A 72,089-nucleotide genomic window follows, 5' to 3' on the forward strand; every position below is an offset into this window, starting at 1 on the left:
AAATTAAAAACATTCTAGAAAGGATTTACCATTCTAGGTACCATTAAGACAATATACCAGAATCTCTGGGACACATTTAAAGCAGTGTGTAGAGGGAAATTTCTGCCCACAAGAGAAAGCAAGAAAGATCTAAAATTGACACCCTAACATCACAATTAAAAGAACTAGAGAAGCAAGAGCAAACACATTCAAAAGCTAGCAGAAGGCAAGAAATAACTAAGATCAGAGCAGAACTGAAGGAGACAGAGACACAAAAAACCCTCCAAAAAATCAGTGAATCCAGGACCTGGTTTTTTGAAAAAGATCAACAAAATTGATAGACCGCTAGCAAGACTAATAAAGAAGAAAAGAGAGAAGAATCAAATAGATGCAATAAAAAATGATAAAGGGGATATCACCACCAACCCCACAGAAATACAAACTACCATCAGAGAATACTATAAACACCTCTATGCAAATAAACTAGAAAACCTAGAAGAAATGGATAATTTCCTGGACACTTACACTCTCCCAAGACTAAACCAGGAAGAACTTGAATCCCTGAATAGACCAATAGCAGGCTCTGAAATTGAGGTAATAATTAATAGCCTACCAACCAAAGAAAGTCCAGGACCACATGGATTCACAGCCGAATTCTACCAGAGGTACAAGGAGGGGTTGGTAACAAGAAATGGGGAAAGGATTCCCCATTTAATAAATGATGTTGGGAAAATTGGCTAGCCATAAGTAGAAAGCTGAAACTGGATCCTTTCCTTACTCCTTATACGAAAATCAATTCATGATGGATTACAGACTTAAATGTTAGACCTGAAACCATAAAAAACCCTAGAAGAAAACCTAGGTAATACCATTCAGGACATAGGCATGGGCAAGGACTTCATGTCTAAAACACCAAAAGCAACGGCAACAAAAGCCAAAATTGACAAATGGGATCTGATTAAACTAAAGAGCTTCTGCACAGCAAAAGAAACGACCAGCAGAGTGAACAGGCAACCTACACAATGGGAGAAAATTGTTGCAATCTACTCATCTGACAAAGGGCTAATATCCAGAACCTATAAAGAACTCAATCAAATTTACAAGAAAAAAACAACCCCCTCAAAAATTGGGCAAAGGATATAACAGACACTTCTCAAAAGCAGACATTCATACAGCCAACAGACACATGAAAAAATGCTCATCATCACTCGCCATCAGAGAAATGAAAATCAAAACCACAATGCGATACCATCTCTCACCAGTTAGAATGGCAATCATTAAATAATCAGAAAACAACAGGTGCTGGAGACGATGTGGAGAAATAGGAACACTTTTACACTGTTGGTGGGACTATAAACTAGTCCAACCATTGTGGAAAACAGTGTGGCGATTCCTCAAGGATCTAGAACTCGAAATACCATTTGACCCAGCCATCCCATTACTGGGGATATACCCAAAGGATTATAAGTCATACTGCTATAAAGACACATGCACACGTATGTTTATTGCGGCACTATTCACAATAGCAAAGACTTGGAAACAACCTAAATGTCCGTCAGTGACACACTGGATTAAGAAAATATGGCACATATACACCATGGAGTACTAAGCAGCCATAAAAAAGGATGAGTTCGTGTCCTTTGTAGGGACATGGATGCAGCTGGAAACCATCATTCTCAGCAAACTATCGGAAGAACAGAAAACCAAACACCGCATGTTCTCACTCATAGGTGGGAATTGAACAATGAGATCACTTGGACACAGGAAGAGGAACATCACACACCGGGTCCTATTGTGGGGAGGGGGTAGGGGGAAGGGATAGCATTAGGAGATATACCTAATGTAAATGATGAGTTATTCGGTGCAGCCCACCAACATGGCACATGTATACATATGTAACAAATCTGTACGTTGTGCACATGCACCCTAGAACTTAAAGTATAATAAATAAATATATATATATATATATATATAACCAAAAAAAAGAATATTCATGATTAATGGGAGGAGGCAAAAATATCAACATTAATAGGAATTTGGAAGAAGTTGATTCCAGCCCTCATGGATAACTTGAGGAGTTCAAGACTTCAGTAGAGGAAATCAATGCAGATGTGGTAGAAATAGCTAAAATAACAAGAATTAGAAATAAATCTCGAAGATGTGACTTATTTGCTGCAATCTCATGATAAAACTTGAATGGAAATTAAGGAAAATGGTTTCTTGAGGTGAAATCCCTGGTGAAGATGCTGTGGACACTGTTGAAATGACAACGAAGGATTTAGAATATTACATAAACTTAGTTGATAAAGCAGCAGCAGGATTTGAGAGTATTGACTCCAATTTTGAAGTTCTAGTGTGGGTCAAATGCTATCAAACAGCATTGCATACTATAAAAAAAAGTTTCGTGAAAAGAGTTAATCAATGCAGCAAAATTTATTGTTCTCTTATTTTAAGTAATTACCTTAGACTCCCATCATTCAGCAACCCTGATTGGGAAGAAGCCATCAACATCAAGGCAAGATTCTCTGCCAGCAAAAGGTTTACAACTCACTGAAGGCTCAGATATCATTAGCATTTTTTTTAGTAACAGAATATTTTAAAATTAAGAAATGTACATTACTTTTTTAGACATAATGCTATAGCACAGTTAAAGAGTACAAGATAGTGTAAATGTAACTTTTAAATGCATTGGGAAACAAAAATTTGTGTGACTTGCTTTATTGCGATATTTGCTTTATTATGGTGATCTGGAACCACTCATTCCCAGTATCTGTCAGGTGTGCTTGTATTTTCAGGATTTTATCTTTGTAGAAGTCAAACAACTAGCTATGGTACATATTTAGTGACAAGTTCTTAACTAGCTAAATATTTGTAGTTCAGCCTTGGAAAATGAGTGCTGACATGTAGTCAGAAGCTTTTCATTAAGTGCCTTTAAATTTGGCTAACAAGGGACTTGTATCTCCACTGAATAGCTTAGAGACCTGAACTATACCTCAACTTGGGCTTTTGGTAGAGGGAGAAGATACAGATATTAGGTCATCAATGATGTCTAAGAATTACAGTGGGCGCAGGAAATACAGACTTCTCAAATCTTTTTAAATTGAGGCTTTTATTTGTGTATGTGCCTATGTGATGTGCTTACATATACAGAATTTCATTAAAGAAATAGTTACAGAAATTTTAACCAGGGTGGCCAACTAGAAGCATTTTACATGTCCTTCAAAATTGTTCTCTTCCACCACTCTCCGTTTTGCCCCCCAAGTGACATCTTTTTGCAAAATGGTTTAGAAAGCCCTGATCTAAGAGGGAGAGGTTGGCACCGTCAGTGAAGTGACTCACTTTAAAACAAATACCTGTTTCTACATGTATTTAAGATGATTGGGTATGTGAGTCATCTATTTTTAATCAATTACATTGATGGCATTTCTCATTCCCAATAGTATTGTCTTGAACTTGAATAGGTTTTTTAACTATGCAAAAAATACCCATGTGGTATGTTCCACATTTTCTAAGAACACTAACTAGTGTCATATATTCTCTTCCAGACTGGAAGACAATTTAAACTTCAAGCAGTATTGACTTACCTATCAATCACTAAGTATATATGACATTCTCAGAGAAGAAATCATAAACATTGAGAGTTGCCATACATAATGATGACCTTCAACACATATGAAGTAAGATACAGCATTCCTTTTCCCCTTAAGTGACTACCTTTTCCTAACTTAAATATTTAACTTTATTTCAATTATTTTGTATCAATGTAGAAGGGAAACATTTGGGTTGAAACAGCACAGCATACATTGAAGTGACCCACCACCTTTCACTTAGTCCATATATAGTCCAAAATGCTGCGCATGAGGACCTAGCTTCTCACTGGCTCACGACCTGCTTTCATAATCGGAAGTTTTACGTAGTAGCTGTATTTGAAGAAAATGGCATATTTCTTTATATTTGAATTTGCAAATGTTACATGTGTATAAGCAAGGGTTCTCCAATCTTGTCATGTGATATCTACAATGTACTTGATTTTCATATCGTCTTTTGTTTTAGATATTACACGTAATAAAAGAAAAATCTAAATTAGGAGATTAAATAGTACCATTTTATAACAAACAATATACTTGGATATCTGGAAAAAGTGTCATTGTTTTACTAGCAGCTTTTTTAAAAGTCTCACTACATGCATATACATCAATTATAAAAAGTACATCCAAATTTTAGAAATATAAAAATGTGGAAATTTTAGAAATATAAAAAATTTTTTTTTGCTTTTTCTTTATATACCAAATGTTTTGCTATACATGTCATAATACTGTTTCATAAATCTATCTTGCCCATTTATGCTATAACACTATTATTCTTGGTGGTCAGTCATAGAGAAAGTTAGACAATAGAGTTTTAAGATGAAAATCATTGTGCTCTCCCACTGTCCAAATTTCTTGGAACAGTCCTGCTTTGAGTACTATAATAATGCTAAGGTTCACGAACCTTCTCTCTGTCTCCTCAGGAAATTACCCAGATCAGCATTTCCCCGTCTTTCATGGAATAAAAGGTGGGGATGTGGTCAGTCTTCCTGAGACTTGTTGCCAAAATATTAAGGTTATATCAATAACAGAATGAATATAAGAATGAGCCATCCTTCTATTAAAATAGAAGGAAAAAAGACCCAACTTAATTTAGAGGTTTGTTTTGAACATTTTCTCTGTGTTCTGTAGTGACCTGGAGTTGCTTCTAACACCACACCCAATCCCACAAGGGTTTTAATTGACATGCTGATAATATTGTTTTAAATTTAGTAAGGAAGGCCTCCCACCACTAACTGTTTCTATAGAGCATTATTGAACTCTTGGGGAATTTTTCTTCCAAAGAAAGCATGGAATTCCTCTCTGAAATATTTATTTCTCTGGGACTCTAAATGAAAGTGTCTGGAATAAAAAAAGAGAGTGAGAGCAAAAAAAAAAGTAAAAAGGAAGAGAGATAGAGATGGGGAAGGAAGGAGAGAGAAAGATTTTTGACAAATGATCAATTTTTATTATTATAGTTCATTTAAATGTTACATTTGCCTTGTAATCCAATCAGCAGTATCCATGCCCATGAAAAAATCCTTTTGCCTATTTGCATTTCCCTGAGAATATATTTGACTCTTACCAAGTGAGATTGGAAGATACTAACAGAAAAATCCAGTAGTGTGAATGAAAAGTTTACTGATGAAAAGTTTAATGATTCCTCATTTCTTCAGAAATTCTTCTTTTCAAATTACCCAATAGTAAGTCAATAAATGACTGTTAATTCATTGTTTGTTCTCTAATAAGCAGATATTATTGAACTTAAAACTATCTTTTCTTCTTGAACTTTTAGATTGCATCTAAACTTCAGGCTACAACAGACAACTTATAATTTGGTGTCATGCTAATATTTTTTTTTTTCTGATAGTAATTTTCCTTTAGCCTCTGTACTGAATCTGAAGATGTCCAGAATATTTGGGCCATGTCAGGATAAGATGTCTTCTTCTGTTTTGCCGTTTAGATGGGTGACATATTATCTCCAAGTCTGCTCTTACTGGAAGAGTCTAATAATCTGCATTTCTTTTAATTAGCTCATTTTACTGTAAAATATTACTGTTGGATACTTTTAGGAAATGTATACTCATGTTTGGTTTCCTTCCTATCATATCCTTCAAATGATCTCAGATGATGCACATCCTTTCTTGTGCATCACATAGAGAAATCACCAAGGATTGGAAGTTGGCTGATAAAACTGACATCAGAAAGACCATTCAAAGCAAAGAGCCAGTGTCAAGATCCTGGATACCCTTCTTGCCATTACTCCCAAAGTAGCCTTTACATGGATCCAGGTAACACTTGAGCCCTCAATCCAAGATTTAAAACATCTGCTAGAGAAATTGTCAAACAGTCTTGGAACACTTAGTCGAATTCACAGGGACTCCATCTGGGACTGGTGATACTTGCTGCTTTCATATCTTTAATTATTTCTAGCACCTCCGTAGATCAAAGTTCTCTCTGTAATATGTTCTTTCCATCATGCCATATTTACCCATTTTATATCAAAATATATAATCTTTACCATCTGGTTTCATAGGGGAATATAAATCTTTATCAAACTAGATTAACATTAAGTAACATTTTTCAGCTACGTGTGACTGTAGTTTGTTCTTATGTGCAAATTTCAGAAAATAATCCCCTCTTTCATGTCATACTTTAAATTTAGAAACAGGCTTCCTGGGTTTTTCTAACTATAGAGTATTTTTACATGTTTCTTTGTTCCTGAATTTCAGTGTTCAAAGAAAGTAATTTTTTAAATCTTCTGTACTATAATAATATATATTGCTCTTACAACACATATCATATAATCTTGGTCATAATTTTGTATTTATTTGCAAATCTATGTCATGTCATGAAACTATAAACAGCTACAAGACATTACTGAGTTTTAAAAATGTTTAGTACTTGGTCTAGTGTCTGATTCATAGTAGATAATAAGTTATATTGATAACATAATAAATTGTTATTTTATGCTTAATAAGGATTATGTTAAAGTAAAAGTTGTGTTAAGATGAAAAATAGTAAATCAGCTAAATGTGACAGAACACTAAATAATAGAAGGCTAAAATTATTACACATATACAGAAATATTATGTAATAACCTGATTTATACAAATTAATGTATCACTGTTATTCTTCATAAAAAAGCTCCTATAAAACATTATTTATATTTGTATTTTCATACTCTGTTTTTATGACACTGTTTACACTTTCCTACTATTGTATATCCAATATACTCTGTTCTCTTGCATACCATGTAGTAGCTTATTGCTTCTATCCTTCCATTCCTTTTATCATGCAAACAGTGAGGTCCTTTAAATTAGATAATATATTATTTATGAAAGGTATATGATAGAAATCTAAATCTCAAAATATGTGTGCCATTAATTATATATAATCTCAAGTTTCTAATGAGCTATGATGAGTTATTTTTGAAAGCAAAAATGAAGTTATTAATCACCATTGTATTACTCAGGATTCTCCAGAGAAACAGACGCAATAAGATACATAGATAGATAGATAGATAGATAGATAGATAGATAGATAGATAGCCAGCCAGCCAGCCAGCCAGATAGATAGACAGACTAGATAAAAAGAGTAAGCTACAGTATGAGGGACTGGCTTGTCTGATTATGGAGCCTGAGGAGACTATCTATTGTCTGCAAACTGGAGGTCCATGTAAGCCAGTGCTATCGTTTCAGTCCGAACCCAAAATCCTGAGATTCAGGGCAGCCAATGGCATAAGTCCAGGTCCATGTCCAAAGGCCCAAGAACCAGGGATGCCTATTCTCAAGAACAGAGGAAAATGGATATCTCAGCTCAAATAGAGAGCAGATTTTTCCTTCTTACACTTTTTGTTCTATTCAGACCTCAATGGGTTGGATGATGCCCACCCATGTCAGGGAGGGTGACCTTCTTGACTCCATCTACAGATTCACATGCTAGTGCCTTCCAGAAACACCCTCACAAATACCCCAGAAACAATATTTGGCAGCTATCTGGGGTTCCCTTATGTGTCAACCTGACTGCTTACCCAGTCAAGCTGTGACTAAGATAATTTTATATTTTCTCTAATCTCCAACACTGGAAAGTAAACATGGACCTGAGAAACACTTTTAAATAAGGAAATCCTCCTATAAAAATTGTTTTGGTTTTAGTAGATTTAACCTTTTCCTTCGTTTTGGATAGCTACCAATTCTCTAATCCTAGTGTTAAAAGTAACACCTCAAACTGGTTCTCTCATCCAAGACTAAATAAATGTGTCTGTCTAGGGCAAAGACCTCTTCCAAGGAGCACACCATAAAGTCTAAATATGCCCCATCTTCTATGATGACCACTTTTATATGCCACTATGAAGAATGAACTAATTTTAAGGTCAACTTTGAAAAAAAAATAGCATTTCTTGTGATGGCATCTTTTCTAATGAACTTCAAACAGTGAAGTATTCTAAGAACAAATTCCAAGGCAATGTTATGGGACTCTGTAGAAAGAAATGGGAAGAAATATTTTACTGTAGGATCATGATATTACATCAATTTTTGTTAAAACTATAGTTCCAGAGGCTTTGGGATTTTGCTATAATATTTACATTGATATAATGAAGGAAAGCATTTATGTTTGGATCATTAAATTTACAAATACATAGTTGTCTAAAAGAGCAAAGTAATTTTTAAATATCTAGAATGGTACTCTTCCATCCCTTGAATTAATTGAGGTTGAACAAAGTGCCTGACAAAAGAAAAATAATATTGAAGTGGGAATCCAAACATTTTTGTTCTAATACAATATCTGATACTAAATAGAAATATTTATCTTAAGCAATACATTTAATTTTTCTGGTCCTCATAAGTAAAATTAAAGCATTAAATGACATCATTTCTTAAGTTCCTTTAAACATTAACATTCTATGAGCCGTGACAAAAAAAACATTTAGATAATAAGTACTCTAGCCAAAAACCATATAAAACAGTAGGGCATCACCCCAAACCTCACTAGTAAAAGTTAAGTGGGTTGCCTAGAATTCACCTTCCTGAGGTTGCAACGAAGCACCACAACTCCCCACTGTGTGATGTCAAGGAAAGTCACAGAGGGAGCTGGGACTTTCATCTTTATTGGCCATTAGTGAGCCATCACTCCAAGCCTCAGTATCAGCAGAGGCCAGGAGTGGAGGCTGTTCATCCACACTCACCCAGCAGTAACAAGGCACTCCTTCACCCTCCCATTGGAGTGGAGTCAGTGGAGACCTAGTAGAGAGTTAAGACTTACACAATAGCTGCCCCATGCAGCATAATTAGAAGCTACCTCCCCTCTTGTGTCAATTGAAGATGAGTGGAGAATGTTGCTTTTACCACCAACTATCATTAATGATGCAGAGGTCCCACTTCCCCTGCCAGAGAAGTGCTCGTGAAGGTTTGCTAAAATAGAAGGTTTAAATAAGATCCAGAATCTTAGAACATATCACAAAAATACCCAAGTTTCAATAGAAAATTATTTGTCACACCAAGAATGAGGTCAATCTCATACTGAATGAAACAAAATATCAGAAGATATTAACAGAAAAATTACATAGATGTTAGAATTATCTAATAAATATCTTAAAGGAGCTGTCATAAAAATGCTTCAGTGGGCAATTAAAATCACACTTGAAACCAATGAAAAGTTCAAGTCTCAACAAGGAAATAGAAGATATAAAGAATAACTACATGGTAATTTTACAACTGAAAAATGTAACTGAGATTACAAAGCCAGTGAATAAATGGCGTTAATAGTAGACTGGAGGGACAGGGACAGAAGAAAGCACTGTAACTGAAATTGTCCAATCTGAGTGAAAAAGAGCAACTAGGCTGACCATAAATGAACAGAGCCTCAAGGACCTTGGTGATCATAACAAAATATCTAATATCCTTTGGAGTCTTAGAAGAGAAGAGAAAGGGCAGGGCTGAAAAAAATACCCAAAGAAATAATGTCCAAAAACCTTCAAAATTTGGCAAGAGACATAAACTTACAAATTCAAGGTACTATATATAAGACCCAAATATGATAAACACAAAGTAATCAATGCCAAAGCACATCAAAATTAAACTACTGAAAATTAAAGACAAATTTAGGAAGCAATCAGACAAATACAATGCCTTACATATCGGATTAACTAGATTGAAAGATTTTTTTTGTCAGAAATCATGGAGATGAGAAGAAAATGACAACCATATATTTCAGGTGCTACAGGAAAGGAACTGTCAGCTCAGAATTCTGTAGACAGTGACTATACCATTCAGGAATGAAAGGGAAATCAAGAGGATGAAAAACTAAAATAATTCGTCCCATAGTTTTAACTTAAAATAATGGCTAAGGGAAATTCCCTAAACAGAAAGGTACCAATAAAAGAAACTTAGAATTCCAGGAAGAATGACGAACATAATAAGCAAAAATATGAGTACATACAATAGGCTTTTATTCTTCTCTTGGGTTTTCAAAATGCTGTTTGATGAATGAAGAAAGAAATAATAAATTTGCCAAATATATATATAGAGAGAGAGAGAGACAGAAAATATTTAAGATAATTATGTTATAAATGGGTGAGACATAAAATGAGGAGATAAGTTTCTATACTTGAACTGGTAAAATAAGGACATCAATAAACTGTGGTAAGTTATACGCATATATTGCAATACCTAGAGCAACCACTGAAAAATCTTTAAAAAGAGATATACTCCAAACACTATATAGATAAATTTAAAATAAGATTCTAAAAAAGTGTTTACTTAACTCAGAGATCGTGAAAAAGACAAAGAAGTGAAAAACAGAACAAACAAAAACAAAATGGCAAACTCGAGCCCTAACATATCAATAATTACACTAAACATGAATAGTCTAAATTCAACTAAAATGAAAATTGAAACATTGAATTAAACATTGACACATCGAATTATGCTGTTGACAATAAAGTCACTTCAAATATAGTGATATAGTCAGGTTGAGAGTAAAAAGGATGGAAAAGTATTTCATAGAAATATTAATCAAAGGAAAGCAGGGGAAGCTATGTTAATATCAGATAGACTTCAGAGCAAAAAATAAAAAATTACCAGAGACAGTTATGGAGTTTATACAATTATAAAAGGCTTAAGTTACAAAAAAGATGTAGCAATCCTAAATATGGATGCACTGAGCAACAGAGTTATTAAATATGTTGGGAAAAAACCCAGAATTGAAATAAAAATTATTAATAGAGAAATCCACAAGGGTATCAGAGCTAGGTCTAGACAATAAGTTCTCAAACTTAACAGAACAAATGCAATTCATAAAAGGAAAAACTGGTAAATTAGACTTCATCAAAACTAAAAAATGTATCTTTCTACAAAATACCCTGTTCAGAATATTAAAAAATAAGGTACAGACTGGGAAAAAATATTTGCTAACCACATACCTGACAAGAGAACAGCATCTAGAATATAGAACTCTCATAGTTAAACCTAAACAGCAGTGGGGAGGTAGGGATGGTTAATGGGTCCAAAAATTAGAAGGAATGAATAAGACCTACTGTTCAATAGCACAATAGGGTGACTATAGTCAATACTAACTTAATTGTACATTTTGAAATAACTTAAAGGATGTAACTGGATTATTTGTAACTCAAAGGATAAATGCTTGAGGGGATGGATACCCCATTCTCCATGATGTGGTTATTTCACATTGCATGCCTGTATCAAAACATCTCATGTACCCCATAAACATATATACCTACTGTGTACCCACAAAATTTAAAAATTAATTAATTAAAAGAAGAACATGGTTCAAACCATGAAAAGATATTTTACTGAAGAGGATATATATTTGGGAAGTAAGCACATAAAATCTTCAACGTCACAAGTCATTCAGGAAATGTAAATTAAACCAAATTGATGTATTATTGTATACCTATTAAGATGGCTAAAATAGAAACAGTGGCAGTACCACATTCTAGAGAGAATAAGAGAAACTGGATCACTAGATATACTGCTGGTGAGAATGAAAGTGGTACAACCACTGTGGAAAATTTGGTACATTCATAAAGAACTAAGCATGCAGCTAACATACAACCAGAAATTGCAATCCTAGACATTTATCTCAGAGAAATGAAGACTTCGGTTCACACAAAGTCTGTATATGTTTATACTAGTCTTATCCATAATATACAAAAACTGGACACAACCCAGATGTCTGTTAATGAGTGAACAGTTAAATAAATTGTGATACATCTATACCGTGAAATATCAGTCAGCAAAAAAATGAACAAGATATTGATAAATGCAACAAACCAAATAATGACCCACAGAATTAGGCTATAAGGGTTATATAGCATATGAGTCCATTTATATTACATTGAAATGAAAAAAATGATAGAAATAGGGAACAGGTTAGTGGTTGCCAGAGTTTAAGTTGGGAAAGGCCTGTGGCTATGAAAGTGCAACATAAGGGACCCGTGATATTGCAAATGCTGTGCATTTTGACTGTATCAATATCAATATTCAGGTTGCAATATTGGATTACAGTTTTCAAGATGTTACCATTGGGAATAATTGGTTAAAAGATACATGAAATCTCTTAATATTTTTGTAATAGCATGTGGATGTACAATTATATTTTAAATTAAATGAAAATTTAAAGAGAAAGTTTTGTGTTATTAAAGGCTGGTGATATTTTTCATAAGATTTTTAGTACAAATTAGTAGCTGCTGAAAAAAATCTATGAGTGTATGATCTTGTGGACAGAGCACAGTTGCTATATAATCAAAAGCAAAAACACTCAATGCTGATGTAGAGACTTGTGGCCCCAAATATTCATTATTGGGGCCATCAGTGATCTATTTCATTTGCTACTTTTTGAATTCCTTATTCAATCTGTGTACCAATGCTATTGGTAAATTAAATGGCTTTTCAAAAAGTTAAATTCTATCGTAATTACTTAGAATTCTAATGTGTCCTAAGATTTTAAAGTATATGTTGTCATTTTAAGGTTATCTTATTGTAATTAGCAAATTTTCCTGCTAAGTATAGTTAAGAGCTAAGTATACTAAACAAGAGAAGACATTCTTGGTTTTATAAATCTCTGCTGCTGCTGCTGTAATTATATTTTGTGGTCTATAGTTGGTTCATTAAACTCACTCTATTTATTTGTTTTATGGCCTTTATATGTAATCCCAATTGGCCTAAGCTTTTCTAATTATCTGTTCAATATCCAATAGTCTAAAAAATCAATTTATGGAAGACAGGACAGGACACACTGGATTATGAAGTGGTCCTGAGAGGTCAATATTCATTCTCACAATGAAGTTCATGGACTCCTAATGGTTTAAGGAGACAATCAAGTTAAGATGAGTGAACTACAGAAATGTCTGGGAGATAGTCATAGGCAACACTAGATAAAAGGAAGAGGAAAATGACAGACGGGAGGCAGGATTGAGGACTGTTAAGTTCATTTTGTTGCTAAAGTAAATTTCAGTTTCATTTGACTACACACAGTTAAAGTAACACAGAACACCATTTAAAAGATTTGGGGGTTGGAGAGGCAAAAGGAAGGGATATTCCTAAAGTTATATTTCATATAGTCATATCTTGTTCTTGATCTGTTTGTTCTTTTTGCATCCAAATATTTACTCCTCTCTATCCACTCTCTAATAACTGATGTCTCTGGTGGTTGTGCAGTAACACAAGGAATGGATAATGCAAAAGGAGGTAGCTGATAGACCTGATAAATGCAGCTATCCTATAGCTATCTGGTCTCATGACTCTAAGGGGGCTCCCTTTCCAAACAGAGTTAGCTGAAGGAAATAGTCAACTTCTTTCCTCCTTCATCAAATACCTTGTATAAAGAAACCTATCTTTATAGATCAAAAGTTTAAGAATTACTAATTTTTTTACAACCCACTACTCTGTCTTTTAGCTGCACTACACTATACCATCTCTATCAAATGGCACTAACTCCTGTTTTAAAGCATTGCTTATCCTGCTAAAGTTACTCCTTCCAATAATAACAACAGGTATTACAGGAAGTTTTTCCTTCTACAAATATTTTCTATTATGCCTGTTATGGGATGCTAACCATTCATTGTTATTCAATAAATACCCAATGGTTACCAAGAATATCATTTGAGAATTTCAGATAGTGGTTTGTGTGGTTCTTGAAAAAGTCAGTTTAAATCCAGACTTTTACTTACTATGTTTCTTTTTCTATAATTTATAAAGGGGTACTGCAGAAATTCTAACCACTTTGACGAGATATTTTTGTGTTTTGTTATTTGTATCATGACACATTGGGAAGAGTTTTACTGATTTTAGCATAATTTGGTTCATTAATAAAGTTATTCAAATTTTATTTATAATGGTACACATAAACATATTTTAATATACTGTAGGTGATTTCATTGAAATGTACTAAACAGTAGAAATGACACTGAGTTTTGATGATAAAAGTCCACCAGTACAAAATGATATTGTAAGAACTTTCTATACCTTTCTTTTCTTAACTATAAGATGTACAAAAGGTTTTTTAATGAAACCCCTGAAGTTATAATAACCAAGGAGATGGAAGTAATAACATTATACAAGCACAATGGATGAGGCAAGTCCCAGGAGAAGGTTTATGGTGTATCTTAAGTTCAAAATAAGTGAACTGAAATATGTGGGCATGTATATTGGTAAAAATGTTAAATATTATGAATAAAAAATGAAATTTAGAAAGCTATCTCTTAGCAGGAAGATAGAATGTGGAGGTACATTTTGGTAAACATTAATAATTATTATTATGCTATACTTCTTGAGTTGAACAAGAGGTTTGTACCTATTCATTATAGTATTAAATAAATGTAAAAGTAAATTAATTAAAGTAGTCATACATGGGACAATAATGGTGATGAGTTTTGAGTTAAGCATATGATTGTGGAAGGCAGAATTCTAAGATGGCCCCAATATCCCCACCCCTCTGTTATACACATTTTCTTTCATTTATTGACTTAAATACTAATCTAGGTGAGTCTGTAAAGGGATTTTACAGATATCATGAAAGACTCATATAAATTGAGTTTATATGAGAAAGATTATCCTGGATGGGCTCTATCTAATCGGGTGAACCCTTAAAATAAGTCAGAAGGATTAAAAGAGACAGAGATACTCCCTTGTTGGCTTTGAAAGAGCAACCACCATGTCATTAATAGACTGAGGCTGAGGGATGTGGCAAGGAGCTTAGGGTGACCCCTAGGAGCTGAGTGTGGTCCCATGCCAATAGCCACCAAGAAGAAGGGAACCTCAGTTCTACAGCTGCAGAAAATTTCTTCTAACCTGATTGAATCTGAAAGAGTACCCCAAATTCCAGGTGAGACTTCAGCCATATGGATGCCTTGTTTTTAGGTTTGTAAGATGCTAGGAAAGGACCCATGTACACTGTGCCTAGCCTTTTGACTATAGATGTTGTGAAATAGTAAATGGGATGAGACCAGAACTATAAAGACTCATTAGAGGACAAATTTCAGACCAAATGCAATTTGATGTAATAATAATGATAAACAACATTTTATTTTGCCTTATTATTATGTTTAGATTCTTTACTTTCTTTCTATTTTTAGAGTGTCTCTCTAAATGAAATGATTTGCCCACTTTTTTCAGGAGTCAGATATGTTTTTCTTTGCAACAAAACAATGTCATCGTGAGTACACCTGGACAAAAGTACGTTTCTGAGAAAGGCGTTTAAGGGAACTGCGTATCTAGATTTGTCGTAACTCAGCACTAGCATCTTGACTCTCATAATCAGGGAGGTTCTATGCAGTCTGGGAAGCTATATGCAGCAATTCATAGCAGTTTTTAAATTTAGGACTTGATGAAATTGACAAGTGGGTATGTTGAAAATGATTCCCCATATTCAGTTTACTTTGTATTTAAATCACAATAAATTATTTTTTAAAAAAGGATAGTGTATCAGTTCTAATTTCTCCAGCATGGAACTGGTAGGAAGCCTTAACCAAATTGGGCAGAGAAATAGTTCCTTTCTGTGCCTCCCTTGGTTCTTATCTAATCCTACCTACTGATAGATATTAGCCTTCCTGCTTCAGGGCCCCAAGTGTTAGTTTTTCTTTATGTAATTAATCAGTCTCAAAGAACTGACATTTTATAAACTGATTTCTATTGAAGGCTTCAAATATATGCTTTGAAAACTGCTAGCTGTTAATGTGTGATTATGCATCTATTCTTTTTGTGGAATCAGTGTTTTTCTATACCCTGTGGTTATGAGAGGAGCATGTTAGACATATTGGGAGGAAGAATTGCTTTCTCCTCGCCACCCAGGTTAGAAAGAGATTGCTACTGTGGAGAGGTAGGAGGCACAGATCCCCTGAAGTTCCTGTAGAAAACTTTACAATTCGTTCCATCGTTAGTAACTGACAAGAACACTGTGGCTATCATATTTGCTGGATTTTTTCTTAAAAGACAATCTCACAAATGTCTCCTTTGTTTCCTTCTTATGCCATTTGAAGTAACAAGCAATTATATGTAATACTGGAATTTTAAATAATGATTCTGACTACTGAACAACAGGGCTGACAGAGTAGATATAAGCTTTAACTTTGTATCACAAACTTTCGATTATATAAAGTACTCCTTAGGTGACTTGGTCTTTCTTTTTTAGTTCGTTTAACATTTCCAGGGTCTGAGTATAAAACCACCAATAATTTTTAAGAGGAATACTAAAAATCCTAAAATTAGAAAATACATAGTTGAATACTTACTTGCTTATCTAATTTCCTATCAGCTTTCGGGATCTGTAAAGAGACACAACTGTTTTACAGTTCGATTGGAACTGGGGAGGAATTTAAAAGAATCACAGTAAGCCCTCTGGTCTTTTCCAGGAGGATAATCAACAACATTGACTGATTATGTTTGTATGGGTAAGTATGTCTGTTTATAGATAATGTTAGTTCTCCTCCAATGAATGTCTTCTATGTAAATAGACATGAAATTCATACTGTTCAAAGCTGTCTGTTGGTTTAGACTATTCTAAATTACACTGTATATATGATACTGAAACATGCTGATCCCTTTGCAGACCTGTCACATATTAGATGGGTTTCCAAAGAAGCTGTCCAGGGAGCTGGGCTCCAGAAAAATAAATATTAAGAAAAAATACTAGCTAAGACATTGAGGAAGATTGCACTAACATTAATGTTTATAGAAATATGATTGCTATTTTTAGTATGGTTTTTCTTCCACTTTATTTTCTTTTAAGAAAGAAACTTAAGAAAATAAGTGTAGCATGATGCCAACTGCACATTGGATACAGATGGGAATTTCCAAGTACCTCATGCTGTAATTAGAGAAACTTCATAAACAGATAATTCATGTCTAAAAATGTAAAGGGAATCTATTTAAAGAAATTGCAGTTTGAAATGACTTTGTAGTGAATAAAGGTTACAATGAGCAGCCAGAAATAGCCCTGGTGAATGAAGCTGTCGGCATTCAGAAAAGGGGGGTAAGGGAAGGCAGAAATAATGCTAAAACAAAAAATATATATGGTAAATGAATATAAAGAAGTTGTAGTAAACATTTCAGAATTACAAAGGGTATGCTAAAATATCAATATATGTATTTGCAAAAAGTTTTAGGTTCAGGGTATATGTGCAGTTTTATTATATAGGCAAACGTGGGTAATGGGAGTTTGTTGTACAGATTATTTTATCCTCAGATACTAAGCCTAGTACCCATTAGTGGATTTTTTTTTTTCCTAACTCTCTCCCTCCTCTCAACCCCACCCTCCAATAGGCCCCAGCGTGTGGTGCTCCCCTGTATAAGCCCATGTGTTCTCATCATTATCTCCCACTTACAAGTGAGAACATGTGGTATTTTGTTTTCTCTTCCTGCATTAGTTTGCTAAGGATAATGGTCTCCAGCTCCATCCCTGTTCCTGCAGAGAGCATAATCTTGTTCTTATTTTATATAGCTGCATAGTACTCCATGGTGTATATGTACCATATTTTCTTTATACAGTCTATCACTGATGGGCATTTACGTTGATCCCATGTCTTCACTATTGTGAATAGTGCTGCAATGAACTTACATGTGCATGTGTCTTTATAAAAGAATGATTTATATTTCTTTGGGTATATACCCAGTACTGAGATTGCTGGGTTGAATTGTATTTCTGCCTCTAGGTCTTTGAAGAATCACCAAACTGCCTTCCACAAGATCTGAACTAATTTACACTCCCACCAACAGTGTATAAGCATTCCTTTCTTTCTGCAATCTCACTATTGTCTTTTATTTTTTGGCTTTTTAATAATAGTCATTCTGACTGGTGTTAGATGGTATCTCACTGTGTTTTTGATTTGCATTCCTCTAATGATGAGTGATATTGAGCTATTTTTCAGATACTTGTTGGCTGCATGTATGTCTTCTTTTGAAAAGTGTTCATTTGCATACTTTTTAAAAGGGTTGCTCGTTTTTGTTTTTTTTTTTCTTGTAAATTATTTTAAGAATCTTATAGATGCTGGTTATTACACCTTTATCGGATACCTAGTTTGCAAATATGTTTTCCCATTCTATAGGTTGTCTGTTCATTCTATTGATAATTTGCTCTTTTATTTAATTAGATCCCATTTGTCATTTTGTGGTTTTGTTGCAATTGCTTTTGGCATCTTCATCATGAAATCTTTGCTCATTCCTATGTCCTGAATAGTATTGCCTAGGTTGTCTTTTAGGGTTTTTATAGTTTTGGGCTTTACATTTAAGTCTTTGATCCATCTTGAGTTAGTTTTTGTATATGGTATAAGGAAGGGGTCCAGTTTCAATATTCTGCACATGGCTAGTTATTCCAGCATCATTTTTTGAATACGAAGTCCTTTCCCCATTGCTTGTTTTTATCAGGTTTGTCGAAGATCAGCTAGTTGCAGCCTTATTGCTGCATTCTTTATTCTGTTCCACTGGTCTATGTGTCTGTTTTTGTATCAGTACTGTGCTATTTTGTTTACCATAGCCCTGTGATACAGTTTGAAGTCTAGTAGCACAATGACTCTAGCTTTGTTCTTTTTGCTTATTATTGACTCAGCTATTAGGATTGCCTTGGCTATTAGGGCTCTTTTTTGATTCCATGTTAATTGTAAAATTGTGTTTTTCTAGTTCTGTGAAGAATTTGAATGGTAGTGTAATAGGAATGGCATTGAATCTATAAATCATTTCGGGCAGTATGACCATTTTTACAATATTGATTCTTCCTATCCATGAGCAAGGAATGTTTTTCCATTTGTTTGTGTCATATCTGGTTTCTTTGAGTCATGTTTTGTAGTTCTCTTTGTAGAGATCTTTTACCTTCCTGGTTAGCTCTATTCTTACGTATTTTATTATTTTTTGTGGCAGTTTTAAATGAGATTGCATTCCGGATTTTGATTTTGGCTTGACTGTTGTTGGTGTATAAGAATACTACTGACTTTTGGCCGGGCGCGGTGGCTCAAGCCTGTAATCCCAGCACTTTGGGAGGCCGAGACGGGCGGATCACGAGGTCAGGAGATCGAGACCATCCTGGCTAACACGGTGAAACCCCGTCTCTACTAAAAAATGCAAAAAACTAGCCGGGCGAGGTGGCGGACGCCTGTAGTCCCAGCTACTCCGGAGGCTGAGGCAGGAGAATGGCGTAAACCCGGGAGGCGGAGCTTGCAGTGAGCCAAGATCCGGTCACTGCACTCCAGCCTGGGCGACAGAGCAAGACTCTGCCTCAAAAAAAAAAAAAAAAAAAAGAATATTACTGACTTTTGCACATTGATTTTGTATGCTGAGGCTTTGCTGAAGTTGTTTATCAGCTTAAAAAGCTTTTGGGCTGAGACTATGGGGTTTTCTAGCTATAGGATCATTTTGTCTGCAAACAGGGATAGTTTGACTTCCTTTCTTCCTATTGGGATGCCTTTATTTCCCTCTCTTGCCTGCTTGTCCTGGCCAGGACTTCCAATATTATGTTGAGTAGGAGTGGTAAGAAAGGGTATTCTTGTCTTCCTCCAGTTTTCAAGAGGATTGCTTCTAACTTTTGCCCATTCAATGTGATGTTGGCTGTGGGTTTGTTATAGGTGGTTCTTATTACTTTGAGGTATGTTCCTTCAATACCTAGTTTATTGAGAGTTTTTAACATGAAGGGGTATTGGATTTTATCAAAAGCCTTTTCTGCATCTATTGAGATAATCATGTGGTTTTTGTCTTTAGTGGTATTTATGTGATGAATCACATTTATTGATTTGTAGATGTTGAACCAACCTTGCATCCCAGAGATAAAGCCTACTTGATCATGGTGGATAAGCTTTTTGATGTGCTGCTGAATTTGGTTTGCAAGTATTTTGTTGACTACTTTGCATCAATGTTCATCAAGAATATATGTCTGAAATTTTTGTTGTTATGACTCTGTCAGGTTTTGGTAGCAGTGTGATGCTAGCTTTGTAGAATAAGCTAGGGAGGAATTCCTTCTCCTCAACTTTTTGGAGTAGTTTCAGCATGAATGGTACAAGCTCTTCTTTGTATATGTGGTGGAATTCATCTGTGAATCCATGTGGTCTTGGGCTTTTTTTGTTGATAGGCTATTTATTACTGACTCAATTTCAAAGCACATTAAAGGTCAGGGATTCACTTTCTTCCTGGTTCAGTCTTAGGAGGGTATACATGTCCAGGAATTTATTCATTTCTTCTAGACTTTCTGGTTTGTGTAAATAGAGGTACTCGTAATAGTCTCAAATGGTTATTTGTATTTCTTTGGGATCAGTGGTAATCTCCCCTTTGTTGTTTCTGATTGTATTTATTTGAATCTCTCTTTTCCTTTTTATTAATCTAGCTAGAAGTCTAACTATTTTATTCATTTAAAAAAACAGCTCCTGGATTCATTAATCTTTTGAATGGTTTTTAATGTCTCTGTCTCTTTCAGTTCACCTTTGATTTTGTTTTTTTCTAGTCTGCTGTTAGCTTTAGAATTTGTTTGTTCTTGGTTCTCTAGTTCTTTAATTGTGATTTTAAGTCGTTAACTTGAGAAATTCTAAATTTTTGATGTGAGTGTTTAGTGCTATAAATTTCCTTCTTAACACTGCCTGAGCTGTGTCCCAGAGATTCTGGTATGTTGTAACTTTCTTTTTATTAGTTTCAAATAACTTGTTTATCTCTGTCTTAAATTCAGTATTTACACAAAAGTCATTTAGAAGCAGGTTATTCAATATTCCATGAAATTGCATGGTTCTGAGTGAATTTCCTAGTCTTGACTTCTAATTTGATTGTTCTGGGGTCTGAGAGATTGTTTGTTATAATTTCAGTTCTTTTGCATTTGCTGAGGAGTGTTTTATTTCAGAATATGTGATCAGTTTTAGAATAAGTACCATGTAACTATGAGAAGAATGTATAATTGTTGTTTTGGGGTAGAGAGTTGTATATATATCTATCAGTTCTGTTTGATCCAGTGCTGAGTTCAGGTCCGGAATATCTGTTAATTGTCTCTCTCAACAATCTGCCTAATATTGTCAGTAGTGTGTTACATTTTCCCACTGTTATTGTGTGAGAATCTAAGTCTCTTTGAAGGTCTTTAAGAACTTGCTTTATGGCCGGGCACGGTGTCTCAAGCCTGTAATCCCAGCACTTTGGGAGGCCGAGACGGGCGGATCACGAGGTCAGGAGATCGAGACCATCCTGGCTAATACGGTGAAACCCTGTCTCTACTTAAAAAATACAAAAAACTAGCCGGGCGACGAGGCAGGCGCCTGTAGTCCCAGCTACTCGGGAGGCTGAGGCAGGAGAATGGCGTAAACTCGGGAGGCGGAGCTTGCAGTGAGCTGAGATCCGGCCACTGCACTCCAGCCTGGGTGGCAGAGCAAGACGCCGTCTCAAAAAAAAAAAAAAAGAACTTGCTTTATTAATATGGGTGCTCCTGTAGTGGGTGCATATATATTTTGGATAGTTAGATTTTCTTGTTGAATTTAACCCTTTACCATTATGTAATGCCCTTCTTTACTTTTTAATCTTTTTTGGTATGAAGTCTGTTTTGTCGGAAACTGGAATTGCAACCCCTGCTTTTTTCTGATTTCCATTTGCTTGGTAGATTTTCTTCCATCTCTTTATTTTAAACCTGTGTGTCATTGCATGTGAGATGGGTCTCCTGTAGACAGCATACCAGTGGGTCTGGGTTATTTATTCACCTTGCCATTCTGTGTCTTTTAATTAAGGCATTTAGCCCATTTACATTTAAGGTTAGTATAGATATGTGTGGATTTAATCTTGTCATCAGGATGTTAGCTGGTTATTTTGCAGACTTGTTTATGTGGTTGCTTTATAGTTTTCTGGTCTGTGTATTTTAGTGTGTGTTTGTAGCATCTGGTAACATTCTCCTTTTCATATGTAGTGCTTCCTTCAGGGGCTCTTGTAAGGCAGGTCTGGTGGTAATGATTTTCCTCAGCATTTGTTTGTCTGAAAAGCGTCTTATTTCTCCTTGAATTATGAAGCTTAGTTTGGGTGGATATGAAATTCTGCATTGTAATTTCTTTTCTTTAAGAATGTTGAATGTTGGTCCTCAATCTCTTCTGGTTTGTTGGGTTTCTGCTGAGAGGTCTGCTGTTAGTCTGATGGGCTTCACTTTGTAAGTGACCTTTCTAGATGCCTTCAACATTTTTTTCTTTCATTTTAAACTTGAAGAATCAGATGATTATGTGTCTTGAGGATGATATTCTGTGAAGTATCTTACTGGGGTTTTCTGCATTTCCTGAATTTGAATGTTGGCCTCTCGAGCTAGATTGGGGAACTTCTCATGGATGTTGTCTTGAAATATGTTTTCCACATTGGCTGTATTCTCCCCATCTCTTACAGGGACACCAATGAGTCATAGATTCAGCCTCTTTACATAATCCCATATTTCATGGAGGTTTTGTTCATTCCTTTACAATTCTTTTTTGTCTATTCTTGTGGAACTGCCTTATTTCAGAAAGCCAGTCTGCAAGCTCTGCGATCTTTCCTCCACTTGGTCTATTCTGCTATTAATACTTGTAATTGCCTTATGAAACTTTTATAGCGTGTTTTTCAGCTCTATTAGGTCAGTCACATTCTTTTCTATACTGGCTATTTTGTCTGTCAGCTCCTACATTGTTTTATCATGATTTTCAGCTTCCTTGCATTGGATTTCAACGTACTCCTGAGGCTCAGTGATATTCATTGCTATCCATATTCTGAATTATATTTCTGTCATTTCAGTGCCCTCAGTCTGTTTCAGAGCCCTTGCTGGAGAGGAGGTATGGTCATTTGGAGAAAGGAAGACACTCTGGTTTTTTGAGTTTACAGGGATCTTATGCTGATTCTTCCTCAAGTTTTTAGGGTTATTTACCTTCAGTCTTTGAAATTGCTGAGCTTTACATTTTTTTTATTTATTTTTTCATTATTATACTTTAAGTTCTAGGGTACATGTGCACAATGTGCAGGTTTGTTACATATGTATACATGTGCCATGTTGGTGTGCTGCACCCATTAACTCGTCATTTACATTAGGTATATCTCCTAAAGCTGTTCCTCCCCACAATAGGCCCCAGTGTGTGATGTTCCCCTTCCTGTGTCCAAGTGATCTCATTGTTCAGTTCCCACCGTTGAGTGAGAACATGCGGTATTTGGTTTTCTGTTCTTGCGATAGTTGGCTGAGAATGATGGTTTCCAGCTGCATCCATGTCCCTACAAAGGACATGCACTCATCCTTTTTTATGGCTGCATAGTATTCCACGGTGTATACGTGCCACATTTTCTTAATCCAGTGTGTCAGTGATGGACATTTGGGTTGATTCCAAGTCTTTGCTATTGTGAATAGTGCTGCAATAAACATACATGTGCATGTGTCTTTATAGCAGCATGATTTATAATCCTTTGGGTATATACCCAGAAATGGGATGGCTGAGTCAAATGGTGTTTCTAGTTCTAGATCCTTGAGGAATTGCCAAACTGTTTTCCACAATGGTTGAACTAGTTTAGAGTCCACCAACAGTGTAAAAGTGTTCCTATTTCTCCACATCCTCTCCAGCACCTGTTGTTTTCTGACTTTTTAATGATTGCCATTCTAACTGGTGAGAGATGGTATCTCATTGTGGTTTTAATTTTCATTTCTCTTATGGCGAGTGATGATGAGCATTTTTTCATGTGTCTGTTGGCTGTATGAATGTCTTCTTTTGAGAAGTGTCTGTTCATATCCTTTACCCACTTTTTGATGGGGTTGTTTGTTTTTTTCTTGTAAATTTTTTGAATTCTTTGTAGATTCTGGATATTAGCCCTTTGTCAGATAAGTAGATTGCAACAATTTTCTCCCATTCTGTAGGTTGCCTGTTCACTCTGCTGGTAGTTTCTTTTGCTGTGCAGAAGCCCTTTAGTTTAATTAGATTCCGTTTGTCAATTTTGGCTTTTGTTGCTGTTGCTTTTGGTGTTTTAGACATGAAGTCTTTGCCTATGCCTATGTCCTGAATGGTATTACCTAGGTTTTCTTCTAGGGTTTTTATGGTTTTAGGTCTAACATTTAAGACTCTAATCCTTCTTGAATTAATTTTTGTATAAGGAGTAAGGAAAGGATCCAGTTTCAGCTTTCTGCTTATGGCTAGCCAGTTTTCCTAGCACCATTTATTAAACAGGGAATCCTTTCCCCATTTCCTGTCTTTGTCAGCTTTGTCAAAGATCAGATGGCTGTAGATTTGTGGTATTATATCTGAGGGCTCTGTTCTGTTCCATTCGTCTGTATCTCTGTTTTGGTACCAGTACCATGATGTTTTGGTTACTGTAGCCTTGTAGTATAGTTTGAAGTCAGGTAGCGTGATGCCTCCAGCTTTGTTCTTTTGGCTTAGGATTGTCTTGGCAATGGGGGGTCTTTTTTGGTTCCATATGAACTTTAAAGCAGTTTTTTCCAATTCTGTGAAGAAAGACATTGGTAGCTTAATGGGGATGGCATTGAATCTATGAATTACCTAGGGCAGTATGGCCATTTTCATGATATTGATTCTTCCTATCCATGAGCATGGTATGTTCTTCCATTTATTTGTGTCCTCTTGTTTCACTGAGCAGTAGTTTGTAGTTCTTCTTGAAGAGGTCCTTTACATCCCTTGTTAGTTGGATTCCTAGGTATTTTATTCTCTTGGAAGCCATTGTGAATGGGAGTTCATTCATGATTTGGCTCTCTATCTGTCACTGGTGTATAAGAATGCTTGTGATTTTTGCACATTGATTTTGTATCCTGAGACTTTGCTGAAGTTGCTTATCAGCTTAAGGAGATTTTGGGCTGAGATGATGGGGTTTTCTAAATATACAATCATGTCATCTGCAAACAGGGACAATTTGACGTCTTCTTTTCCTAACTGAATACCCTTGATTTCTTTCTCTTGCCTGATTGCCCTAGCCAGAACTTCCACCACTATGTTGAATAGGAGTGGTGAGAGAGGGCATCCCTGTCTTGTGTCAGTTTTCAAAGGGAATGCTTCCAGCTTTTGCCCATTGAGTATGATATTGGCTGTGGGTTTGTCATAAATAGCTGTTATTATTTTGAGATACTTTCCATCAATGCCTAGTTTATTGAGAGTTTTTAGCATGAAGGGCTGTTGAATTTTGTCAAAGGCCTTTTCTGCATCTATTGAAATAATCATGTGGTTTTTGTCTTTGATTCTGTTTATATGCTGGATTACATTTATTGGTTTGTGAATGTTGAACCAGTCTTGCATCCCAGGGATGAAGCCCACGTGATCATGGTGGATAAGCTTTTTGATGTGCTACTGGATTCGGTTTGCCAGTATTTTATTGAGGATATTTGCATCGATGTTCATCAGGGATATTGGTCTAAAATTATCTTTTTTTGTTGTGTCTGTGCCAGGCTTTGGTATCAGGATGATCTTGGCCTCATAAAATGAGTTAGGGAGGATTCCCTCTTTTTCTATTGATTGGAATAGTTTCAGAAGGAATGGTACCAGCTCCTCCTTGTACCTCTGATAGAATTCATCTGTAAACCTGTCTGGTCCTGGACTTTTTTTGGTTGTTAGGCTATTAATTATTGCCTCAATTTCAGAGCCTGCTATTGGTCTATTCAGGGATTCAAGTTCTTCCTGGTTTAGTCTTGGGAGAGTGTACGTGTCCAGGAATTTATCCATTTCTTCTAGGTTTTCTAGTTTATTTGCGTAGAGGTATTTATAGTATTCTCTGATGGTAGTTTGTATTTCTGTGGGGTCGGTGGTGATATCCACTTTATCATTTTTTGTTGCATCTGTTTGATTCTTCTCTTTTCTTCTTTATTAATCTTGCTAGTGGTCTATCAATTTTGTTGATCTTTTCAAAAAAGCAGCTCCTGGATTTATTGATTTTTTTGTAGGGCTTTTTGTTTTTCTGTCTCCTTCAGTTCTGCTCTGAATTTAGTTACTTTTTTTTCTTTTTTTTTTTTTTGAGACGGAGTCTCGCTCTTCCGCCCAGGCTGGAGTGCTGTGGCCAGATCTCAGCTCACGGCAAGCTCCGCCTCCCGGGTTCAGGCCATTCGCCTGCCTCAGCCTCCCGAGTAGCTGGGACTACAGGCGCCCGCCACCTCGCCCGGCTAGTTTTTTGTATTTTTAGTAGAGATGGGGTTTCACCATGTTAGCCAGGATGGTCTCGATCTCCTGACCTCGTGATTCGCCCGTCTCGGCCTCCCAACTTTTTTTTCTTTTATCCTGTCTGATGACCTTGAGGGTTCGATTGTGGTATAAGGTGAATTCATCCAGCTTCATTTCTGGAAGATTTTAGGGGGCCAACACTCAGCTCCCAACTCCTGTACTGCATGCGCTAAGTCTGGGGGACTTGTACTGGACCACATCTTTGTTTCTATGTCTTCTCAAGGTCTGAAATCCACTGAGCTGTGGGTGGGAGGAGTGGAGGTGCAGTAGCTGTGGCAGATTGCTAGTGGGTGCAAGGGTGCCTGCCTTCCTGAGGGCATTCACCACAGTGGCAGAAACAATGCCGCTGGTGGTGGCGTTGGATACTGTGTGTGTGGTCATGCTGGAGGTGGCGTTGACTTGGAAGTAGGGTGCTCATGAATACAGACCTGGATGCCTTCTCTGTGCCCTGCAAGCAGAATTGATTGCTCAGGGTGAGGGAGATCCACTGTTCTCTGAGCAGTGTTAGTGCAAGGGTGGGGTGCTGGTGGGGTTGGGGCTTTCTGGCTCTGTGTTGCCGAAGCTCTGTCTGCAGTGACAGTCAGCAGGGGGTAGACTGCTGGACTGCTGGCAGGGCAAGGAAAGTAAAACCTGCCTGTGCAGACATACACATGCAAAGTTATGTGGATAGTTGCTGTGGGCCTGGAGGAAGCTGCATTATAGGGAGGGAGTGAACGGACTGGTGTGTGTCCATAGGGCTGCCTCACTGGAGTTCTTTACTGCTCAGGCACAGTCTGCCAGTGTAGAAGCTATGGTGTGGGTCCCGAGGGCACCCAAGGCTTCCCTGCAAACAGGGGTGGCCAGGCTAGGGCCCCAGGAGTGGCCAGGCTAGGGCTCCAGGAGTAGGTAGTAGACCAAGGGGTGCTCAGGTTGGAGCAGCCCCATCTGATGTGCAAGACTACCCTGCAGAGATCAGGCCCAGCCGTTTCCTTAGGGCTAAAGACTCCTACGGGAGCAAGTTGAGCCTAGAGGGATGGCTGTCCCTGACTGTGCTCCACTACTGACACTACTGTATCAAACCCTCTGGGCTCCACATCAGCTGTCTTGCTGGCCCTACCACTTCTCAGAGATATGAAGACAGTGGATTTATTTTACTAGTAGAAATGTCACATGAAATATATAGAAAAGCTTGTATTTACTGAGACATAGTTTCAGACATTGTGGCAGTCTCCAGCTACTTTTCTACATATCTCACAAGAACAACGATATTCTACTTAAATAGAATAGAATGATCAAACTCAGGAAATCTGACATTGAATATGGATGATATATTTAATATATGATATGTATTCATATATTCCCAATAATAACAATAGTTTCCTTTATAGCTTGTATTTTAAAATAATTTTATCTTTTATTTTAGATTCAGGGAGTATATGTGCAGGTTCATTACATGAGTATATTGTGTGATGCCGATAGTTGGGATATGAATGATCCTCTAACCCAAATAGTATGTATAGTACTCACACTTAGTTTATCATTTCTTGCCTCCCTTCTCCCTCCCCGCTCTGTAAGTCCCCAATGTCTACTGTTGCCATCTTTATGTTTATGAGTACCCAATGTTTAGCTCCTACTTATAAATGAGAACATGTGATATTTGGTATTCTGTTAATGCATTTATTTTCTTAGTATAATGGCTTCCATCTGCATCCATGTTGCTGCAAATGTCATGATCTCATTCTTTTTATGGCTCTGTAGTATTTCATGGTATATACATACCACATTTCCTTTATCTAATCCACCATTGATGGGCACCTAAGTGAAGTCTTTATCTTTGCTATTGTGAATTACACTAAAGTGAATGTACATGCCATATATCTTTTTGGTAGAACAATTTACTCTCCTTTGTATACATACCCAGTAGGGGGATGGCTGGGTCAGATGGTAGCCCTGCTAATTGTTCCTTAAGAAATCTCCAAACTTCTTTTCGCAGTAGCCAAACTAATATATACCGACCTCTGTTATCTTTTGACTTTTTAATAGTAACCACTCTGACTTCTGTGAGATGATATCTTATTGTGGTTTTCATTTACATTTCTCTGATGATTAGTGTTTATGAGCATTTTTTTCATATCTTTGTTGGCCACCTGTATGTCTACTTTTGAGAAGTGTCTGCCCATGTGTTGTCAATTTTTTAATGAGTTTATTTGTTTTTTGCTTGTTGAATTGTTAAAATTCTTTATAGATTCTGGATTTTAGACCTTTGTTGAATGCATAGTTTGTCAATATTTCCTGCCATTAAGGAGATTGTCACTTTAACCATATTGATAGTATCTTTTGCTGTGCAGAAGCTCTTTAGTTTAATTAGATCTAACTTCTCATTTGTTTTTGTTCTTGTTGCAATGACTTTTGAGGACTTAGTCATAAATTGAGTACCAAGGCCCATGTCCAGAATGGTGTTTCCTAGGTTTTCTTCTGGAATTCTAGATGATTTAGACTTACATCTAAATCTTTGATCCATCTTGAGTTAATATTGTATATGGTGAAAGGTAGAGGTCTAGTTTCATTCTTCTGCATGTAGTTAGCCAGCTATCCCAGTATCATTTATCGAATGGAGAATCCTTTCTCTATTGCTTATTGTTGTCAACTTTATCAAAGATCAGATGGCTATAGGTGTGTGGCTTTACTTCCGGGTTCTCTATTCTGTTCCATTTGGTCTAGGTGTCTGTTTATATAACAGTAACATTTGGTCTGGGTTACTGTAGCTTTATAACACAGTTTGAAGTTGGGTAACGTGATGCCTGTGGAGTTACTCTTTTTGCTTGGGATACTTTGGCTACTGAGGCTCTTTTTTGATTCCATATGAATTTTAAAATAGTTTTTTCTAATTCTGCAAAAAATGACATTGGTAGTTTGATAGGAATCGCAATTAATCTGCAAAATTGCTTTGGGTAGTATTGCCATTTTAATAATATTGCTTTTTTCCAATCCATAAGAGTGGAATGTTTTTCCATTTGTTTATGTCATCTATTATTAGTTTCAGCAGTATTTTGTAGTTCTCCTTGTAGAGATGTGTTATTCCATCTCCTTGATTAGATGAATTCCTAGGTATTTTATTTATTTTGTTGCTATTGTAAATGTAATTGCATTCTTGATTTGGCTCTCATTTGAAGATTATTGGTATATAGAAATGTTACTATTTTTTGTACACTGATTTTTTGTATCCTGAAACTTTACTGAAGTATTTTTTCTGTTCCAGGAGCCTTTTGGTGGAGTCTTTAAGATTTTATAGGTATACTATCATATCATTTATGAAGAGAGATAATTTGACTTCTCTTCTCCTATTTTGATGCCCTGTATTTCATTATCTTGTCTGATTGCACTGGCAAGGAATTCCAGTACTATGTTAAATAGGAATGAAGACAATGGGCATTCTTATCTTGCTCCAGTTCTCAAGGAAAATGCCTCTAGCTTTTGTTCATCCAGTGTGATATTGGCTGTGGGTCTGTTGTAGATGGTCCTTATTTTTAGTTATGATCCTTCAATGCCTAGTTTATTGAAGGTTTTTGTTATGAAGTGCTATTGGATTTTATCAAAGGCTTTTTCCACATCTGTTGAGATAATTATATGATTTTTGTTTTTAATTCTGTTTATGTGATTAATCACATTTATTGACTTGCATCTGCTGAATGTACCTTACATCCAAGAATGAAGTGTACTTGATTGTGGTAAATAGCTTTTTATGTGCTACCGATTGGGTTTGCTAGTATTTTGTTGAGGGTTTTTGCATCTGTGATCATCAGGGATGTTGGTTTTGTTTTTGTTTGTTTGTTTGTTACATTTTTCATTGTTTCCTTGCCAGGATTTGGTATAGGGGTGATGATGGTTTCATAGAATGAGAGAATGAGTTAGGGAGGAATCTCTCCTTCTTGATTTTTTAGAAAAGTTTCATTAGAATTTGTACCCACTCTTTTTGTATATCAAGTAGAATTCAGCTGTGAATCCATCTGATCTAAGGCTGCTTTTGGTTGGTAGGGTTTTTCTTACTGACTCAATTTCAGAACTCAATATTAGTCTGTTCAGAGTTTCAGTTTATTTCTGATTCATATGGAGAGCTTGTGTGTTTCCAGGAATTTATTCATTTTTTCTAGGTTATCTTGTTTATGTGCATAAAGTTGCTTATAATAGTCTTAGAGGATCTAATGTATTCTTGTGGGATTGGTTTTAATATCCCCTGTGTTGTTTTCTGCTTATGCTTATTTGGATTTCTCTCTTTTTTCTTTGCTAATCTAGCTAGCAGTCTATTAATCTTATTTCCTTTCAAAGGACAAACTTTTGGATTTATTGATTCGTTGTATGGATTTTTGAGTCTCAATTTCATTCATTTCCACTCTGATTTTAGTTATTTCTTTTCTTACAGCTTTGAAGTTAGTTTTTGTTTTTCTAGTTCTTCTAGGTGTGAAGTTAGATTGTTAATTTGACATCTTTCTAACTTTTTGAGATAAGCATTTAGTGGAAAAGCATAAATTTTCCTCTAAACACTGCTTTTCCTGTATCTGGAAGACGTTGGTATTTTGTGTGTCTATTTTCATTTATTTTAAAGAGCTTTTTGATTTCTGTCTTAATCTTATTTTTAACCAAAAGTTATTCAGGAGCAAGTCGTTCAATTTCTATGAAATTGTGCTATTTTTGGAGATATTCTAGGTACTGATTTATATTTTTATTCCACTATGGTTTGAGAATATGGTTGGTATAATTTCAATATTTTTGAATTTGTTGAAACTATGGCTGAGCATGTGGTCAGTCTTGGAGTATGTTCTGTATACGGATGTATGTCCTCCTAATATATATTATGTGGTTGTTGGGTGGAGTGTTCTGTAGATGTCTATTGGGTCCAATTGGCCATCTAATTAAGTCCAGAATTTGTGAATTTTCTGCTTCAGTGAACTACCTAATACTGCTGGTGGGGTGTTGATGTACCCCACTATTATTGTATGTCTGTCTAAGTCCTTTCCTAAGTCTAGAAGTACTTGTTTTATGAATCTGGGTGCTCCAATGTTGGGTGTGTCTATATTTACAATAGTTGAGTCTTCTGGTTGAATTGAATCTTTTATCATTATTTAATGCCCTTTCTCCTCCTTTGTTGGTTAAAATCTCTCTTATCTGATATAATGATAGTGACCCCTGCTGTTTTCTGTTTTCCATTTATGGATAGATCTTTCTCCAATCATTTTATCCTGTGTGTGTGTCATTATCTATGAGGCGGGGCTGTTGGAGACAGAAGACAGATAGGTCTTGCTTTTTTAATCCAATTTGAAACTCTGCCTGTAAATGGGGCCTTTAGACCATTTACATTCAAGGTTAATATTGATATGTGACATTTTGATCCTATTGTGAAGTTGTTAGCTGGTTGCTTTGTAGTTTCTATTGTGCGGTTGCTTTGTAGAGCCTATGGGCTTTGTACTTAAGTGTGTTTTATGGTAGCAAGTATCATTCTTTCACATACATGTTTAGAACTTCCCTAAGGAGGGCTGATCTAATGGTAATAAATTCCCTTAGTGCTTGCTTCTCTGGAAAATATTTTATTTATCCTTTGCTTATGAAGCTTAGTTTAGTGGGATATGTACTTCTCAGTTGAAATGTATTTTCTTTAAGAATACTGAAAATACACCTCAATCTCTCCTGACTGGTAAGATTTCTGCTGATAACTCTTTTTAGCCTGATAACATTCCCTTTGTACATAATCTGACCGTTTTCTTTAGTGGCCTTTAAGATTTCTTTCTTTAGCATTGACCTGGGAGAGTTTGATGACTTTATGCCTTGCTGTTGTTTGTTTTATACAGTATCTCACAGGTGTTCTTTGGGTTTATAGTATCTGAATGTAACCTCTCTAGCAAGATAAGGGAAATTTTCTTGAAGTATTTCCCAAAATATGTTTTTGAAATTGTTTTTTTCTCCTCTCTCAGGATTGCCAACACTTTATAAGCTTGGTCATTTTATACAATCTTATATTTCTTGAAGACTTTTCATTTTTTAAATGCTTTATTCTCTCTCTCTCTCTCTCTTTTTTTTTTTTGTCTGACTGAATTAGTTTGAAAGACGTGCCTTCAAACTCTGAAATACCTTCTTCTGCTTGTCCACTCTGTTCATAAAAGTTTCATTGCTATCTTTGAAATTCCTTAAGTGAGTTTTTCTATTCCAAAATCTCCAATTGGTTTCTTTTAAAGATATTTATCAGTTCCTTCATTTCCTGATGGAAACGTAGTATGATCCTTTTTTTTTTCAGGTATTACATGGCGTAATTCTTGCACTGGTTCCTTTTCTTCTGGATATACTGGCCCTTCTAAATTTGGTAATTATTTTTGTGTGAGGAGAATTTTGTTCTTTCAGTGTATTTTTTCCTTTATCTTTTACCCCACCCCCTCCCTTGGGGATTTGACTTTAGAGAATGTTGATTAGGGCCTTTTGGCTTTGCTTTTATAGCCCTATGTGGCCTTTTTTTCCAGCAGGTTTTATATTGGGCTGTATGGTTCAACCTGCAAGTCAATATATAACACTTATGGGTAAGAGCCAGATGAAGGATCTCCGTACAGGAATTGTGGGGCAAGCTGGTCCTTTGAATACCCGAAGATTTGCCTGGGCATGGAGTAGAGTGGATCCCACTGCACAATGGTCTATGCACAGGAAGGGTGGGGTGGCTGCAGCTGCTTATCCAAGTGAGCAGGTACTCTGAATGCCTGGAGATCTGCCTGGCCATGGAGCAGAAAGGGCTCCACCACACCATTATATATGTCTAGGATGGGTAGGCTGGCTCAGGCTGCTGAACTAGGAAAGTAGTTGCTCTGAATGCCTGGATATCTTCCCGGTCATGTAGTGGAGAGCACCCCACTGCACCACAGTGTATGCACACGAAGGGTGGGGTGGCTCAGGCTGCTGATCCAGATGAGAGGGTGCTGCCAGTGCCTAGAGATCTGCTTTTATCAGCTGGATACCATCACAAGGGCTCTTCATCCCTGTTGTTCTCCCTGAGATCTGGGGTATCCTTCATGATTCTGGTGGATTCTTGTCTCTCTTCTTAAATTAAAACTCAGAGTTGATCTTCATGTACAATCTTATTATTTCCAACTGGCCGAGGAGCACTAAAAGCCTTGACTCTACCAATTTTTAGGGAAAAGCTGTTTTTCATTTAATTCAATAATGAGTCAAGAATCATGCATTTTATTTGTGATGTCTGTAATCTTCTATAATCTAGAAGACTTCAGCATTTTTTTATGTCTTTCTTGAAACTGACATTTTTGGAGAATCAAGATCAGAATGACACATATTTTGGACTTGTTAGATAATTTCCCAGTAAGCAGAAACATTTTTGGCAGAAATTTTATGTTAGTAATATTTGGTCTTTCTCAATTTATCACATTGGGAGTACATGATGTCACTCTTTGCCATAACTGTTTATGTTAAGTTTGATTAGTTAAGATATGATTTCTTCATGGTAAAGATTTATTTAGCATTTTATAATTGATAAGTACAGTTTCTTCAATGTTTATTAGTCTGTCTTCTTTAAAAAATCATTTACTCAAATCATCCCTTCCCAACTCATCTATTTTAAAATCAGTATCAATTTGTAGATTGTGTGTGTGTGTAATTCTATTTCTGTGAGTATTTATTTTGAAGCAAAAAATTGTCCCAAATTTGGCCAGTAAAAGACTCTTAATGCCGGTTTCCTCAGGATATGTCTCTATTAGTTCTCCAGGTTTTTCTTATTTCCTGGCACCACAGGCTATTTCAGGGTCAAACTATAACCTTCCCGCTCTAGATCTGGAATCAGTCTTTTCTTCAAGGAGCTCTCATTCCTTTTAGTGTAAAATGATATTTCAAAGGTGATATTGGTAAGCTAGGAATGATTATTGCTACTAGGGTGCCATTTTGTTAGACCCTTTTTGTAGTCAGATACTTCCTATTCCAATTCTAGCACCACAATATGTTTCTTCTTTTTCTCCTATCCCACAATTGCATCTTTCTTCTTCTACAGCAAAAAAATCCTAATTTATCGGCAATATCAATATATAATAACTTATTTTCTCAATTCTACAATAAATACAAAATAATGTTGGAATTTCTGTGTTAGTACCACTGCAAATAATAAACCTAAGAAGGACAACTCAAGGTATCTTAAATTTTTTTGTCCTTAGAATATATACCATTGGAATTACACAGTTAAATTATTGTATGAAAAATTTATTTGGATAAATTTTTGTTTTTCTATCTAAGTGAATATGTTATCTCCTTGATACATAGTTATAGGCCATTTCTTTCAATATTCAATTTTAGGATTTCTTCCCTTTGCTGAAATAGTTTTATTTTTTGCTTATGTAAAATATTAGCATGTTTCAAAATCCAGTTTCCTTCCCAATCTCTTTTTCTGGATTCTTGATCACTTCTTCCAAGTAAACAATTTTATTAGTGGCTAATTTATCCTTACTGCATGTCTTTTTGAAAAATGAGCATAGAGTGATGATAGACATATAGAAGTAAATATGCAGACATACATGCGAGCTTGTGTTCAGACAAAAGGTAGTGTTCAATAGATAACCTTTCCCTATTGCTTCTGTTTATCCAATGTATGCATCCTATGAAATTTCTCAATATTCGTTCATAAACATATTCCTCACTTTTTAAATACCGTATTAGCCTCCCATTATAGGAAATTACCATAGTTTATTGATCGCTTCCATATGTATAGACTTTTAGGTCATTTTCAATATTTTGATATTGCAAATAATGTTGCCATGCATAAGCTTCAACATGTTTTTGTATTTGGGAGGATATTTCATCAGGTTAAGTTACTAAACATGGAATTGCTGGACAAAACTAAATATGAACATCTTTTCATATGTTTAAGAGTTATTTTACATATCACTCCTTGTGAATTTTGTATTTGTATGCTTTGCTCAGTTTTCTAATGGATTTTGGTTCTTTTATCTCTAATTTTTTAAAGAGTCCTTTACCATTTATAGTGGTTCTTGAAAGTAAATTTGCTATACATTGGTATATTATAAGGTATGTCCAAGCAATATGATATTGAAAATAACTTAAGCTTGCCAATTATTTTTCTTCTTTTAAAGTAAATGAGAGAATTCTGGAAAGATGGCAGAGTAGGAACAACCATGAATCTATATCCCTACCTAGACAACAATTGCATTGGCAGTACCTGTCTGGTGTAATTATTTTGGAACTCTGGAGCCTATTGAAGGTTTGCGACTTTTAGGAGAAGGCTTGGATGGTAAATTGCAGTTAATTTTTATCAGTTTCAGCTGTTAGTATAATATAAGCTTCCTATCCCCCACCCCCAGCCAGGGGCAACCAGCTGTGCACACTTATGTGAGCAACTTGCCACAGCTTGCAGGGGTAAGGGCGGGCCAAAAGCACCCTGTCTTTCAGTATTGGGGATCGGTGTTATGATCATTGATTGCTCCTTCTGATCACAGAGGTGCAAACAAAAAGGTGAATAGCCATTGCTATGGAACCATCCACCAGCAACAAAAGTGCTTCTCCTTCAGCTACAGTGACTTCCAGAGTATTTAAAGGGCTGGTGCCCTTCTCTCTCCTCTTTTTCATTTTTCCCTTTTCCCTCTTTTAGAAGCCAGATCATAAAGACTAGAACCCTCAAAAACAACTGCATATAGGAGAAAAATTGGAAAGTACTGGGCAGGCTCAGAAAAAGGCACAAGCTCAAAAAGACTTGAGAAGACTTTAAGGGTCTCAGACTGATTCTCAGTAGAGACAATTTGCAAATATTTTTCTAAAATACAAAAACAATATAAAACAACATCAAATAGCAAACCAGGAGAAGAAGAAGAATCAGATTTCCAGGTACCACATTATTAGATTCAAATGTCCCATTTTCAACCAAAAAAAATCATAAGGCATATAAAGATTCAGGAAAGTAATACCTATTCAAAGGAAATAAATAAATCAGTAGAAACCGTCATTTAAAAGCACCCAATGGCAGAACTAACTGACAGATATTTTAAAACAACTGTCTTAAAGAGGTTCAAAGAACTAAAGGAAAATGTGGAAATATAGAACTTAAAGAGCACAGTAAAGCAACTAGATATAAAAGACATGTGCAGAACACTCTCTTTAACAACATCATACACATTCTTTTCAAGTGAATATGGGACATTCTCCAGGCCAAAAGTTAAGTCTCAGTATGTTTCAAAGTATATATCATACAAAGTATCTTCTCTGACCACAATAAGATAAACCTAGAAGTCAAAAACAGAAGTAAAACTGGGAAATTTACAAATTGTAGAAATAAAACAACATACTCTTAAGCAACCAGTGGATCAAGGAAAAACCACAAGGCAAATAAGGAAATATTTAATGATGAATTAAAACACAACTTACCAAAACTTATGGGACTCAATGAAAGTAATACTAATGGAGAAATTTTTAAATACTTACATTAAAAAACAAGAAAGATCTCAAGTCAACAATTTAACTTTACACCTTAAGGAACTAGAAAAAAAGAAGAAACTAAGCCCAAAGCTAGCAGAAGTAAGACATAATAGAAATTAGAACATAGATAAATGAAATAAATAATAGAAAAAAATAGAATCAATAAAGTCAAAAGTTGGTCCTTTGAAAAGATGAATAAAGTCAACAAGCCTTTAGCTAGACTAAGAAAAAGAGTAAGAGGACTAAAAAATACTAAAATTAGAAATAAAAGTGGAGATGTTACTACTGATTACACAGCATAATAAATGATTATAGGAGAGTTCTATGAACAATTGCATGTCAAAAAATTGGATAACCTAGATGAAATGGACAAATTTTTAGAAACATAAAACCTGTAAAACTAAATCATCAAGAAACAAAATATCCAAATAATCTTCTGTAATGAGTAAGGAGATTGAATTAGTATAAGTTCAGTAATCAAAACTTATAAATGATAAAATAGCAGGACAAAAAGTTAACATGCAAAAACTAGGTGCATTAATATACACTAACATAACTAATATGAAAAGTAAATTATAAAAACAATTCAATTTATAATCATTTCAGAAAGAATAAAATATTTAGGGATTAATTTAACCAAGTAGGTGAAAGATGTGTACAATGAAAACTAGAAAACATTGGTGAAAGAAATTATTGACATAAATAAATGAAAACATCCCATGTTCATAGATTAGAAGGCTTAATATTGTTAAGATATCAATACTACCCAAAGAAGTCCATAGATTCAATGCACTACTAAATTCCCAATAAAGTTTATTTGTAAAAGTAGAAAAACTCACCTTAACATGTATATGAAATTTCAAAGAAATCTGAATAGCCAAAACAGTCTTAAAAAAAGAACAAAACTGGAGAACTCACCCTTTCTGATTTCAAAACTTACTACAAAAGCTATGGTAATCAAAACAGTATGGTGTAGGTATAAATACAGATGTGTAGATTAGTGAAATTGAGAGCCCACAAATAAACTCTCACGTATATAGTCAAATGATTTTTGATACGAGTGTTAAGAGCATTCACTGGGTAGAGGACAGTTTACAATAAATGGTGCTGAGAAAACGGGATATTCACAAGCAAAGGAATAAAGTTGGAACTTTATATAACAACATTTATGAAAATTAAATGGATCAAAAACATAAATGTAAGACCAAAAGAAATAAAACTGTTAGCAGAAAACTTAGAGCACAGGCTTTACAGCATTGGATTTGGCAATGATTTCTCGGATGTGAGACCAAAGGCACAGGCAACAAAAGAAAAAATATACAAATTAAACTTCATAAAAATTGAAATAGTTTGTGCCTTGAAAGACACTATCAACTGAGTAAAAAGACAACACAGAATGAAAGAAAATATTTGTAAATCATACATCTAAGGAATTAATATCCAGAATACGTAGAGAATACCTAAACTTCAATAACAACAACAATAACAAAATGCAAAAATGGGCAAAGTACTTGGATACACATATCTCCAAAGAAGATATGCAAATGGCTTATAAACACATAAAAAGATGCTCAGAATCACTAATCACTAGGGAAATGCAAATCAAAATTGCATTAAGATACCACCTCACACAGACTACAATGGCTACTATAAAAAAATAACAAAAATAAGTGCTGTTGAGGATGTGGAGAAATTTGTACACTTGTGCTGGTGGGAATGGAAAATTGTGTAGTTGCTGTGAAAAACAGTATAGTGAGTGGTTCTTCAAAAAAATAGGAATAAAATTACCGTATGATCCAGCATCTTCACTTCTGTGTGTATACCTAAAAGAACTGAAAGCAGGGTCTTGAAGATATATTTACATATCCATATTCATAGCAGCATAACTCATAATTGCAAAAATGTGGAAACAACCCTAGTGTCCTTCAATGGATGAAAGGGTAAACAAATGTGGTATATCCATACAATGAAATGTTATTCAGCCTTTAAAAAAGGAACTTCTGCAATATGCCATAATATGAATGATCCTTGAGGACATTATGGCAGTGAAATAAGCAAGTCACAAAAAAGCAAATACTGTATGAGTCTACTTATATGAATTATGTGGAGTTGTCAAAATCATAGAGATAGAAAGTAGAATGGTGATTGTCAGGGATGAGGAAGAGGGAGAAATGGAGAATTATTGTTTGATAGGTGTAGAGTTTCAGTTTTACAAGATGAAAAGTTGTGGAGTTGGATGGTGGTGATGGCTATACAATGATATGGATGTATTTAGTATCACTGAACTGTATACTTAAGAATGATTAAGATGGTAAATTTTATGTTATGTATATATACTATGATATATACCATGATATAAAAAATTAGAGGAAAAAAGAAATGGTGGGGAACAAAACTAAAAGAGGGCTTAAAATTAAATAAAGGAATATGACGTGTATCTCTAGACAAAAAAGAGAAGCAAATATAAGATAATTTTCATAATAATATTATTCTTCATTGGTTGCTTTCCAGTCTAGCTTGCTGGATAAAAAGGAATGAACAAGAGCTCACCAGCCATCAGAGAATTGCACCTAACTCTAGGTAAGCCTATTGGAACAAATTCTATGGTCAGTTATATTTCTCATATAATGAGAAACAAAACTACTGTTGAACAGTTGTTAGAAATAATCCATGTAGAACTTGGAAATGTGTCCATTTATATTTGGTTTATAGGAAGCACCAGCCTTTACACAGTATTACAAATATACTGCTTATCAATGTCAAAGTGACTAGATCACTGCCTCCATAGAAACTTTCCGTGGTACCTACCTCATTACAGTACAGATTATCTACCTTTACTTTCATATAATTCCCTAGAGCACACCTCTCTCATTTTCCCTGTATTTTCTAAATGTATGGACTACATACAACTTGGAAATCTTTATGATTATCGGTCTATTGTTCTAACTTTTAATTATCTGAATCATAATATATGGGTTCTCTAATATATATATTATTATTTTACCATATATGTATATATTAGTAGCAGCAGCCAGCTTGCTTGCTTGTATCTTTCCTCCTTCCTTTTTTCTTTCCTCCCTCCCTCCCTCCTGACCTTCCTACCTTCCTCCCTCTGTTCCTTCTTCATTTTTTCCTCCCTCTCCCCCTTTCTTACCTTTCTGTAACACGTTATAATGTCTTTCTGGCTCTAGGATTGTGCCATATAATGCCTTTCTCTATCATAGCTTCCTCATTTCAAAGATATTTTTCTGTGAATATGTAAAATAAATGTCAAATTCCAGAATCGCAGAATAAATGAGTTTTCTTAGAACTTGATAATTGGGTGCTACAGATCCTATTTAAAACTCTTTCATATTTGTCTTATTTGTTACTACATATTAGTGATTCAATGTTTAAAGCCTGAATTTTTATACAAGCTGAAGGTTTAGGTTTATGTGTTTTTTGTTTTTTGTTTTTTCCTTTTGGAATTGGCTGATAGATTATTTACTGGTAAAAACACCAACTCAATTAAAATAGATACCTGCATCAGGGCCGTATGTCACATGTTTGTAAACTGTTATGTGTAGACCTCAGCAACGTATAGCTCCTGCCTAAGTACTAATACTTTGCTTAAAGACATTATCATCATTAATTCTGCTTTTTTCTTTTTGCTACTATTCAAAGTCATCCCCATTTTGATTTAAAATTAAATAAGTCACTTCATGACATACATAATTACTTATATCTGCAACCTGAGACAGAATTTCTTTCAAGAGGAATCAGATTTATCTCAACTAATGAGTCATTAAGTTTCATTTCTGTTGCCAACTGTACATTATCTTTTATTCAATATGATATGCCAGAAACTTCCCTAAATGCCAAAATATCATTTATCCTCCCTCTACCCTCTTTCCCCAGGGATCTAGGCATTTCTGTTCACTCACCTCAACCCTGATCCACATGCCTGCTGTTTCCATCCCAGCCGTCTCTGCAAGCTGCCAATCATGCTCCTCTTGGCCAGAAGGCTTAGGGCTTCTGAGTTTGTACAGCCAAATATCCAGAGACTAGTTCACTCCACCCAACACTTTTGGATTTTGATTTCGGCGTTATTTTTCACACAGACTTCCAGAAATGAAAGGTTGCTTTACCAAATCCCCATGACACCTGGATTTTTCTGTTTATTTATATTTTGCATTTTCCCAGCTATCACATAGAAGCCAACCGAGGAGGAGATAGCAGAGGTGATTGTAAGTGCATTGAGTTTCACAGTGAATGCATGCTGCTTGACTGCTGGCTAGGGGCCTTATTTACTGAAGCTATTTTACAATTTTCGGTTTCCTTCCAAGCCACCTCAGCAAGAGTTTTCTTTTGAATTTCAGTGATGAGAGGTGATAGACTGATGACAGGTTGGCATGATGCAGCCTTTACCTGTTGAATAGAAAGAAGCTTAAAGTCTTTGAAGAAAATATCTAGGAATAATGAGAGAATTGTTTTCCCTTGAGAACTCTGAATAGTTCAATAGAATTATTGCAAGCCACTAAAGGTGCATGTTGCTTCTAACTGTGCCACACTTATCTATTCTCAAAATTTAGAGAGAAAAAGGTTTGGAATTAGCAGATTATTATGTTTTTATTATCTTACATTTGATAATGCTATCGCTTAAAATGTACAAATACCAGTCAATTTGACGAATAGGGTTAAAAAATACCATTTCATTATAGTCAATTTATTGTTTGTGCCTCATGACCTTTTTTAAAAAAATATTTATTTCATTTATTGAATCTATCTTCCCAAAATGACCTTTACCATCAATTAAAACTACATTCTCCTGCACTTAAAGAGTAGTTTGGCTACCATTTATAAAAGAGGTATTAAATCTTCACAGATACTAAAGGGAGACAGACTCTTAACATCCTCCTTATATAAGCTAAGAAACAAGAGATACAGCACCCTAACTCCTGATGGCACATATCTGAGATAATTTTCTCAACTTCAGCTGAACTGAAATACCCTTGTATTTTCCTCTTGCCGTCATAGGAAGACAGGGCTGCAGGCCATATCATGATGAAATCCATGGAGTTGCTGGTGGAGTCATCTTAGTGGTGTAGTATGTGGTTCTCAGCTCTCTGTGTCCAAGATTTTAATATACTAGTTATACAGTAAAGTCTTGAGAAATTTGATTATATATGCATCTGAAATGCATTTATAAAGCAATTTTCAGATATATGTATTTATATTGGAACATATCTTTCCAGTAATCAAAAAAATCATTGTTACTATACAAAATACCTCATTTCCAGTATCAAAGTATTTAGAAGTCAAATTAGCAAGCAGAAATTGAGGAGTGAGAAATCATAGAGAAGGACTGGAGAGAGATGGAAGCCTTCTTCATTGAAGCCCTTTCAACACTGACCTCTTAAAGATTACATTGTTCTGGAGACCAGACTGTTTGATAGGAGTAACTGGAATTAGAAGTACCGTCCACAGTGAAATTACATGGGAAAATGAACTGGCTTTGGCTCTCTTAGTCTCAACCCACAATTATATAGAAGAGATAGAGAGGCAACAGTGTGTATGTTTCAGAAATCAGACTTTATATCAGGCAAATTTGTATTTGAACCTCAGCTCCACTGTTACTACAGCTGTGGAACCCTGGATCAATTACCCTGATTTGCTTTAATTTTATCTGTACATGTAGGAAAAAAGCTCCCTCCCCTTCCTGCTCCCTTCCCACACCACACACAATACCATTAGGGTTGCTGTAAGGCTGAGGAAATACAACATACTGAACACAGGGACTGTCAGAATGGGTCATCAATAAAATGACTAACATACTAATATATGAAACTGGGTAAGGCTGCTGGGCTGGATTGTCTACTGTCAATTCAGCATCATTACCACACCCTTCAAAGGTCTGAAAATTGCATTCCCCAGACTCCCCTTCCCTATTATTTTCCGGGTAGAATTTCCTATTGAGAGGAAGTTGTATGAGATTTAGACAGCAGAAGAGAAAAAGCTCTTATTCTCTGGATGTGGTTGCAACCAAACTTGTAGGCAGGCAAACTTGTAGCAGCTACTCGGTGAGCACACGAGAACCATCCATATTGCGGCAGATGGCAGAGATTTTCCCCAGCATCCCTGACTTTCCAGCTTCAGCAGTCCCAGTTTTACCAGGGCAATGCTCTGACCTTCCCTCTCTAGCGCTTCCAACATCTGTGTAAAGCCTAATTTCTGAGTGAAACCTTTATTCTTGGAAGTGTTAGGATATCTCTATTTTCCTGACTGATTCTGGGTTGATAGAACTGGCTGTAGTCAGGATTAGGAAGCTGCTCCTGTTCTCCATAGAGAGAATTTGTTTATAGATTATTTGATTAGTATTATTCTCTTGTACTAGACTATAGCACCAAGTCCAGTGCTTGGCACATTAGGAACTCAATAGACACTTGTTGAATGCCAGCATCTATATATGTTTGCCTCTGTTTACCCTACCCCCTCATCCCCTTTCTTCTAGAATGGGTTTTTTCTTACTCTCCCTCCACTGCACGGTTGAACGAGAGCCAAAGTCTTCTTTCAGAGCTTACTCCTCTGGAGACATTTTATTGTTCCTGGTCACTGCTGGCCAATTACAATTTTTCTAAAGACGTTTTAGAGTAGATACTAACAGTACAGCCCCTTGCTGTATCATGAAAGCCTGGAAGCTACTAGCAACCATCATTTCAGTTGTATGGAGAATGTCTGAAGGAATGAAATAGAAATAATAGTACACATGTGAAATGGTAAGAGAATCTCGTCAGCATTCAAATTCCCTGGCAGCAGTAGTCCCCAGCAATAGTTTGTAGTGAAGGATAATACTTCACGTTTCTTGTCTAAGGAATTTCTGTCACTGCACCAAAAGAGTAATGTATACTATCTCCACTTGTATACCAACAATCTTATGTCTCCAGTCCTGCCTTTGTCCTTGGCTCTGCCCTTACTGTCCAATTTTGGGAAGAGAAAAATGATAGAGGTAAAAGTCAAAGAGTTAAGTTAGAGAAGAAAATATGGGCCCCTGTAAAGGGAAGGCAGGGAGAACACACCTAGTCACCCTCAAAGCCTCAGATGTGTGAAAAAATACTATTTTTTCAGTTTACAAAGGAGTACATTCTATTTCATTAAAAAGAACCAAGAGCTAGTATTCAGACAACCATTCAGTGCCCCATTGTGTTAGTTATCTTATCCTCAGGATCTATACTAACTTACAATGTCACCATATCACACACTTGCCATGTTATATCACAGTGTATCTACCTACTAGTCATCCTACTTCATTAATCCATAATCCACTGAAAGGCAGAGATTATATTTTATTTGTCTTCACATTCTCAGCATCTTTTGGCATGTTACTTGCCTCATAATAGGTGGTCAATAATCTTATGTCAAATGAATAAAATATATTTACACAAAGGAACATGTCTGTTTTGACACACCTTTTAAAAAGTCTCAGTTGATAATTTTATTTAAAGAAATATTTGACATGTTATAGTTTAATCAGGTAAGAAATCTGGCCAGTTTATTTACATTTTGATTATATAGAGAAATATATATAATTTTATATGCCAGCTTAAAAAGTTTACTAGAATTCACAATGAACAAACTGTAAAATACTGTGATGAAATTCTTTGTTGTCTCTTCTCTTTTCTTCTTTCTGAGTGCCAGGTTTTATGCTAGGAGCTAGGGATAATAAGACGCAGAAGCTCTCAGTACTTCCTTAAGAGAGTGAAATCTAGTGGCATAGACTAGAGATGCCAACATTCATTCTCTCTCTCTCTCTCTCTCTCTCTCTCTCTCCCTCTCCCCCCACCGAAATGCTTAGAGTTGTTAGAGATAATCAAATATTTATTTTATCACCAAATGACCAGTAAAGAATACAATTGTATTAAGTATGTAAGAATCTTAGTATTAATAAGTATTAAGACTCTTAAATGGAAAAGAATATCCGAAGTTATTGCTTTAAAATAATAATGATAATAATATCTAATATTTATAGGGTGCTTACTAAGTACTATGAACTCTGCTAAATGTGTTACATAACGTATATTAGCCCTACAACATTCATGTGCAGTACATATAAATTATTATATATTTTGCAGATGAATAAAATTATGCTTTGAAGTGTTAAGTAGTTTTCCCAAGGTTATATAGCTAACATGTGGCTCAGCCAACATTCTAACCCAAAGATGTTCATCTGTGGAGCCAGCACTCTTCTGTAAAGAGAGGCAATGTTTTAAAAGCACAATTAAGGAGGAGGAAAATCAGACTATTACTACTGGGATTGTGAATAAGAGTTTGAGTGGACTATGTTCTAGCAGAAACTTTGTGATGGAAACCTTGCATGTAAGGGAATTGGGAATGAAGTTTACATATCTTAGAGATGACCTTAGCAGGTAAAGGCAAAAGTTGAAAGCATCAGAGGTAGGAAAAAAATTTCAATAAATACAATTGACCCTTGAACAATGCAGGGGTTAGGGGTAGTGACCCCTTCACAGTTGAAAATTTGTGTATTATCTTTTGGCTCCTCCAAAACTTAACTACTAACAGCCTAGTGTTGACCATAAGCCTCACTGGTAACATAAACAATTGATTAGCACATATTTTGTATGTTATATGTGTTTTATACTGTATTCTTACAATAAATTATGCTAGAGAAAAGCAAATTTTACTAAGAAAATTGTAAGGAAGAGAAAATATTTTTGCTCCTCATTAAGTCAAATTGGTTTATCTTAAAGGATTTCATCCTTATTGCCTTCACATTGAGTAGGCTTGGGAGGAAGAGGAGGGATTGGTATCAGAGCTGGCAGAGGTGAAAGAGGTTGGGAGGTGGAAGGGGAGGCAGGAGAGGCAGGTTACAATAGCTGTAACTTTACAGAAATCATCATCATAATTTCTGTCTGATATTTTTGCTTTTGCATTTCTCAAAAAATTTTCTATATGGTACCAACCCTTCTTCCACTGTTGCTCATATCATGGAAGAGTCCATGTCCTAAAAAAAAAGTCGCAAACTGTCTTGAATCATCAGAATTCTCCTGCCAGATTGTCTGATGTCAGTTTGTTTCCTGGCATTGTTTCTTCTGCATCTTCCTTATCATCTGGAACAGGTTCAAAAGCACTTGTCTCCATTAAGTTGTCTTCTGTTAATTGCTCTGGTGTGGTGTCTATTAACTCTCAAAATTCTTGAAGATTTGTATCTTGTAAGTTTTCACCTGTCGTGTTTTTTTTTTTTTTTTTTTTTTTTTTTTTTTTTTTTGCCATATCCACAATCTCTCTCATGATTTCCTTGATTGTCTTTGTCATAAATCCTGTGAAGTCATGTGTAACATCTGGACACAGTTTTCTCCAGTAGAAATTTATTGTTTTAGGCTTGATGGCTTTCACAGCTTTTTCTGTAACAATGATGACATCTTCAATGCAATGCTTTAAGACTTTCATGATGCTCTCTCTAAGGGTTCTCTTCTCTAGCATTGACAGTCCTGTCCATAGAGCATCATGTATATTTGAACTTAAAGGTTTTTATGACTCTCTGAACTATGGGTTGAATTAACAATGTTGTGTTTGGGGACAGACAGACAGTTTCAGTGTCTTTGTTGTTGAAATCATGGTGTTCTGAGTGGCCAGGAACATTGTCCAATATCAAAAGAACTTTAAAAGACAGTCCCTCATTAGCAAGGTACTTCCTACCTTCAGGGACGAACAATCAATGGAACCAGTCGAGAAAAAGTGTCTCGTTCAGGTTTTCTTTTACAACCAGAAGACTGGTAGCTGGTGTTTCCCTTTTACCTTCAAGGGTAAGAGCTTAGTGACTTTATATGTAAGGGTAGTCCTGATCATAAACCTGACTGCATTTGCACAACAACCAGTAGGGTTAACCTTTTTCTTCCTCCCTTAAGTCCTGGTACTTGCTTCTTTTCCTTCCTAGTAAATTTTCTTTATGGCATTATTTTACCCAAAATAGAGCACCTTTGTCTGCATTAAAAATCTGTTTGAGCAAATATTCTTTCTCTTCAATAATTTTCTTTTCTTTTCTTTTTTTTCTTTGAGATGGAGTCTCGCTCTGTTAGCAGCCCAGGCTGTAGTGCAGTGGTGCTATCTGCAAGCTCCACCTCCCAGATTCATGCCATTCTCCTGCCTTAGACTCCCGACTAGCTGGGACTACAGGCATCTGCCACCAGCCCAGTTAATTTTTTGTATTTTTAGTAGAGACGGAGTTTCACTATGTCAGGATGGTCTCGATCTCCTGACCTTGTGATCCACCCACCTCGGCCTCCAAAGTGCTGGGATTACAGACATGAGCCACCGTGCCTGGCCCTCTTGAATAATTTTCTTTATGACACCTCTGGGAAGTCATCTACAGCCTCTTGATTAACTGAAGCTGCTTCTCCTGTCATCTTGATTTTTTTTTAAAGACAAACCTCTTCCTAAATTATCAAACCATCCATTGCTGGCATTAAATTCTCCAGGTTTAGAGACTTTCATTTTAAGATGTCACATAATGACTTCCTTAAAAAAAAATAAATTTAGAGTCTATATATATACTTTCATAGTCATCCTGTACCCACATATAAACTGAATTTTCACTATGAGATTAAAAAGTATTTTGCAAAAAGTGCAAGGTTTTTATACTTGCTAAGCAACAGCTTCATGAGTTAATTCCTTCCCTCCCTCCTTCCTTCCTTCCCTCCCTCCCTCCCTCCCTCCCTCCCTCCCTTCCTTCCTTCCTTCCTTCCTTCCTTCCTTCTTTCCTCTCTCTCTCTCTCTACCCCACCTGCCCTTCCCTCTGCACCATCCCTCCCCTCCCCTTCTTCCTTCCCTCCCTTTCTTCTTCTCCTTGTCTTTCACAATGTGCCTCATGTTGAATTTATTTCTATTGAAATGTTGGGAAACTGCAGCTATAGACCTGAGCCTGCTGCACATATCAAGCAAGTCAACTTTTTTATGTAGTGTAATGACTTTTCTCTGCTTCTTGGCAGCACTTCCAGCATTACTAGTGACACTTCATAGGGATCCAATGGCATTACTCAAGATTTACAGTACTACACTAAGCATGATGAAAAATATGAAATACACAAGAACTGTGAGATCATTTTATTCTGTGATATGCAATTTACTGGAGATGATCACCATCATATGGCATCTTAAACAGATCTCACTGCAATAGCAACAGGAGATCGCTACAAAATTATTACAGTAGTATAATATGTACTACAGTTAATTTTATTCTGTTATGATTTCATTCTGCATTTTTATGTTTGTTTACATTTCTCTCAGCTACAACTGACACTATGTATGGTCTGTGTTTGTGTGTATATATTTTGATAAACCTTGACTTTTTATTGCAGATTTTTGCATATTCTATGGTGGTAAATGATAAAATAAACTAATATCTATGTATATTTTATGCCCTCATGACATACCTAACTTTCTCTTATTTTTTTCAATATTTCTAAGCTACTGAAATTCACCTGCAAGTTTTTTCAAATTGTTGGAAATCTTTTAAAAATTCCAATATATTTATTGAAAAAATCAGTGCATAAGTAGACCCACACAATTCCAACCTGAGTTGTTCAAGGGTCAACTGTATTTGACATAAATATGCTATATTTATAATATAAATATCATCTATTATAAAATAGATGATAATCTTCAACAGTCAGATCTCAGAGCTCCCAAAAGTTAGATAGGAGAAATATATTCTTTTACCCACTTTATAACATTTACTCTTCAACTGTCTCTGACTCTGGGGCAATAAATTTAGAAATACACAGATCAGCAACAAGGTTGCTCCTAGATCAAGAAGCTCCTGACACAAGCTATTACTATAAAGATTGAGGCTGCAAGAGACAGTTTATTGAGTAAAATTAGAGTTTTCTTATAATAAAGAAAGTGATGCTGGGTGGAAAAAAAGTAGACATTTACTTCACATAGCATTTGAAATATATGCCCAAATTTTATCTAAAATATCTAGCTGGAGTTTTGAGGCTACATGTGCTCTTTAGGTATGGAGTTTTCACATGTGCTCCACTTTTTTCCCCCTACCTTTGGCTTTGCATGTGCTTTGTTAGTACTAGCTGGTAGCCTTAGTTTATTATATTGCAGGTCAGATGTTACAGTGAGAAAAGTACCAGATTGAGAGACTTTAATTCCAGGGAAGGACTATGTGAGTTCTTTAATTTGGTACAATTCATCAAACCTCAACTGAAATTGTTCTAAATCAAAGGAGATTGGTGACCCTAAGAACCCTTTCGGTTTTATAATTAAATTAGCCTTTGCTGATCCTCAGCCCTCAAATTGTGAAATTCCTTTTCTATAGCACTTCTTTCTAGGATCATCCTAAGTCATAGTTTCCTTTTTCTATAGACATTGACATGTCACCTGTGGTCTCCACCAAATTGGTTTTGTTAAGGTTACAACACTTATTTATATGAATACTTATTATTATTATTATTAGCTCAGCTCTGAATAATTTTTAAAAAGTGCTGTCAATATTACATAGTGACAAACACTTATTAGAGATTTAATATGTGGTGTTCAATTGCATATAAACTGTCACACCACTTCACTGTCTCTTATGAAAAAAATGTAATGTCTCTAAGAATTGTTTTTGTCATTATAAATCACATATAGCTTTATTTCACATATGAGTAAATTAAAATGAGGAGGGAAGTTAAGATTTGTCTGGGTCATACCTCATGTCTTCTGATATAATTTTCTTCTATCTATACCAATAACTCTTTTCAGTATTTTTTAAAATCCAGTGACGAACAGCTGAATCTTGTTTTAAATGTCCATGCATTTATTCATCTGCCATGTGTTATATACTTACTGTGTCCCACGCCCTATGCTTGGCCCGGGCAAAAGAAAGAAAAAGAAGCCAGTAATTGCTCTGATTTGGCTTATAGAGTGCTGGAGGGATGTGTGAGAGCAATAAAATGGCAATAACAATACAGTGTGAGAAATAGAATAGTAAGCCAAGATGGCATTTACTTTGCAAGTGCAATGTAGGGGCACTGAATTCAGACCGAATGAGTCAGGAAAGGTTTTCTGGTAGAGTGGTAGCTACGTTAAATATTGAAGGATAATAGAAATTAGCCAGGAACAGAAGGAAAGAATGAACCTTCTAGGCAAATGAAGCAGCATACACAAAAGCAAAAAGAGATGAAAGGGTGTCATACCTTTGGAGAATAGCAAGCGGTTCAACTTGGCTGATATCAGAGGGAAAGTAAAGGCCTTACATAATGTTTCTTCCTTTGTAAAATAATTACATAGGTTTGTACTATATTTAAGAGGGACTTACAATAATCAAAAAGTAAATATGGGTTTAAAAAAAGTATATGTGACAATAATATAGAGCCTGCAAAAACAGTACCAATCCCAGAAGGAAGGAAAATGAGATGGAGAAGCATGAAAATAGCTTGACCTTTGGTGGCTGGGAAGCAGATAAAGGTCTCTCTGTGGTCCTATCAGCACAAATCAAGTGAGCCAAGGTGCAAGTCACCTGAAGAAACAGTCATAAGTCACCACATGCATTTATTTTCCCTACCACAATCCAGAAGGAGGACCAAATCAATTCAGAATCATGGCTTTGCCTGTATGAGTGATAGCAGGTCGTTTTCAGTGGGCCAGGTCCAGCATTGTATTTATTCAGTGTTGAAATGTAGTAAGGGAACAGAGAATTGGTTGACTTCCAGAATTATGAAATAAAACATTTGGCTACAAAATTAACCACATGAACAAATGTCTTTTGAGGTTTGTTATGGTAGCTGCATTGTGCATCAAGCTGACTTTGGGATATATAGGATTTTCATCTTATACTCCATCTCTTTACCTCAGTTGATGAAAATCATTAATGTCAGAATATACATTATATTGTATATTTTGAAATCCCCAATCATTTTTCTGAACCCCAACAGAAATTGATATCCAGATCACTATAAAGAAGATTTGCTTTTAATACTAGCCATCTCAACAGGGAGTTAAGTCTCTATTTTTTTTTAATTCCTCTCAGCCAATATTAACACACACCCTGAAGTTCTCTTCACTTACATTCTGTCAGTTTCCTTTGTCAGCTGAGGCTGAAACTGGCTACCCAACTAGCTTTAATTCGGTTGTATTCTTTTAGCTCAGGATTTTATTACTATTCCATAATGCCTGATAAAATGGGATGGACCCACCCACTCTGTCAAAATCTCTAAATTGGGAAGAAATATGTCAAGTGATTTTCACTTCTCTATTCTTTGTCCTTCATTGTGAATTCTAAAGCAAAATTCTAAGACACGATTTAGAATCAGAGCTGTACATTACCATTTTTGTAATAGCAAAGGCAATTTCTAATTTTAGTGTAGTAGAAATTATACTGTGTTTAGGATCACAAGACCTGCTTTTTAAGTCTTAGAACTGAAACTGACTACATGCTTTATATTGAGCAAGTCAGACTTCCCTGTTCTTCAAACTCCTTCCTGTGTGAAATAACATATATAGACTGGTGGCCTCTATAGGTCTTTCTTATGACTCTCTGAATGCTTAAACAAATGTAATTCATTCAAAGCCTCCATTAATAAAGAGAAATCTAGAAACAAAACAAATCATACCATGAAGTCAAAACATCAAAACCCTTGAATAGGTTACATAATCACCCTAATGATGATAGCCACAACCATCATGATACATTGTTTATCAAATATCTCCATATTCACATCACCATGGTAGACACTAAGATATATCAAATAAACTAAACAGATGTGGTCCTGGCTGGACTCCTAAGAGCACACTAGATAAAAAGAGAGAATGGTTTCCCACATGAAACTGCTCCCTCAAAGGAACTATTTATCCGGCGTTTTCTTCAGGGTGATTCATGATGTGTAGTATTCTGTTCACTTCCAGGTTAAGAAAGAATAACCAAGAACAGAACTGACAAATTAAGTCAGTCAGTGCCACCTGCAGTTGGAACAATGACATAAATGCTGCCACATTTTTAATGGGAAAATCTAATGGAAACTGTTCAGAAGAAAATCAATAAAGCCATCAAACATTGGGTACTTGTTAGATGTAGTTTCTTTTTTGGCAGGAGTGGTAATAAGGTGAAATTCACTACCTTAGTGTATTTATTCTCTAGGTAAGATGACAAGAGGAGTGATTACAAATTGAAATTGTTTCAAAAAATGTGTCACCATTTTTAATAGTTGAAGTCTGTATAAACAGAAATGCCTATCAGTGAACAAAGGACCTAATGATTGACATTAATAAAAAATACTCTTAAAACCCAACTGTGCCTTGAATGACAGGGGAATTAGAAAGAAATATTAAAAAAGACAAATGAATTGATATTGTGTAGTGTTTTACAAAGCGTGTTTTTATACTCTCATTTTATCTTCAGATGATAAGAACAAGGCTAACAGTATGCCCATGTTGTATGCTTTGACAAGGTAAAAATACATAGACTTCAAAAATAGGAAATTAATGGCCAGAGTATTCATTCATTGCCTCATAGGTGTTCGCAGTGAGTAAAGGAACTCTTGTCTTTCATTAATCCTGAAAATTTTGTAATTATTACCTCTTCAAATATCGCATCTTTTCTACTTTTAAAATTATCTTTTTCTGTAACTATAGGTAGATACAGAGTAATCCATTTTAATTACTCTGCCATGTCTCTTAAATTGCCATGTCTCATTTCCTTGAGTTTATATATGCCAATAAATGTTTTAATTGCATCTCTTATAAACTTTCTAACCCCTAGGCATTATGTTTCAGTGAATTTTAAATTTAGCACAGCAGGAATTAGCAGAATTTATAGGTTATTTTTGATAATAATAATAATGACAAAGTTATTCTCATTTTCCTGCGATAAAGTCTCCCAGGCTTAAAAATTTGGAATTATCTTGATTTTATATGCATCCTTACTTCTGTGTTCAATTAGTCATTAAAATTAATTATTCCTGCCACAGTATAAAGTTCATGGGTTCTCAAACTTAGGTGTTTATCAGAATTACCTTTTCTGTGTCATTTCTCCAAGAGTTTCTGGTGCATAGATTCTCTGACACACAGTTGAGAATTATTTTGGTAGGGATTTAATAAATTCATGACAAAATGCCTCTGACATTTGTTTCTGCCTTCCTTTCACACCAGTATTTTTTAACTCAGAAACTGGGCGATTTAGATAGAAACAATGGTAAAAGCATCCTCATAAGAATTCTTCTTTCTAATGTCCCTTTTCATTTATTTCTGCAAGCTGACTTTAGATTTAATTTCTTCAAATATCCCTACAACCATATCACTTCTCTGCTTAGATATTTTAGGGCTTTTGTAGTTGTCAAAGCTCTTGATATTTGGGTTCAGCTTACCTTAAAAAAATAGTTTCGTACATCTTATCTGTGTAAATCTTGCTCACTTAACAAGTGATTTATTTACCATCCCTGAACCTACTTATTATTCCCCTTTACAACTTTACTTGTGAGAAGGAAGATTTGAGTTCAGGCTCTGACTCAGCCACTTTCTGGTTTTATAAACTTAGGAAAATCATTTTACCTCGTTTACTATATTTACTCATTTGTCAAATGTAATGTTTCTAATCTTTGACTTTCTTGCTCTCAGAACTATTAGGAAATGTAAAATAAAATTGAGTATATAAATGTGCTTTGCAAAATATAAAGCACTATACATACACCTGCCCCCTTATCTCTATTAAACTTGCTTTCTACAATGAAGTATGTTTAGTGAAGTCCACCAGAATTTATGCTGAAGCTTTTCCAGTTATTTCTTATTTGCTCGGGACACCATTCTCTTAAGTTATCCAAAAAGTGGTTATGAAACCAATATCTTGAGTTCTTGCCAGTTCCTAATACTTTGTGTATTGCTTTGGTACATGAAGTACAATTTGGCTGGGTATAAAGTCCTTAGCTCATATTTTCTTTCCTTGGGTATCTTAAAAGCATTATTCTATTTTCTTCTACTAGAAAATATTTCTGTAGAGATATCTCATGTCAATTGCTCTTTCCCCCCTGCAACTATAATGAATGGTAACCCAAATTATTTTTATACTCTGAAGATTAGTATATCTTTTGGTATATTGATTCTAATATGTTATTTTCTATAAATGGAAAAGTTTTCTTGACTGAAAATCTTATGTATATGTTCTGATATATTATTTTTTCAAGAACTCCAAATTAAATTATACATATATAAAAAACTAAAATCTAGTTCCTTTAAAAATTCATGAAATTGATAAGCCTCTTGAAAGGTTAAGAAAAAAAAGTCAGAAGGCACAAATTACAAATGTCAGAAATGAAACAGAAGACGTCACTACACATCCCAATGACATTAAAAAGGAAATAAAGGAATGTTATTAACAACCCTATGTCTACAAATTAGTTAACATGGATGAAATAGACCAAATATTTGAAAGACACAATTTGCTAAAACTCTCACCGAAAGAAATCGACAATATAAATAGTCCTATACCTGCCTTTCTTTAATGGATAAAGGCCTATATATATTAAGGTAATTGAATCCATAATAATCTTCCAAAACAGCATCAGGAACAGACGAGTTCACTGACAACATTTAAGGAATGAATTGTATCAATTCTACACAATCCCCTCCAGAAGATAGAAGCAGAGGGAGTATTTCCGAATTCAGTCTATGAGGTCAACATTACCCTAATATCAAAACCAGACAAAAACTCACATGAAAAAAATTATACATGACAACCAAGTGGGATTTATCCCAGGTATGCAAGGCCAGTTCAGCATCTGAAAATCAATTTAATCTATTATGTCAAGAGACAAAAGAAGACAAATCACATGACTATATCAATAGATACAGAAAAAACATTTGACAAATGTCAACATTCATTAATGATAAAAAAAAAAAAAAACACTCAGGACACTAGGTAAAGAGGGAGAACTTCCTCAACTTGATAAAGAACATCTAAAAAAATAAAATTTATGCCATATATAATGCTTAGAAACTGGATGCTATCTCACAAAAATCAGGAACAAAGCAATGAGTTCCTTGTGTCACCATGGCTTTTCAACATTGTATTGTGTGTCCCAGCTAGTGCAATAAGGCAAGAAAATGAGATAAAATGTATATAGACTGGGAAGGAAGAAATAAAACTCACTTTTTTGCAGACAACATGATAATATATGTAGAAAACCCAAAAGAAATGACAACAATCTTCTGAAACTAATAGGCTATTATAGAATGGTTGCAGGATACAAAGTTAGTGTACAAAAGTCAGTCACTTCTCTATATACCAGCAATGAACAAGTGGAATTTCCAATTTAAAATATTATCATTTACATCAGCATCCATCAAAAATAAAATATTAGTTATAAGTATAACAAAATATGTACACAATCTGTATGAAAAAAACAAAATTCAGATTACAGAAGTCACAAAAGAACCAATTAATGGAAGCATAATTTGTGGTCATGGACTGGAAGACACCATATAGTCAAGATGACAGTTATTTCCAGTTTGATCTATGAGATTCAATACAAAACAAAATCCCAGCAAGCAATTCTGTGGATATCAATGAACCAATTCTAATGAGACCTAGAATAGTTACATTAATATTGGAGAATAACAAAGTCAGAAACTGACACTACCCTACTTAGAGACTTACTATAAAGCTATTCATTAAGACAGTGTAGTATTGGTAAGTGAATAGACAAATAGATCAGTGGAACAGCACAGGGAGCCCAGAAATAGACCCACATAAATATGATCAGCTGATATTTAATGAAGAAGCAAAGCATCACAATGAAGTGAAGATAGTCTTTTTCCACAAATGGTGGTAGAAAACCTGGAGGTCCACATGCAATAATATAAAACTAGACATAGACCTTACATCTTTTACCAAAGTTAAGTCAAAGTAAATCATGGATCTAAACTGAAACCTCAAAACTATAAAACTTCTAGAAAATAACATAGGAGAAAGCCTGGATGAACTTGGGTGTGCAGATGACTTTTTAGATATAACGTTAAGGCATGATCCATGAATAAAATTATTGAGAAGATTGAATCCACTAAAATTAAATTATTTTCTGTAAAAGATGATGTCAAGTAAATGAGGAGCCAAATGCTGGGGAAAAAAATTTGCATCTGATAAAGTACTAATAAGAACTCTTGTGAGGTTGGTGCAGATGTGATTGTGCTTTTTGTCATTGAAAGTAATGGCAAAAAACGCAATCACATCTGCACCAACCTAATACCAACCTAATAAAATAAGGAAACTAAGAACACGGGCGGATCACGAGGTCAGGAGATCAAGACCATCCTGTATAACACGGTGAAGCCCTATCTCTACTAAAAAATACAAAAAACTAGCCGGGCGAGGTGGTGGGCGCCTGTAGTCCCAGATACTCGGGAGGCTGAGGCAGGAGAATGGCATAAACCCGGGAGGCGGAGCTTGCAGTGAGCTGAGATCGGGCCACTGCACTCCAGCCTGGGCGACAGAGCGAGACTCCATCTCAAAAAAAAAAAAAAAAAAAAAAAATGAGCCAGAGACCTGCACAGACACTTCACCAAAGAAGATATAAAGGTGACAATTAAGTATATGAAAAGATGTTCAACATATGTCATTAGGCAATTGCAATTTAAAACAACAATGGGATATGACTGCATAACTGTTAGAGTGTCCCAAATCCAAAACACTTACAACACCAAATGCTGGCAAGAATGTAGAGTAACAGAAACTCTCATTCATTGTTGATATGAATGCAAAATGGTACAGCCACTTTGGAAGACACTTTGGCATTTTCTTTAAAAACTAAACATACTCTTACCATAAAATACTGCAGTCACACTTATTGGTATTCAGCCAAATGAATTAAAAATTATGTCTACAAAAACCTGCACACAAATGTTTATAATGGTTTTATTCATAATTGCCAGAACTTGAAAGAAACCAACATGTCTTTTAGCAGATAAGCCGGTGAACTCTGGTACATTCAGACAATAGAATGTATTTCAGCGCAAAAAAGAAAGTAATCAAGCCATGGAAAGACATGGGGAAAAGTTAAATGCATATTGCTAAGTGACAGAAGACAATCTAAAAATTCTACAGACTGCATGATTACAACTACATCACATTCTGAAAAAGGCAAAACTGTAAAGACTGTAAAAAAAATCAATAGTTTATTGCGGTAAGTGATAAGAGAAGGATAATTAGGCAGATCACACAGGATTTTTAGAGCAGTAAAATTACGCTGTTTGATACTACAGTGGTGGATACACATCACTATACATTTGTCAAAATCCTAGAATGTACAGAAGCAAGAGTGAACCCTAATATAAACTACAGAGTTTAGTGATAATGACCTGTCAATGTAGGTTACCAATTGTAATAACAAGTACAACTGGGATGCAGGATGATAGTAGGTGAAATTGTGCATGTGTGAGGTTGGATGTACATGAAAACTCTGCTTGCTTTTGCTGTGTAACTAAAACTGCTCTAAATGTTAAAGTTTATTAATTTCTAAAAAACGTAGAATAGGACTGGTGGGCAGAGCAAGATGGTGGAATAGAAGGCTCCACTAATCATTCCCCCCACAAGAACGCCAATTTAACAACTATCTACACACATCAAAAAAAAAAAAAAAAAAAAACACCTTCATAAGAACCAAAAATTAGGTGACCACTCACAGTACCCAGTTTTATTCTCATATTGCTGAAAGAGGCACTGAAGGAAAAACAGTCTCCAGTCGCCGAACCCACCCCTCTCCACAATCCTTCGGCAGCAGTCACATAGTGCAGTGTTTCTGTGTGCTGAGGGAGAGAGCCGGTAATTGTGTGGCACAGAACTCAGTGTTGTGTTTATTATACCAGAAAGCAAAAAATTCCTAAAACAGATACAGCTTAGATCACAACACTCAAGTCCTTTTGAATACAAACAAGCCTAGGCTGTGAAGACTACAATAAATAGCTAACTCTTCAGTGCCCAGGCACATACATCTACAAGTATCAAGACAATCCAGGAGAATACTACCTCATCAAATGAACTAAATAAGGAAGCAGGGACCCATCCTAGAGAAACAGAGATATGTGACCTTTCAGACAGATAATTCAAAATAGCTATGTTGAGGAAACTCAAAGAAATTCAAGGTAACACAGAGAAGGAATACAGAATTCTATTATATAAATTTCACAGAGAGATTGAAATAATTTAAAAGAAACAGAAATTCTGGAGCTGAAAAATGCAAATTGCATACTGAAGAATGCATCAGAGTCTTTTTATAGCAGAATTGATCAAGCAGAAGATAGAAATAGTGAGCATGAACACAGGTTATTTGAAAACACAGAGGAGACGAAAGAATAAAATAATAAGAAAAAATAAAGCATTTCTACAGGATCTTAAAAATAGTCTCAGAAGAGGGTATTTCATTGTTATTGGTCTTAAAGTGGAGGTTTAGAGAGAGGAAGGGTAGAAAGTTAATTCAAAAGGATAATAACAGAGAACTTACCAAACCTAGAGAAAGATATCCAGGTACAAGAAGATTGTAGAAAACCAAGTAGATTTAACTTGAGAAGACTACCTCAAGGCATTTAATAATCAGACTCCCAAAGGTCAAGAATAAAGAAAGGATCCTAAAAACAACAATAGAAAAGAAAGAAATAGTATACAATGAAGCTCCAATATGTCTGGCAGCAGACTTTTCAGCGGCAACCTTACAGGCTAGGAGAGAGTGGTATGATATATTTAAAGTGCTGAAGGAAAAGAAAACTTTTACCCTAAAATAGCATAGCTGGTGAAAATGCCCTTCAAACATGAAGGAGAACTAAGACTTTTCCAGACAAAAACTGAGGGATTTCATCAACACCAGACCTATCCTACAAGAAATGGTAAAGGGAGTATGTCAATCATAAAGAAAAGGATGTTAATGAGCACTAATAAACCTTCTGAAAGTACAAAACTCTTGGGTAACAGTAAGTACAGAAAAAAACATAGAATGTTATAACACTGTAACTGTGGTGTGTAAACTATTCTTATGGTAAGTACAAAGACTAAATGATGAACCAATCTGCAATAATAACTACAACAACTTTTCAAGACACAAACGTGCAATAAGATATAAATAGTAACAACAGGCTGGGCGTGGTGGCTCACGCCTGTAATCCCAGCACTTTGGGAAGCTGAGGCAGGTGGATCTTGAGGTCAGGAGATTGAGACCATCCTGGCTAACATGGTGAAACCACGTCTCTACTAAAAATACAAAAAATTAGCTGGGTGTGGTGGCGAGCGCCTGTAGTCCCAGATACTCGGGAGGCTGAGGCAGGAGAATGGCGTGAACCTGGGAGGCAGAGCTTGCAGTGAGCCAGGATTGCTCCACTGCACTACAGCCTGGGAGACAGTGAGATTCCATCTCAAAAAAAAAAAAAAAAAAAAAAAGATAGTAACAACAAAAAGCAAAAGTCTGGGGGATGAATTTAAGCATAGAGTTTTATTATTTTTCCTTTTGCTTCTTTGTTTCTGCAAACAGTATTGTTATCAGCTTCAAACAATTGGTTATAAGATAGTATGTGAAAGCCTAATGGTGACCTCCATGCAAAAAACATAAAATAGATACACAAAAAGTGAAAAGCATAAAAGTAAATTATGACCCCAGTTAAAATCACCTCACTAAAAGTAAGACAGGAAAGAAAGAACGAAGGAAGGGAAGATCACATAACAACCAGAAAACAAATAACAAAATGGCGTAAGTCCTGACCTATCAGTAATGACATTTAATGTATATGGACTAAATTCGCAGAAGACATAGACTAGCTGAATGGATTAACAAATGACCCAGTGATCTATTTTCTAAGGGAAATACACTTCACCTATAAAGACACACATAGACTAAAAATAAAGGGATGGAAAAAGATATTCCATGCCAATGGAAACCAAAAAAGATCAGGAGTAGCTATACTCACATCAGACAAAACAGATTTCAAGACAAAAACTGTAAGACGAGACGAAGAAGGTCACTATATAATTATGAAGTGGTCAATTTAGCAAGAAGATATAACAATTTTAAATATATATGCACCCAACACTGGAGCACCCAGATATGTAAAGCAAATGCTATTAGAGCTAAAGAGAGAGAGACCCTAATACAATAATAGATGGAGACTTCCATTACCCCACTTTCAGCATTGGACAGATCTTCCAGACGGAAAATCGGCAAAGAAATATTAGACTTGATTTGCACTATAGATCAAATGGATCTAATAGATATTTACAGAAGATTTCACCCAATGGCTACAGAATACACATTCTTTTCCTCAGCACTTGGATCATGCTTAAGGATAGAGTATATACTAGGTCACAAAACAAGTCTCGAAACACTCAAAAAATTAAAATAGTATCAAGCCTATTATTTGACCACAATGGAATAAAACTAGGAATCAATACAAGAAGAACTTTGGAAACTATGCAAACACATAGAAATTAAACTATGTGCTCCTGAATAACCAGTGGGTCAATAAAGAAATTAAGAAGGAAATTGAAAAATTTCTGGAAACAGATAATAATGTAAACACAACATATCAAAAACTATGGGATACAGTAAAAACAGTACTGAGAGACTTTTATAGATATAAGTGGATACATCAAAAAAGAAGAAACACTTCAAATTAACAACCTAATGATATATCTTAAAGAACTAGAAAAGAGCAAACACAATTAGTAAAATAAAAGAAATAATAAGAATTTGAGCAGAAATAAATTAAAATGAAGAAAGCAATTCAAAAGATCAATGAAACAAAAAAGTTTTATGAAAAGTTAAACAAAACTGACAACCTCTTAGCCAGAAAAAGAATAAAAGAATAACTAAATAAATAAAATCAGAGATCAGAGAGAACACTGTAGAAATTGACACTGTAGAAATTGAAGGGATCGTTAGTGCTTAGTATGAGCAACTATATGCCAGTAAATTGGGAAATCTAGAAGAAATGGAGAAATTCTGAAACACATACAACCTACCAAGATCGAACGAGGAAGAAATCCAAAACCGGAACACACCAATAACAAGTAATGAGATTGAAGCCATAACAAAAAGTCAGCCAGTAAAAAATAGCCTGGGGCCCAGGGACTTTACTACTAAATTCTACCAAACATTTGAAGTAGAATTGATACCAATCCCGTCAAACTAATCCAAAAAAATAAATGAGGGAATACTTCCAAACTCATTTTATGAAGACCATGTTACTCTAATACCAAAACCAGACAAAGACACATCAAAAAAGAAAACTACAGGCCAACATCTCTAATATATATTGATGTAAAACTCCTCACCAAAATACTAGGAAACTGAATTCAACAATACATTAAAAGGATCATTCATCATGTTCAAGTGGGATTTATTCCAGAGATGCAAGAATGGTTCAACATACGGAAATCAATCAATGTGATACATCACACCAACAGAATGAAGGACAAAATCCATATGATCATTTCAATTGATGCTGAAAAAAAATTTGATAAAATTCAACATCCCTTCATAATAAAAATCCCCCAAAAAACTGAGTATAGAAGGAACACAGCTCAATATAATAAAAGCCACATACAAGAGACCCACAGCTAGTATCATATTGAATATGGGAAAACTGAAATCCTGTCCTCTAAGATCTGGAACATGGCAAGGATGCCCACTTTCACCACTGTTATTCAAACTAGTACTGAAAGTCCTAGCTAGAGCAGTCATACAAGAGAAAGACATAAAGGGTACCCAGTTGGAAATGAAAATGTCAAATGTTCCTTGTTTGCCAATGATATAATCTTATATCTGGAAAAACCTAAATACTGCACACACACCCACAAAACTATTAGAACTCATAAACAAATTCAGTAAAGTTGCAGGAGACAAAATCAACATGCAAAAGTCAATAACATTTCTATATGGCAGTAGTACACAATCTGAAAAAGAAATACAAAATTAATCTTATTTATAGTTAGCCACAGATAAAATTCAATACCTAGAAATTAACTAAGCCAAAGAAGTGAAAGATCTCTATAATGAAAACTATAAAACATTTATGAAATAAATTGAAGAGGACACCAAAAAAAAAAAAACAAAAAAAGACTTTGTGTTCTTGGATTGGAAGAATCAATATTGTTAATATGTTCATCCTACCTAAAGCAATCTACAGACTCACTGCAATCCTTATGAAAATGCCAATGACATGGCCGTACATGGTGGTTCACACCTGTAATCCCAGCACTTTGGGAGGCCGAGGCAGGCGGATCACGAGGGCATGAGATTGAGACCATCCTGGCTAACATGGTGAAACCCCATCTCTACTAAAAATATAAAAAATTAGTCAGGCGTGGTGGCAGGCTACTGTAGTCCCAGCTACTTGGAAGTCTGAGGCAGGAGAATGACATGAACCTGGGAAGCGGAGCTTGCAGTGAGCCAAGATTGTGCCACTGCACTACAGCCTGGGGCACACAGTGAGACTCCAAGTCAAAAAAAAAAGAAAAAAGAAAAAATAACAATGACGTGACATTCTTCACAGAAATAGAAAAAAAAAATTATAAAATGTATATGAAACCACAAACAACCCAGAAAAGCCAAACATATCCTAAGCAAAAACAGCAAAACTGGAGGAATCAAATTATCTGACTTCAAATTATACTACAGAGCTATAGTAACCAAAATGACATGGTGTTGGCATAAAAACAGATACACAAATCAATGGAACAATAGAAAACCCAGAAACAAATCCACACCTACAGTGAATTCCTTTTCAACAAAGGGGCCAAGAATATAACCTGGAGAAGAGAGAGTCTCGTCAATAAATGATGCTGGGAAAACTCGATATCCATATGCAGAAAAATGAAACTAGATCCCTATCTCTCATCATACACAAAAATCAAAATGAATTAAAGACTTAAACTAGGACCTCAAACAATGAAACAACTGCAATAAAACATTGAGGAAACTCTCCAGGACATTGGTCTGGTCAAAGATTCTTGAGTAATACACTACAAGCACAGACAACTAAAGCAAAAATAGGCAAGTGGGATCACATCAAGTTAAAAAGCTTCTGCATGACAAAGGAAACAATCAGCAAAGCAAAGAGGCAACCTACAGAATGGGAGAAAATATTTGCAAATTAACTGACTGTCAAGAGATTAATAACCAGAATATATAAGGAGTGCAACCAACTCTTTGGGGGAAAAAATCTAATAACCTGTTTTAAAAATGGGCAAAAGATTTTGAATATATGCTTCTCAGGAGACACACAAATGACACTCACGCATATGAAAAGGTGCTCAACATCACTGATCATCTGATAAATGCAAATCAAAACTAAAATGAGATATCATCTCGCCCCAGTTAAAATGGCTTATATCCATAACATAAGCAATAACAAATGCTAGAGAAGATGTAGAGAAATGGGAACCCTCATACAGTGTTGTTAGTAAGATAAACTGGTACAATCACTGTGGAGAACAGTTTGGAGGTTTCTAAAAAACTAAAAATTGGGCTTTCATACAATCTAGCAATCCTACTGCTCAGTGTATACCCAAAAGAAAAGAAATCAGTATATCAAATAAATATCTACACTCCATGTTTGTTGCAGTGCTGTTTATGGTAGCTAAGATTTGGAAGCAACCTAAGTGCCCATCAAAAATGAATGGATAAAGAGTATGTGGTACTTATACAAAGTGGAGTACTATTCAGCCATTAAAAAGAATAAGATTCTGGCCCAGTGCAGTGACTCATACCTGTAATCCCAGCACTTTGGGAGGCTGAGGTGATGGGATCACCTGAGATCAGGAGTTTGTAACCAGCCTGGCCAACATGGCTACACCCCATCTCTAGCAAAACACAAAAATTTGCTAGGCATTATGGGATGTGCCTGTAATCCCAGCTACTCAGGAGGCTGAGGCAGAAGAATCACTTGAACCTGGGTGGCAGAGGTTGCAGTGAGCTGAGATCGCCCTGCTGCTCTCCAACCTGGGCAACAGAGTGAGACTCCATCTCAAACAAACAAACAAACAAAAAGATTAAATCATTTGCAACAACATGGATGGAACTGGAGGGCACGTTAAGTGAAATAAACCAGGCACGTAAAGACAAACATTGCATGTTCTCATTTATTTGCAAGATCTAAAAATCATAACAATTGAACCCATGAAACAGAGAGTAGAAGGATGGTTACCAGAGGTGGGAAAGTGTAGTGGGGATTTAGGGGAGAGATGGGGATGGTTAATGGGTACCAAAAATATATATAATGAGTGAATAGGCCTAGTATTTGATATCCACAACAGGGTGACTATAGTCAATAGTAACGTTACACTTTAAAATAACAGAGTATAATTGGAGTGTTTGTAACACAAAGGATAAATACTTGAGGGCATGAATACCCCATTTTCCATGATATGATTATTGTGCATTGCATGCCTGTATCAAAACTTCTCATGTACCCCATAAATATATATATATACACACACACACACACACTACATACCCACAAACATTAAACATTTTAAAAAATATTAAAAGAGGATAAAAATATAAAATTACTAGGCTATGAAAGAGAAATACTTATGAGATCAAGACCAAAATGTTTATGTATATAGTCATATGTCACTTAACCACTGGGATGTATGCTTATAAATGTGTCCTTAGGTGACTCTGTGATAGTGGGAACATCATAGATTGTATTAACACAAACCTAGGTGGTATAACCTATTGCTCCTGAGCTACAAACCTGTACAACATGTTACTGTACTGAATACTATAGGCAATTGTAACCCAATGGTAAGTATTTGTACATCTAAATTTAAAAGTACAGTAAAATATGGTATAAAGGATTTTTAAAAGTAGTACACCTGTATAGGGCAATTACCATGAATAGAGTCTACAGGATTGGAAGTTGGTTTGTGTGTGTCAGTGAGTGAGTGAGATGAGTGAATGTGAAAGCCTACAACATTACTATATTCAATTATAGACAATAAGCATGGTAAACTCAGGCTACACTAAATTTATTATTAAAAAATTACTTTCTCCAGTAATAAATTAACCTTAGCTTACTGTAACTTTTTCACTTTATAAATGTTTAAATTTTAATTTGTTGACTATTTTATAATAATGCAGCTTAAATACATCTACGGCTGTACAAAAATATTTCCTTTATAGCCTTATTCTATAAGCTTTTTATTTTTAATATTTTTTACTTCTTAAAATTTTTAGTTGAAAACTAAGGTACAACACCCACATTAACCTAGGACTTCACAGAGTCAGGATCATCAATATTACTGTTTTCCACCTCCACATCTTGTTCCACTGGAGGATCTTCAGGGACAATAACACATGGAGGTGTCATCTCCCGTGATAACAATGCCTTCTTCTGGAATACCTCCTGAAGGCCTTGCCTGAGACTCTTGTACAGTTCTTTTTTATATAAATACAGTACCTTTTAAAATAATTAAAAGTACAATATGTTAAATGCATAAACCAGCAACAGTTTTTTATTGACATTATCAAGTATTCTGTATTGTACATAGTTGGTTATACTATAGTTTTATTTTTTTTGAATTGTATGCAGTTTATTCAGAAAAGAATAACTTTACAAATAAAAGCAAATCCAAATAAACAAAATGTAGGACAGTCTAGTACATGCCATCCATATGTATTCCATCCTAATATTGGAGATATTTATTTATTTTTAATTTTTATTATACTTTAAGTTCTAAGGTACATGTGCACAACGTGCAGGTTTGATACATACATATCCATGTACCATGTTGATTTGCTACACCCATCCACTTGTCATTTACATTAGGTATATTTCCTAATGCTACCCCTCCCCCGCCCCCTACCCCATGACAGGCGCCAGTGTGTGATGTTCCCCGCCCTGTGTCCATGTGTTCTCATAGTTCAATTCCCACCTATGAGTGAGAACATGCAGTGTTTGGTTTTCTGTCCTTGTGACAGTTTGCTCAGAATGATGGTTTCCAGCTTCATCCATGTCCCTGCAAAGGGCATGAACTCATCCTTTTTTATGGCTGCATAGTACTCCGTGGTGTATATGTGCCAGATTTTCTTAATCCAGTCTATCATTGATGGATATTTGGGTTGGCTCCAAGTCTTTGCTATTCTGAATAGTGCCACAATAAACATATGTGTGCATGTGTCTTTATAGTAGCATGGTTTATAATCCTCTGGGTATCTACCCAGTAATGGAGTCACTGGGTCAAATGGTATTTCTAGTTCTAGATCCTTGAGGAATTGCATGCTGTCTTCCACAATGGTTGAGCTAATTTACACTCCCACCAACAGTGTAAAAGTGTTCCTATTTCTCCACATCCTCTCCATCATCTGTTGTTTCCTGACTTTTTGATGATCACCATTCTAACTGGCATGAGATGGTATCTCATTGTGGTTTTGATTTGCATTTCTCTGATGGTTAGTGGTAATGTGCATTTTTTCATGTGTCTATTAGCTGCATAAATGTCTTCTTTTGACAAGTGTCTGTTCATATCCTTTGCCCACTTTTTGATGAGTTTGTTTGTTTTTTTCTTGTAAATTTATTTGAGTTCTTTGTAGATTCTGGATGTTAGCCCTTTGTCAGATGGGTAGATTGCAAACATTTTCTCCCATTCTGTAGGTTGCCTGTTCACTCTGATGGTGGTTTCTTTTGCTGTGCAGAAGCCCTTTAGTTGAATTAGATGCTATTTGTCAATTTTGGCTTTTGTTGCCATTGCTTTTGGTGTTTTAGTCATGAAGTCTTTGTCCATGCCTATGTCCTGAATGGTATTGCCTAGGATTTCCTGTAGGGTTTTTATGGTTTTAGGTCTAACATTTAAGTCTTTAGTCCATCTTGAGTTAATTTTTGTGTAAGGTGTAAGGAAGGGATCCAGTTTCAGCTTTCTACATATGGCTAGCCAGTGTTCCCAGCACCATTTATTAAATAGGGAATCCTTTCCCCATTGCTTCTTTTTGCCAGGTTTGTGAAAGATCAGATGGTTGTAGATGTGTGGTTTTATTTCTGAGGCCTCTGTTCTGTTCCATTGGTCTATATATCTGTTTTGGTACCAGTACCATGCTGTTTTGGTTACTGTAGCCTTGTAGTATAGTTTGAAGTCAGTTAGTGTGATGCCTCCAGCTTCATTCTTTTTCCTTAGGATCGTCTTAGCAATGCAGGCTGTTTTTTTGGTTCCATATGAAGTTTAAAGTAGTTTTTTACAATTCTGTGAAGAAAGTCACTGGTAGCTTGATGGGGATGACCTTGAATCTGTAAATTACCTTGGGCAGTATGGCCATTTTCATGATATTGATTCTTCCTATCCATGAGCATGGAATGTTCTTCCATTTGTTTGTGTCCTCTTTTATTTTGTTATGCAGTGGTTTGTAGTTCTTCTTGAAGAGGTCCTTCACATCCTTTGTTAGTTGGACTCCTAGGTATTTTATTCCCTCTGTTGCAATTGTGAATGGGAGTTCACGCATGATTTGGCTGTTTGTCTGTTGTTGGTGTATAGGACTGCGTGTGACTCTTGCACATCAATTTTGTATCCTGAGACTTTGCTGAAGTTGCTTATCAGCCTAAGGAGATTTTGGGCTGAGACAATGGGGTTTTCTAAATACGCAATCATGTCATCTGCAAACAGGGACAATTTGACTTCCTATTTTCCTAATTGAATACCCTTGATTTCTTTCTCTTGCCTGATTGCCCTGGCCAGAACTGCCAACACTATGTTGAATAGGAGTGGTGCGAGAGGGCATCCTTGTTTTGTGCCAGTTTTCAAAGGGAATGCTTCCAGTTTTTGCCCATTCAGTATGATATTAGCTGTGGGTTTGTCATAAGTAGCTCTTATTATTTTGAGATACGTTCCATCAATACCTAGTTTATTGAGAGTTTTTAGCATGAGAGGCTGTTGAATTTTTTTGAAGGCCTTTTCTCCATCGATTGAGATAATCATGTGGTTTTTGTTGTTGGATCTGCTTATGTGATGGATTACATTTATTGATTTGCATATGTTGAGACAGCCTTGCATCCCAGGGATAAAACCTACTTGATTGTGGTGAATAAGCTTTTTGATGTGCTGCTGGATTCGGTTTACCAGTATTTTATTGAGGATTTTGTTCATCAGGGATATTGGTCTAACATTCTCTTTGTTTGTGTGTCTCTACCAGGCTTTGGTATCAGGATGATGCTGGCCTCATAAAACAAGTTAGGGAGGATTCCCTCTTTTACTGTTGATTGGAATAGTTTCAGAAGGAATGGTACCAGCTCCTCTTTCCACCTCTGATAGAATTCAGCTTTGAATCCATCTGTTTCTGGACGTTTTTTTGGTTGGTAGGCTATTAATTACCATCAAAGAATACTATAAACACCTCTATGCAAATAAAGTAGAAAATATAGAAGAAATGGATAAATTCCTGGACACATACACCCTCCCAAGAGTAAACGAGGAAGAAGTTGAATCTCTCGATATGCTATACTCATACAACTGGCAGAATATGATTGTTTACACCAGCGTTACAACATACACTTAAGTAATACATTTCCCTACAAAGTTACCATGGCTAGGACATCACTGGGTGAAAGGAATTTTTCATCTGTATGATAATCTTATGTGACCATTGTCATACATGTGGTTTGCCATTGACCAGCACATCATTATGCACCACATAATTCTTTTCTCCGTTCTGTCATCATATCATCTTTATATTATTTACCCATTGCCTAACTATACCATTGTTATCTAATTTAGATTTACAGCTTTTTAAAAAATCTTTTATCATTTGTTTATTTTACCTTGTTTTAAAATATGTGGCTCTGCCATTCATCTTTTCATGGCTGTGTTTTCTTGATATGTCTTTATTATCTGTTAGAAAGTGTTTCTTTTCACTTTTGTTCTTATATTTTTTATATATTCAATAATAACTCTTCTTAGTTGTCAATTTTAAATAAAATATGCCCTCTTTTACTCTGAGGATTATATTCCCATTGGAATGGACCAGGTTACCTACTTCAAGTGCAATAGTTTCTTCTTCTGTTTTTATGCTGTAGTGAAAAACAAAACAAAACAAAACAGGTCGTATATCTGTGCAGCTACTTCTGTTACCCTGAACTCGGCCTGATTCTAGCCTGTATTTTTTCAAGCTCTAACCTGCAAATGTTGCACATATTTAGATGTAACTGTGACCTTTCAATAATCTGCTTCCTTTAGGCTTCTCCTCCTCTTCCCACAGTACACAAACCCTTCTTTATTGGATTCCAAGTGATTCTGTCATGTAGAAAGTATTCCAAACTGGCCAGATGGGTTCTGTCCCGGCATCTTCTCCTATGCCTGTTATAAGCAGTTCATCACATCATGTCAGCCATGATGATCTTTTATTTCTACTTTATATTTTTGTGTGCCAGGGAGACAGGAGAGGGGGAGGGTTTTACACCAAGTTCAGCAGGAGCCCAGACATCTGACTGTCTCAAACCCCACATTCTCTCTCTGGGAGCAGTTCCCCTGACACTTTTATAAATACCACCACTGTACCCAAGTCCACACCCCTGGCACAAAACTTTTATGACATGGCTCTCTTTAGGAAGCATAACCTAATCCCTCTGTTAACTGATTAAAGAATGATTTTGGTGAATAAAAATCCTCCCATATCCTTGTGTATCAACAAAAAACAAGAGAGAAAAGTCAAAAGGTGTGCTTGTGTATACTTTGTAATAATGCCGTGAACTGATTAAATAGCAAAATGCTCATAGGTAAGGTACCTTGAAATTATTTTACCTGAAATTTTATAATACCTTTAAATTCTAGAATATGGTATGGTCCCTTTTATCAAGAATTCAATCTGGAACTAATCCTCTCCTTATAGAATATGTACTTTGCTTTATGTATACTAAATACATATTGAATATGTATACATTCATACATGAGTTGTCTGTTTAGTAGTTAATAAGTTTTTATCATTTCATGGCATGGGAGGACATCTTACCTAGTTAATTATTTTTTGTGTGTTTGACATCTATTGAACTAGGGTAAAGTTTCTAGTTCCTGAGTAAAATGCCTACCACTACACCCCAAAATACATATATTGACATCACATTTATGTATTGCTACAGATAGATATGTGGAATTGATGAATTCCACAATGGATGAATTCCATCCAGCTCTCAATTATGATGAAAGTTCTGATTTCCAGAGTTGGTAAACAATAGTGCTTTTGGAAGATAGACACATCCCTCACAGCTCTCCTTTCGTCCAAGGGCAGGGGAGTTTGAAAGGAAAATATATATTATCTTGCAGTTTTTTACTGAGCTAATGTGGAAACATTCTACTGTCACAGCAATTGATTTGGGGTAGTGTAAAGGGAAGCAGCCAGATCAATTAGAATGGGGAAAGGGTCTGATAAGAAAAATAGTGCCTCAGAAACAGAAAATCAACTGCCACATGTACCCACTTATAAGTATGAGCTAAAAAGTGGGTACCTACGGACATAAAGATGAAAATAATAGATACTAGAAACTCCAAAAATGGGATGATTGGGGGGGCTGAACTTTGAAAAATTACCTATTGAGTAAAATGTTCACTATCTGGGTGATATACTAGAAGCCCAAACTTCAGCATTCCACAGTACAACCATGTAACAAACCTTCACATGTAACCCTGAATCTCTAATAATAATAAGTAAAAAATTAAAAACTGTGCTAAGAAAATGAAGAATCTCCAGGAGATTCCTGCTTCACTTAAGGTGTTTTCAAATGCAAACAAGAAAAAAAAACTAGTACTTGCTTTCACAATAAAGACAGCTCACATAAGGAAGAATCTGGAGGCAGAGTACTTAGCAGTTCAACAATACCGTGTGCTTTGTTCATGTCACTGGTGTTCTTTTGGACCTTCTCCCATAGTCACAAGGTGTCTTTTCAAAGCAACAAGCATCCTGTTGAGGCATGACCATATTCTCATGTGATCATGCCCAAAGACAGCAAGCAAGTTTTTTTTTTTCTTTTCATGTTTATTTTTCTTCTTGTTTATCAAGGAAAAGAAAAAGCCTTAATAAAATCCTCCAGCAGAGCTCTTTTTATATCTCACTGGTCTTCATCATGGATACCCTAGCTAAAAAATGTACTGGGAAAGACAGTATATTGAATTTTTAGCTGATGTAGTAAATGATGGGCAGGAAAAGAGGGTTGAGATATGTGATGGTTAATATTAGGTGTTAACTGAATTGGATGGAAGGATGCCTAGATAGCTGGTAAAGTTTCTGGGTGTGTCTGTGAGTGTGTTGCCAGAGGAGACTGACATTTGAGTAGGTGGACGGGGAGAGGAAGACCCACCCTCGTTATGGATAGGCACCATCCAGTTGGCTGCCAGCATGGCTAGAACAAAGCAGGCAGAAGAAGAGGATAAGCTGGCTTACTGAGTCTTGTGGCTTCCATCTTTCTCCCGTGCTTGATGCTTCCTGCCCTTGGACATCAGACTATAATTTCTTTGGCCTTTGCACTCTTGGACTTACAACAGTGGATTGCTGGGGGCTCTCACTGTTAGCTTTACTGCTTTTGAGCCTTTTGGACTTGGACTGAGCCAATGGCTTCTTTGTTCCCCTGCTTGCAGACAGCCTATCCCTATCATGGGACTTCACTTTGTGATCAAGGGAGCCAATTCTCCCTAATAAACTCCCTTTCATATACACATATATCCTATGATTTCTCTTCCTCCAGAGAACCCTGACTAATACAGGATGGCTGCTGAGTTTGTTGTAGTCTCCGCTTACCACAACTGATGGAGGGAATGGACCATTTCTTCCAAAGAACTTCAGTTCTCTCCCGTTCAGGAACGCTAACCTCCCACATTCAGTTAAATACTTGCTTTACTCCCTACCCTGTTGGCCTCTAGGCTAGGAAGTAAGCATTTTCACTGGGTAAAAGCTGAGAATATTATAGGAAAGCGAATCAACAGCATAAATGATGAGTGCTATTCACCTCCCTTGTCTCTGCAACAAAAGATAATATCTTCTTTCCATCCTCAATATGGATATTAGACACACTTTTTATTGAAACAGTGCTGTGTTTCATAGGATGCTGAGGTAACTTAATACTTACATTATGGGTGTCTTATAGGGGCCTGAAGTAGCCTATTATTTAAATTATAACATTTCAAAAGTACTGTATTTCTGCCATAGAATCTAACTTCATACATGGGAAGATATTATGAATTGCTCTTGATTTACTTAGAATACTTTCAAATAAAAATTATTGACATTATATAAATTGCTTCTTCAATAAAAACTATTCAAAAGCTAGAGCTAGTTAGTAAAAGAGATTTGATAAAATTGGATTTAAACTTCCATTTAGCTATTTCTCAGCTGAATAAACTTAACAAACTAAATTCTATGAACATCAATTTACTCGTCTGTTAAATGGGGGAAATTATTACCTATTTAGTAGGATTTTTATGGAAATAGTTATTTTTCCTAAATATAACAGATTGTTGTTTTAGAAATATATTTAGAGGCTTAAATTACTAGACCTATGAT

This window comes from Trachypithecus francoisi, unplaced genomic scaffold, assembly GCF_009764315.1.
Source record: "Trachypithecus francoisi isolate TF-2019V2 unplaced genomic scaffold, Tfra_2.0 Lachesis_group4, whole genome shotgun sequence".
Lineage (NCBI taxonomy): Eukaryota > Metazoa > Chordata > Mammalia > Primates > Cercopithecidae > Trachypithecus > Trachypithecus francoisi.